The 60,948-nt window shown below is 44.7% G+C and overlaps 1 protein-coding gene across 1 annotated transcript; it reads left to right on the top strand.

Moving 5' to 3' along the window:
- Nucleotides 1–1,802: 1,802 nt before the first annotated feature.
- TMIE (transmembrane inner ear) lies at nucleotides 1,803–33,369 on the top strand. The gene is made up of 4 exons (XM_027809730.1): nucleotides 1,803–2,222; nucleotides 16,536–16,653; nucleotides 32,667–32,816; nucleotides 33,263–33,369. Exons 1-4 carry the CDS (start codon nucleotides 2,124–2,126, stop codon nucleotides 33,367–33,369), a joined length of 474 nt encoding a protein of 157 aa, XP_027665531.1. The 5' UTR covers nucleotides 1,803–2,123.
- The last annotated feature ends 27,579 nt before the right edge of the window (nucleotides 33,370–60,948 follow it).

Raw genomic sequence — 60,948 nt, 5'->3', positions numbered from 1 at the left:
AAACAACCCACACCTCTTGAGAACTCACAAATAAAAGAATGGGAGCAGTGTGGAACCCTCAGTTCATGGGCAAGGCACTAATAATAAACTGCACCCTGGAAAGAGCAGCTCAGAGGCTCAGGTTGCTTACACTGCCTTGGACCTGGGGCACAGCAGGTACATCTCCACAAGCTCGACTTAAGCAGACTAGAACTAACGCTTAGACTTTTTTTTTTTTTTAAAGGAAGCAGTCCCATAAGCAGCAGGGCTGGCAGCCCAGTTTGCTGTGGATTTATGCCCCATGGTTGCATTCGCTGGTGCTCAGCAAGATAGAGGTGCAAAGCAAAGCTCCCCATGGCTTGGCTGGTCATAGCATCTCTGCCCAGCGTGGATCCTCTGGTGCCCAGTAAGAGTTGTTCAACTACTATCCTTCCTCCTTCCATTGATACAACTGATTTAGTATTTTACCCAGCGGCATACTTTTTAAAAAATGAAACACGCAGAAACTCAGCATCCCCAGCCTTTATCCCTTGGCCAGTTTCAGTCGGATTAAAACAGCAGCAAAATCTTAGAAGTCCAGAGGAGGGATGATAGGGAGGAGGAGAGAGGCAAGCAAAATATCATGCCACAAAGCCCCATTTCCTTAAGAAATCAAGCTGAAAAACATTAACACCAGCTCAGCGAGCCACTGCCTAGGCTCTCAGAGCCCCAGGCTGGATTTTAACCTGGGAAAGGAGGACCAAGCTGCACAAACTCGGAGGCAGATGCATCATTCCCTGCCTCGATGCTGCCACCGTCTGTTGTCTGCTGCTGAGACCTGCTAACACAGCACCCAGTTCTCACACCGATCTCCCACCGATCTCCCATCCTAGTACCCGGGTTTCCCACCCACTCTCCAGTGGATCCCACAGGTAACGGTCCCGTGCCAGCCTGCGGCCAGCACAAGCGCAGCAGGGAACCCAGGGGCTGCTTCCCCCTCCCCAAGCAATGCACACGCTGGCACCCTGCCACCCTCCTCCGATCTCCACCATCTAATCAGTAATGCAAACCTTAAAGCCAGCCTTGCCTATTTGAGCTTGTAAAATATAAATTGCTATGGAGCTGTTTCTCCTGAAACTGTGTTTAGCTCTTCGAAAGTGCTAGAACACAGTAGCAGAAGGGACTAGATCCTCCTGGATGTCATGGCTTGCTTTCTTGCCTAAAATTCCAGGTTTCTTCCAGTAAAGAAACTATGACTGTTGGAGAATATAGTAAACCAGCTTCATCCAGTCACTCTTCTCCTGACCCACTTTTTCACTCTGTGGCCAAAGATTTTCTTTGCTCCCTGGTGGAAGGACAGTCCAGCTTGGAGCCCCACGATCCCCCACACCCCTCAGGCTGTGCTTTCCCTGCCCATTGGATTCAGACCATTTTCCTGACTCCTAGAGCAGAGATGAACCAGAGGCGCTGGCCCCGCAGTTTTACCTTCCGCAGCCTGCTATGCACATGCTCTTCCCCGTTGCCTTTGGAGATCAAATCCGGGTGAGGCTACAGACTGTAGCAACACATCCACAAGATCCTTCAGGGATGAAAGATGCTTTTAAAATCCCAAGATGTGAAATCCTCATCTCCAGTAACACTGAACTCTGCTAGCGTCGAGTACGTATGATGCTGATGATGCATCAGCTTGGCTTACAGCCCTTTGTCATTAAGGGAAGAGAATTCTCTCAACAGGCCAGGAGAGCAAGAGAGCTAGAATCAGTCAGGCAGCTGTTAAAAAAAAAAAAAAAAGAAAGAAAGAAAAGGAGAAGGAGAGAAAAAAAAAAAAAAGCAAAGCCAGGGTTTTCAGTGAGTGAATCGCCTTCCTCCAAGGGAGCAGTGAGGCTCTGAGGCTGCTTTGCTCCCTGCATCCCCCCTTCACGAAGCCCAGCTTGAGGAGCAGCAGAGCACTCTACTCTGTAAGCGACACCAGTCTAATTAATTAATGACTCCCCAGCGTCAGCTCTGTGGCTGCTGGGTTAGAAAGGAAGGCAGTAAAGAAGGGCCAGGACAGCACGCGACTGCTTCTGGTAAATGCTGAACGCAGCTGGGAGCTGGCTGGGTTATTCGTAACCTCCCGGCTTTGGACTACAGCGCAGAAGTCAGAGATATACTGGGAAGAGAAGATGGCGTGGGATCCACCCTTGCAGCATCCTCTCTCCTGGGTGAGCTCTTCCTCCCTCTTCTTGTCCTGCTCCAGAGCAGCTGTGGCACAGTTAATTGAGGTAAGGAGCAGCTTGCTTTGTGAACTGGGGGTTTGGGGTGTCCAGGAACGTGTTTTTCCCATGCACGTTACCCAGGGAGGACAGGCAGGGCGGACAGCAGAGACTTTAAGGTGGCTCCATGGAGTTTGAGGCTTCTTTGGGAGATGCTTGTTGCTTTCTACAGGCCCAGCACTGGAAAGAAAGTGCTTTTAAAATACCAGTAGCTGCTGCTGAGGACAGTCAGCATTTTAGGGCTGCTTTAAGCCCCAAAGAGGGCTTGATACTGCAAAGGGCCAAAGTCACAGCACAGCATTTTCTAGCCCAGTACTGCATGTCCAACAAGTGTCCCACATCAGAGGTTCAGGGAAAGAAGAGAAGGACCAGGCATGACCCAGGTGATCCTGTCCCTGGATCTACTTGCCCAAGTGAAATGTTTGAGCTGCATTTTTCTTCTTCTCTCTCTCATTTCCTCCAGCTCAGCAAAAACATTAACCTCTGAGGTGACGTTCCTCACCTACAGCTCAGTTTCAGAGCTCTCCCCTGAGGGTGACTTTGTGCTTTCATGGCCCCAGCTCCCTCCAGCAAGGCTGGAATGAACCAGGAGGGAACAGCAACTTCACATCCCAGGTCTACACCCTGGCAGCAGTTATAGAAGTGAGAATCTGGCCCCTCAGAATTACAGCTGCCAAAAGTTTTGCATCCCAGCCATTTTCAACCTTTTCATTGCTTTTCCTAAGGCCTGAGCCATGTTAGAGGCAGCTGCAGCATTGGTCCAGGATCAGCCCCCAGGGCTGTGGTGCTGATGAGCAGCGTGTTCTTGCAGCAGATGCTTTGCTCAGATTTCTGGGTTTAGCTAAACTGCTCAAAAATGCATCTGTGTAGGCATAGCTGTGTGAAGGGCTCTTACGGGCTGGCATAAGCAAAGATTTTTTTCAGTGTTTTAAAACTTTGCATCCCTGGCTGCCTTGCGCATCACCTGGCCTCACACCAAACCAGGTCTGATCTCTGCCGCCTTTGGGGTGCACGTTTGGCAGTTTGTCACCAGCACATCAAAGGCAGTGACAACCATGCAGAATTCATATCCCCATGCCACAGTCCAACTATTGCCTTGACTCTCTGGTTGTTTCATTTTAAATTTAGTAAATTCAAGATTTTCAAATGGGTCTGCCAACCCATCCTACCTATCTGACCACGATATAACATCCCCAGCAAGGCAAATGGGAACCTAAAACTCCTTTGCACACTCATGCACACTTTGCTGTAGACATTTTTCACATTTTTCCAAGCAGTTCAGCCTACAGCAGCTTTCAAGGTGACAAGCGAGGCAGAACTTTCTCTTACAGTGCACATTTCACAAAGCACGCTTCACCGCACCCCAGGCAGCGTGCAGGCACAGCACCCACCCCACCAGGAACATGGTCCCTTTCATTAAGTTTCACAGATGCACAATTCACAGGAACTGTCTTCACAACAATGCAAAACAAAGATAAATAGCAAAAGTACCAAAAAAAAATTATAAAACATAAGTAATTTTATGCACTGCTTTACTTATACCAGACGTTCTTGAAAACTTCTCTGCTTAAAGCACATCAGAGGGAGCAAATCTCACCTGGAAACACAATCTGCACGGCAGGTTAACTACCAAGTACCCAAAAATAAGATTAGAGGAACAGTCAAGTTTTTGTAGAAAGCAGATGAATTACAGGCTGCTCTGAAGCTCTGCAAGGACTTTTTACTTCAAATAATTATACAGTGTAGTTATCCAATATAATTCAATTTATGCTATGCCAGCCCACCAAAGCAAACAGAGAGAAGGTCAAAGGGGCTAGACATCAAAGCATTTCAGCAAGCTTAAAGAAAAAAGCAACAACAAAACACACAAAAAACCCCAAGCCACAATAAAAAGAAGTAAAGAAACAAGAAGATGCTCTTATTTGATGGTCTTCAAGTGTTTTCAAGTGTGCAGATTCATGTACACTGTCCACTTAGGAGCAAAGAGGCAATAAAAGCCTCCGAATGTCGACTCTAATTGCACTGACAAAAAGCTTTCCTCTTTCACAGGCCTTTTGGAGGAACTCTCAGTCCCCTGGTTGAAAGTTAACTGTCCAAGGATTAGCAAGCTACCCCAGCACTGGGTAAATTTGGAAATTGCTCCATGGTGTGCCCTGCCCACTGCCCGTGCAATGTGCCAGAAGCCCTCCCCTGTGCATTCACACGCTCAGACTTTAGCGGGTGCCAGATAAACTCCTGGAAGGCTGGGAAAAGGCTCTTTTCCAGCATCACACTAGTGCTCTAGCAACAACACAACTGAAGAACAAGAGAGCATGGCTTTGGCTTTTTTTCCTCCTTGCACAGGGCTGCTCAGACAATGCATTCAGCTCCCATAAAATAATATCCTCTAATAAAATAAATTCATTACATGAAACACAACTAGCGCTGGCCCATTCCTTAGCTTCCCACCTTCCCCATCACCCCCCCCAGGAGCCCCAGCTAGGATGAAGCTTGCATTTCAAGAAGCAGGCAGTTTACATAGGGAAGGAGAGATGAGGCAATAGCACAACTCATACTGCTGCTGCTTTTGTCCATCAGATCTTTGACATGCCATGGGGATGTGGTGGAAACAGAATTAGGGCAAGTTGAGGAGGGAGAGCCATCAACATTTCCAGTGCCTTTCAAACAGAAATTTCCTCTTATAAAGGCCAATACAAACCCCATCACTTCTCAGATTCAGCCCTCCTTTGGGCCAGGGCTGAAAAGTAGCATCATGCTTAATAATCAGATAAAGGAATTGCCTGCTCTGTAGAGCAACAGGAGAACCATCAGGACTTTGCTTTGGGAAAGCACAGGGAAATCTGGGTTTATTTGAGCCACTTTATTAACATTAAGGACTGATAAACCAGCTGGAATAAACTATATTTTCCCAGTAATCCTGATATGGTTCATTACTGAGTTCTTGACAAAATTATCTTCTCATTCCTATACCAAGGCTTTTGACAGCCCTTACTTGATTTACCTGGGTTTTCTCCTTTTTTATAAACTCTTTGGAGGTACCTAAGGAAGGAATCAGGCTGGATAAAAGCAGATGTAAAAATTAAATACCAGTCTGAAAGTTGGACCTTTCCCATTCCCACTATTTCATAGGAGAGGTCCACCTTCTTTTGGCAGAGGTTAGGCACATCAGCCTCGTGGGTTATCACAGGGTGCTCTGGCCCCAGATGTAATGAATTCCTTATGTAGAAACCAATAAGGTGACCTGATCAGGATAATGTGCATCAGGTCAGCTCTTAAAAGACTTGGACCATGTGTGAAGTTGGTCCTTGGGATGGGAAGGCATAGCAGGTGCTCGGGATATAGCATTTTGTTTAGTCAATGATCTCTTTATTGAGTCAATTCTGCATCTGTCAGACCTTTGCCAAGCTCTTGGTCTCTGGATTAGAATTTGGAGCTTCCTGTTCAGGAGATTAAACTCTGTCCTAGGAAGCCACATAAAAGAAACTCTTCAGAAGCTTTAACAGACCAGAACAAGGTGGCCCTTCTCTCTACCAAAATAGAAATTAAAGAAGCTTCTGGTCTCCTGTGAGTTCTAGCTTGGACTCCTTGGAAAAGCTGCACCACAGACTTGAGAGTAGGGAAGGGGGAAAACAAAAACAAAACAAAAAAAGGGGGGGGGGGGGGGGGAGAAAAACCCCTACCAAACCCACCAAAATCTGTTCTTTTTAACTAGTTATGAATAGCTTCAGCTGAGCGAAGACAGGGCTTGGTGGAGTAGGGTAAGAAGATTACTGCAAAATAAACTGAAGGCCAGTTTAAAGAAAAGGAGGGGTTAATTAAAGGCTTTCAGATGTTTTCCAAGACCTTCCACTTTCAAATTGCCATATAGACAAATGATACAGTTGATCCATGGGGTGTTAAGTGGAGTTCAGTCTATACTACACTTAGCTGTATATAGTTGGGCTCCAGGGAGAGCAACCCTCATCTATAGCCTCCAAATGAATGTGATGGGTGTAATGCTGTATATAATAATCTAAAAAATACTCATGTGTGATTGTAGTTTAAATGAAGGCAGGTAAAATTAGCTAGTAGTTATAGTGAACTTCTGAGGTTGATTTCCCTTGTGGATGCATAGATTTAACTCAATAGCTGTCAATACAGGGAAAACATCATAGTTCAGGTGGACATACACAAGGAACACACATAATGATTCGAGATATAAGAATTAGCTTTAAGAACTGCATCTTTAAGGAAAACACACGTATTTCAGGTCAGCTGGATTCAAAATATTATGGAAAATTATAAAAGCTATTTTCTGGGAAATTCTTTGTTATGGTCAGTCTGAGGAGACAGGCTCAAGAGAGACAGAGACTATACAGGGTACAAAGTCACTGATCCCTCCCAGACCCAAACTCACATAAATATTAGGGAAAACCTTAGACATGCTCTCAGAGCACTATTGTTATTTGCAGAGAGGTTGCATCTATAACTAAATCATTAGCAGGGGCAATAAAGCAGCTATCCTAAATGCTACAGCTATGCTAAAGAGGCAGTGTGACTGCTGCTGTTCTCAGATGGAGAGAGGCATCAGGGTTCAGCCCGAGACTGCTGCTCACAGGACATGAACTGGTCCAGGTATGAAAAACAATGAGGTTCCCATTGGGAAGCTGGAGGCCTGAGACCACAAGAGGTGTCCCTTTGGCCAGCCCAGGAGCAGCCCTGGCTCAAGCAAGCCTCACAATCAGGGCAACAGCTATATCTACATGGTAATTTCACATTAATTACTAGAATTATCAGCTATCACACTTAGACTCAGTCATTATTATCAGTCTTCTTTTCCTAAATATATAATCCTATTATATTGGCCCTTGACCTGTGAAGCCACCAATCAATTATCATTACTGTGCTTTCAGTGTTTCATCTGGACTCTGCCAGGGTTCCCCCACCGCTGCAGAGGATTTCGATAGCCTTACTAAATAAGCGTTGCTTGCATGGAGGTTTGTCCATCTGTCCATCCTGTCACATTGTCCATCTCCGTCTTATTACTTGGAAGGAGGGGAAAGAAGAGAGTGCACATGTGCATTATTTAAAGCTCAGTCCTCCTGAACCATCTGTGGCCTTTAGATACATGTAATCAAATGCAATTGGGAATAAATCTCATTAGTTTTTCAAAGCCCAGCCACGCTGCAGCCAAAGCAGCAACACCAGTCAAGCCTAATTAGAAGGGGCATTAAAACAAAACAAACAACAACAACAAAAAAAAAACCAACCAAAAAGACCTTGACAAGCTGTGCCTTTTACAATTTTTTTTCTCTGTTGTTTAATGAAGCAAATTAACTCCTGTATCCAGCAGCTATCTCCTTTTCCACTAGGGATAATAGCTCTGCTTCCCCCACCATCACCACTGACAGTTTCTGTCTGCCTGAAATGAATCAGAAACAAAGCAATCATGATTCTTTTTCTTTTTTTTTTTTTTTTTCCAGTTAAAAGAGCCAGTGTCAAACTGTTCTGACCTAAAAATGCAACTTGCCTGGAAACGATTTAATGTTTTGGGGGTTAGTAGATATTTTACAGCCCTGAATGCCCAATGTCAGTTCAGATCCAACTGTGAAGAGTAGTTTTTCCTCCTCCCAGCCCTTGCTGGGCACTTGGAGAAGCTGCAAAGGTGATGCCTGCACACAACACAGAAATCCTTTCTTCAGTGCAACTCTGAGACATGCTGGGATGAAGGAGACATCTGGGGTCCACAGACATGGGGACATGCCATCCAAGGCTTGGGGGCCAAGACTTTGGCACAGCCCAGCCTTCACTGGGAGCAGATGCTGTACCTCCATAGTGAAGGGAACAGGCCACGGTGGGCAATAAAGCAGAACTGAGGCCAGGGTATCACAACCATACCCAGCCTTGGCTCCTACTTCAGATCCCCACCTCCTCCAAACCAGCCCTACAGGGTCTGAGATGTTGGAAACCCAAAGTATGGGGCCCCTGTTCCAGCTCCTGCCAGGGAGCCACTCGATCCCTAGGACACGCCAAAAATCCCCTTGTTTCTCTTTACTTGATCTCTGGGGGTTGAAGCAGCAAAGAATTGAATATCAAAGACAGGATTTACCTGCTCTAAATCGAACATCTACAAACTGAACACCCAAATCTGAGCTAGTCACTGTAGGCTTCACAAATAATCACAGAGGAGAAAGAATCATTTCTTCAGCAGGTCTAGATAAGTTTCCTCAAAGGGATGAATAGCCTTACGTAAGTGCCGCTTTCTCTCAGACATGAATAACCCTGGAATAACTAGTTTAGGCTTAACTACTTGTACCACATGTTTTTTTAGCAGCTAAGTAAGGGTTAAATGCATTTTTTTTTTTCAGCAGGAGAGATTTAGCCTGAAGGTTAAGACACCAAAAATAAGTCTCTGCAGTACTGGCATCAACAAGGGATCGGGGCACCTCAGCTCCCGTGGGAGATGGAGTCAGTATGGCCAGAAGCTAAGGACCTACTCCACATCCTGCAAGGGCCACCCCGATCAACAGTTCATCTTTGGTCTCTACAGTTATTAGTAGTATTGGCCAGGAGTTACTCTCACTTTCCTTAACATATCACTCTAATCTTACTTTAGGCATTGTGCTGTACTCTGCCAGTTTTCCAGCTGCTGCTCCAGAGAGGCCAGGTCTTCCATAAATGTTACAGGGGTTGTTAACCCAAACATACATCATCGTCTCCTTTACATTTAGGCTGCTAAACTAAGCCCTAAGTTTCCCTTTTATATAACATGATTATACACTCTGCCAGCCCAGGGCCTCCTTGTTATTGCTTTCTGCTCAGGGCTGTTCCCTCCTGGAACCCTGACTTCATATCCCTGTAGGCACTGCCCAACAACTAAGTGGTAGCAGCACCGTAGTGAGGTTAACCACAGGTGTGGGTTTGCACCATTTCATTTGGTATATTCTCACCTGCTTGCCTTCAAAAGTCTTTCCCTGTTGAAATATTACCTGAGTGTTGCTAATGTTGTTTCTTGCCTGCATTTTCTGTGTTCCTAACAGCTTCCTCCACCTAAAGATGACTTCTCTGAAGCCTGGTATCTTTTGCAGACATCTTTTTTACTGCCTCCAGTCGTCTGGAGTCTTGTTTAGTGCAACTGCTTTGCGTAGATTAAGCAATGCTGTTCGCTCTCATACCAAATGTAACCTCTTCATCCATTTCTTCATCTTCCAATTCTGGGCCACACTGTGACCCAAGGGCACAAATTCACCCAGGATGGAACCGTTTTCTTGTGGGTTTTTTTCCCCCCCACTCAGGTCTGCATAAGAATTGCCTTGTCCCAGTTTCATCTCTGGTGCATCTCATCTCCTTATATCTTTTCCTTTTGTCCCCAATCCATTCATCCTGTTATCTTGACATTTATTGCCAAGCACAAATCAGTAACTCCAAATCTTGACATTTATTCCCATGCACAAATCAACAGCTCTGAATCTTGACATTTATTGCCAAGCATTGCTAATAAGCACTTCCAATTTCCTGAAGCTGCTGAGAATTACTTTCATTAAGATGTTCCCACACACACATTCAGATGTGGGACAGTGTTGCATCTTTCAATACACTGAAGAGTTTGGACACCTTGTCGGGTCATCACATGTAGCAATGTAAACTTAACCACCTGCAACTGAGTCCCCATGTGTGCACACAGGCAGTTGCTGGACATCAGCTTGTATGCGATAATTTGCTGAGCTGCGGGAGCCTGGCCATTACACTACAGTAATTAATTGCACTGCATACCTCAGCCCTAGCACCCCACACTCGCTCTAAGAATATGAAGAAATGTTGCAGTGATTAAACCAAACTGTCTACGTGAATGGTCATGACTCTGCTGCAGTCTTGCTTCATGCTTTTTTCCCTTTGCACTTTCATCTTAAATATGCAATATATTTCACTGCTTTATGTACTGGTTCACAAGAAGATTTTTTCTGAAACCAAGTGGCAGAGAGCTTTAACCTTGTTGTTTCTTCCCTCCAGTGCAAGTTCAACCTTGTTTAAGGCTATGTTGTTCCTCATCCACATCTTCCTCCAGAATCATCCATAAACTGGTAGCAGGTGCTCCAACCCCTAGCCTTCCTGCTACTGATGGTGAGCACATGGTTCTGCAGTGGTCCAGAGCCTCGGGCTGTGCTCCTCCTGAGGCACACCATCACTGTAGCACCCCATACATCAGCACACCCCTTACCTTTCTGTCTATTTACATCTTCCCCATCTTTTTACTACTCCAAGGGTTTGTTCATCATTCCTTCGTGACTTAGAATGGGGAACATTTAAACATCAAATAATGCCTACTCCCACCTCTGGAAAGGTTTCTATATACATTGTACAGCAGCTAGAGGAGGATCCTGCAATCCGTTCCAGAGCTGTTGATCCACACTGTGATGCTGAGAATATTTTTTTAATTGCCCATCTCAGCTACTCTACTCTGTGGTGGAAATATTACTGGGTTTGAACAAGGATGATGCATCGAGTGCTTTGAGATCCCCAGAGCGAAGAGACTAACACTGGAAGGTTCAGCCCACAAAAGCAACAAGGATCTTGGGTTCCACACCTCTGTGTGTGCTGTAGAAAACCAGTACCACCACTTCCAAGCCATGGAGCTGAAGGTTGGTTCTTGTTCCCTCACCTTCAGTCTGCAATTTGCATTCTTTTTTACTTTAGATTCTTGGAGGACACTCTTTATGATTATTGCCAATTAATTTTTAACTGTAAAGTAAAACAACCTGCTGAAGATCATCAGGTTCTGGTGGATGAGATACCCCGTGGCTGGTCAGGAGACAGGTAACCATGTTACATGACACAGAAGGGGTTGCTTTCCACAGCTGCAGGCAGGGAATATACCCAATGAGCAGGCATCTTTTAGAGCAGACCCTCATGAGAAAACAGACTTCTTGGATGTAGAGGAATGCTACAGCCTTTCTCTTGTCTTGGGACTCTTTGTAGCAGACCATCACTCATGCTGAGTGTTCCACCATAGCCAAGAAAGCGTGGAGCATCCTGTTGCTGCGTGCAACACACCTGCAAGTGCGATGGCAAGGCAGGTGGAAGGAAAAACCATCAGCAAAGCGCCAGGCTCAGCTGGGCGGGCAGTATGTGCACCATAACCTCCAGAGCGGTAGCTCCACTCCCTGGACTATCATCAGGTCCTCTGGGGACTTGCTCCTAAGACAGTCCAGAGCAATAGCTACAGTCAGCCTTAGAGTTCCAGCTCTCTACACAGCTTTCGCCTCACCTCCACTCCCACCTGGAATAACCCTGGCAAGACTAACACCAGCCACGTCCCTGTTTGTCTCTCTGTTTTCCCCTTCCTGATGTGCACTCCAGACTTACCCCCACACGCAGAGTTCCAGCAGAAGCCCACAATGTCTTTTTCTCACCCATTTTCCTCTTAAATATCTGGCTCTTTTTCCCAGCTGTCATCAGAGACAAGTCTGGAAGAAAAGACCCATCCTTTGGAGAGCCAAGCTTCACAAAATAGCAAAACCATGCCAACTACTGTGCATGGAGTGTATCCTGTGAATCAGATTGAGGAGATTAGCTCTGGGATCAGCAGTGAATAGCAAAAGCTGAATCCAAGGCAGAAGGCAAACGTGGATCTCTGGGGTCAGCACTTCTAGTTAAACACAATTTTCTGAACCTAAAACAGTGCCCTGATTCCTCCCCAGGGCTGCTGCCTGCTGCGGCTTCTTCAATTTCTTTTCTTTGATGCTGGATGCTTTGTAAGGAGTAGAAAGAAACCATGCAGTGGAAAAGGGACCTCTGTCAGTGGCGGGTATCTCAGACTCCTACACTTCGATTGTCCCAGATGCCTCCACAAGACCACACCAACTCTGGCCAGATTATTTTTTTTCTGCCTTAGTTCACCTGTAGCAATTCTGGTTTTTGAGCACCTGATGGCCCGTGGCCAGTCCCTGTGCTACAGGAGGAGGGTGGCTGTCACTCATTGCAATGAGGTGCTGGCTAGCCAAGGCAGCCTGGCAGAGACAGGCTCGGACAGCAGTCCTTACCATCACTGATGGATTCCGAGTAGGATGCCCCTGGGAGACAAAGCACTCTAGACATGGCAGGAAGCATCCTTCAGGAGGAAGAGACTAAAATAAGGATTGTATTGCACAAATAAGCAAGTAATTGGAGAGTAGCTCCAGCTCCAGTTCAGTCTGTGGTATCCATTACAGCCCTGTTTTAACAGCACTTCCATGGGCTGAGAAGGGAAGGGCACTGCAGGGAATCAGATGTGCCTGTGTCTGTTCAGATCAATACTATTTATTTATTTATTTTTAGAAATTAAGTGTTTTCAGCTTCTATCAAAAATCTATTGCCACTTCAGGTCAGGTCCTCCATTCTGATATAAAGCAACAAAGGTGTTTTGCTAACAATTGTTCTGAAAGGTCAAGAGTGGGTTTTAATTCTATGATTTCCTGCACCACAACACATCATAACATGAAGCTCATTAGCAGTGAGGGGTTGTTAACCTCTAATTTTCTAAGCCATAAGCCAGGGAAAAATGCTGCTTGTTGGTATGAGTGACCCTACCATATCATCACTGCCCTGGGACTACAGGAGCTGACCTAGACAGCCTGCCTCACTAGTAACATCTGCCTTCTTCACACACCTGTAAAACATGTTCAGCCCCATTTCAGAGATGGGGAACACACCAGAATTAGGGACTGAATCTGCAATAAGACTTCGGTACCTTGTTTGTCCCACATTTAGCTACTATGGAGGCCATCAGGTCCATGTCCCGTTTTATCTAAGTGGTCACTCCAGAGAAGTTTGTTCTATCAAAGGCAGGTATCCGAGAAGCTATTTAACCCAGAATCTCCCATAGATGTTGAGTGGATCCTCAACAGTCAATGGAGCCCAGGCTGCAATTCACCTTACCTGAAGCACTAGCCAAATCACCATTAAACCACAAAAGGAAAGCTCACATCACTGTCTTCACAAGATAAGGCTCTCATTATTATTCCATTTTTTCACATATTTTCTCATTTCCCCCTTGCACATCACTCCTAGAGCCTTTTCAGCAGATGGAAATTAGTACTGTTCTTAATGCATCAGACATGCTCCCCTCTTTAACCGAAGTCCCTCTCTCTTTGAAGATAAGTACTAAACAGGACATCATTGCATCTCTTCTGACCTTTGATATAGATACAAACCACAGAATTTAATTCAAAGACCTCCTTGTTAGCCTGAATAACTTACAGACATGCTTTCCTGAATGACAAACAGGCTTAATGTAACATCTACAAGATAATTTAAGAGCAAGTTTCTTTAAACTTGTTATTAGTGACTCAAAATATAGAAGCAAGACTGCCTAAAAAAAAAAAAAAGACAAAAAAAAGACAAAAAAAAAGACTGTGAATTAAGAAAAATACCAGAGTGCTCTCAGGTTGTTTTTGGGTTTTTTTGTTTCATTACCAATTAATTTCAAGACTTGTTTCATGGAGAACACCAGTAGAAACTGGCTTCCTCAAAAGAAATATGAATTGAAAGCAAAAATACACTTACAGGTAGGAAAAGTCCACTTAACTGTAAAAATAAAGATATTTTCAAGGAACAGAGGCATTTGGTATCATTCCCTGCCACACCCCACCCCCCTGAAGTTATTTTCCAGATCACAATATACAATATAAGTGTGTAAGTGAAAGTACAGAAGGAACCTGCAAGCTACAACATAAAAGAGATGAAACAGCACCACCTTCCCAGCAGGCAGCCTCATGGTTTACTCATGTGGAGGCAAAAATAAGAGAAGCCAGGACCTTCCTCCTGGGCTCACAGCACACCTGGATTGTCTCTACACATTTGATGTGTTCTCAAGTGGTGCAGGGGCTCTCAGCAAACACAGGTTACCCAAATTCTTAATTGCAAACAACTGTTTGTTCATTACCATTATTTATCTATATAAAAATTCAATATCAGCTCTAGTGCAAGTTTTAATCTCGACTCCTTGATGCTGTCTGTGCTGTTTAATCTCCCTGCCGTATATTCCACTTTCTGCTCTGAAAGTCTGTACTGCTGCGGGAATCTGAGCTCTGGCTACAGAACTGGAGCCTCTAGCCCAGAGTGACATGTTTTGAACCACTTTCCCTTGTATTTCATGAAATCTGACATATGTGCTTTGTGGGGCTAATTTTACAGGGTTAAAGCAACATGACTGAATCCCCAGGACTTAAACACAACTTGAACAGCCATCTCAAACTCAGCTTTCCTCTTGTGACAGCTAGAGAATATGCTGTGTGGGAATTACTGCCTGCATGTTGTGCTACCCTTCAAGGGTTCATCAACTCCTCATCCCCCAGTGATAATGGAATTTAAATCGTGTCCTTTCTGACCTTATAAGCAAGCGCCAGTATGTGTCCCTGCATCAAATCCACAGGGCATTTCCCTTCAAAATACCTCTAGGCAAAAGTAGGGAAACAGCAACATCCCTCTGCTACCAGTTGGGAAACAGAGGCACTGGATGCTCATACGACATTAGGTGCACAGTGCAAGGTATGGATATAAGTTGTCCTGATTTTTGTCTCAAACCTACGGTAATGAGGCCGCTGCTGTAACATTGCTATGAAGTCTAGTGCCATCCCAGATGTCCTACAGTGTCTGACATGAGCTGGCACATGATGCAGTGCAAGATCTGTGCCCTGCTGCATAGACAGATGCAGGACGCCCTGTAGCGCCTCAGACAAGACTTGATGCCTGTATCTAAGAGGTTGAATCCTACCCCTCCTCACACCTTTAAAGCCAAGGAGCTATGAAACAACATCACAGAACTGCAAGTTACTCAAGTTTAAGAGTCCTCCCCTCCAGATGAGCATTCCCCCCACAGAAAGCAGGGTTAAGGCAACATCAGTGTGCAGATGTTCAGGGCTTGGACATGAGTGCACAGACAGGTACATGCCTGGAGGAGCTCCACAGCAGGACAGCTGGAGACAAGATTCACCTGTTTTCTTGTAGCAGACCCAGAGCCAGCCGTTGCCTGTGGGGCAGGTGAGCCAGGCTTGGCCATGGCCGTCTCTGCCCAAGGGACAAATGCTTTGCCCTCTATATATATATATATGTATATAAATACGGGTGCCCTTGCAGCTATAGTGTGGCCAAGGCATTGCAGACAAGTTACCTGGTCCCTTCCTGCACTGCTCCTTCAGATGGGGTAGCTGTCAGCTATAGCAATTACCCCACAACCACAGGTGGTGGGCAGAGGAGGAGCCAAGTGCACCCATGCCCCCTGCCCCAGCCCTGTGAAGTCTGAGCAGAGAAAAAGGGGCTGGTGTGGGGTCAGGATGGGAATGTGCACCAAGGAGGGGAAGAGACCCACTATATTTCAACACCAAGCCCCGCACCCAAGTCAGGGAAGCAGCTCCCCCAGTCCACTGGCAGGTCTCACGATGATGAAAAAATAGAAACAATCAAGCTCAAAGCTCAGTGCCAACTGCAGCCTCACACACACTAACTTCTGCCAGATTTGATGCAGCAGTTCTGTGTTTCTCAAGGAGAAAGGCAGATTACTCTCCTGGAGTTTGGGCAGCTGGGGCCAACTGTGAGACAGTGCAACAAGGGTTGACCCCCGTCCGGTGGGAGCTACTTCAAGCCAAGGCTCTAGCGTTCACCCCTTGCTTTGCTTCTGCCCGGCCATGAGCTCCACTGAGCCTTCAACCTGCCCTACCACTGTGGAGGCGTCTGGTGACCTGGGCTGTCTGCTCATCCTGTGCCTGCCCCACTCCCCTTGTGTGGGGTGGTGGGATGGGGTCTTGCTGTGAGACCTCTGCCCTGCTGTCTGCATCGTGCCCCCCAGCTCCCCATCTTCAGGGAGCCGCTGGCTCTCATTGCACCCCAACATTCAGCTCTTTTTCTCCTTCCCTTCTTATCTAGCCCCAGCAGAGCAGACACCACTGTAATGCAACCTGCAGAGAAGTCTTTTCAAAAAAAAAAAAAAAGAAAAAAGCCACTTGTACTTTGCAGCAGAGTCTTAAAAAGATCTTTTAAATATAGGAATGCAAAATACAAGCAATTTCCTCCTGACCCCAGGAAACTGATTCTTTAGAAAAAGCTGGGAAGTTAAGAAACAACAACAAAACAGTTTGCTTGGCAATCATGAAATTGGGCAACAATTCAGATAAACTTCAAAATGGCAAAAGCTTTAGATACCAGCTCTTTATGGAAGTCTCTACTCCTCAAAGATTTCCAGGTTGTTGAGAGGCCACTAAATTGGCGTCTGCTGTCTCCTGTAGTATTGACATCTTTCTGACTGTTTTAGGGACCCTTGCAAATCTTAAACAGCGTTTCTTGTTTTTGTTTCTTCTCCTTCTTTCCCAGGCCACCACAGAACCCCCAAAAAAGAAACCGGACCCTGTCACTTCGGAGACGGTGGTGATCTGGGGGCTGCGCCTCTGGCAGGTGATTGGTATCTTTGCCATCTTTGTCCTGGCAGTCAGTAAGTTGTGATTCTCTGCCTTGCACCAACCACAGCACCATCCCAAGCAGGACTTGGTCCTGGAGGACTACAGACCAGACGGCCACGGAGGTGGCAGGATGAGGCTCTTTGGTCTCTGGCATCACTGGGCTACACACTGAGGGGGTTTTGCGGCAGGGAGAGGCAGGTGGGGTCTTTGAAGGAACCACAGATGGGCCACCACAGTTTCATCTTGTAACATACATATACCAATCAACAGGTCCTAGCTGGTGCCATCCTAGAGAAGAAGAGATACTACAGGCTTGTGCCATAGCTGGGACCATGATCAGCTGCCATATCACATTCAGGCCCAAATGCATGTTATAGCCCTGGTCCTGCCCTGTCCCACAACTGCAGAAATTATGCATGGCCTCCTGTGGTGCTGCCCCACATGCTGCGATAGGAAGCCTTAAGGTCTGCAGTCACAACCAGATCTGGCGTTAAAGGTCCCCAACTCCTATTCCAGGTGCCAAGACTTTCAGCTTGATTTTGGCAGGGCTTTCAGGATTTAAAAACCTCAATTTTGGGGCTCAGGCAGTAGGAAGTCACTGGCTAGACCTCATGACCGTAGTGGGATGGGATCAGACACTCTCCCAGCACGCTTGAGGGTCTATCTGGATATGGCCAGTTTCCCACCTGAGTGTCTTCATCCAGCCTCATCCCCTTGCAGCTCACTCTCTGGGATGAGCATCATCCAGCTTCACTCTGCACTACCATGAGCTTCCCTGTGAGAATACCACTTAGGACACCCTCATAATCCCATCAAAGTTATCTTCTGCTCTCTCCTTGAGCCATCTACAACTTCATACAGAAAAATAGACCAGTCTGATGAGTCAAACGTGATAAATCCATTTCTTTCCCATCTTTTTGTTACCCTCTAGACTTTCGCAAAGTGTAAACTAATTTGTTTCTTCTAGCAAATGAAGTTACACTGATTCATCTACAATGCCCTTGAATCTCCTCTTTTTCCTGTTAGGGACAGGTAAGCAGAGGGACAGAGCCTGTCCCCAGTCCCTGAAGGTAAATCCCATCAACTCTGATCTCCTCAAACCCTTACCCACTCCAGAAAGGACCACCCAGCCATATGACTTAGATACATCTAAATCTTCTCAGCATTTTTTACCATTCTCTTATTCTGGCAGGTGGCCCTAATCGCTTGTTAAAATTAATTTCAGAAACTGAGCAATGAAGCATTTTAAAGTGACTGAAGGAAGGTCCTGAGTGCCTTAGCTTTCTGAATCACTTCTGCTCCCACAGGTAACGGCACTCTCCAGAGCAGAGTGATGAGTGCAAGCTCCTGGTGGGGACCAGCCGCAGGCAGTGCCAGCCCTAACCCACTACCAGCCCTTGCTTAGAAGGTGGGTTTGCTGGGCTGGCTCTAAAAACCCAGTATTGCAGACCACGGATTTCTAGTGCTCTCTGTTACTTTTTAATTTGCTGCTAAAACCCCATCAGATGTAGCCTTAACCTAATCACAGAGCATAGCAGTCTGGGGTTGGTGTCTGCTGACATTGGGGGAACCAAGGCACTTCTTGTTGACACAGCCACCTCTTTGGCTACTATAGGTAGCCTGTATCAGTCCTCCTCTGATAACAGAGCAGGGGAACATAACAGGAAAGTTAAAACCCAGACATTCACGTTTTCAAAGCGAGTACAAGCATTTTCCTCTGTTTTCTTTTCCCCTCATTGCCCTTTCTGGGCAAACACCACACCCTGCACCTAAAGTCTGAGAGACAAGGAATCCTACAACATGCCATCTCTCCATCAATGACAATTATGCTAATTCATCACATGCCACAACACCCTTTGCAAACCAGAAGAAACTCCACAGACCAAAACACCGCCAAGTATTTAACCCTAGAGACTCCTCGTGCCATGTGAAATGGGCATCAAAGTTATCAGCCAGCGCCTTAGAATGCAAGTAGACGGGTGGAAGGGTTTGTTTAGCTTGTTTTCCTTAGCTCAGGGGCATCAAATTGTAAATAAATTTTTGCCTCAGTAGGTCTGATGATTGTTTTGTTGTTCATTAGAAGCTGGCTCTGGCAATACCAGATTATTTAGGGTTAGAAGCACGGAAAGGCTGCCATGCTCGCAGACCCACGTATCATACAGTGCACTGCTTGTAGCAGAGAAACTAAGGGTTTTAGTTACCTACAAATATCAGTAGCAAGGAGCAAACACCCAGCAAAAGTTTACTCATCAAGTGACAGCCCAGAAATTACATTTATTATAGAAAACAACACATAAAGAATGTTACAGCCCAGTTATTTAAGTGCAGAAAACCGTGAATTATGAGATACTGGTCCCGAGTTATAAGATAACAATTTTAAGGATTTGTGTTTAGATGAGCAGTTACTTGCAATTCAGTAAAGTAACATCTGCTTTAAGACCCAAGAGCCTGCTAACACAGACAGGTAGTTCAACAAAACCAGACTATTATGTCAGCCTGCTACAGACACGTGTTACTGGAGGAATGAGCAAGTAGTTACCAGGAGATCGGGGTGATAAATAGATTCAGCGCATCACAACAGGGCTCCACTGCTGTTACAGCCTTTTTGTTTGAAGAAGCTTTCTTACAGTGAGCTGAGGGGGTTTGAAAGCAATCCCGCCAGCTCAGTCAGCTTTACGAAAACAGTATTTGGTGAAGACAGCAACTATTAACCAACGCTAACCCAAGTCAAAACAAGGCAGGTTCAAACTTAACGACATCAGAATAACTGAATTGTACAGTCAGTTCTCACCAGTTTCTCGTGTCTTGCTCCAGCAGCATCATCCTCCTCCTTTGCTTTGTGATCCCCAAAGCATTGATGGTTCCCCAGCTTTACCAGAAAAGCTTTAACTCTCAGGGGCAGACACAGGTGTTTTTTTCTGTGAACAAGCTCTTGGAGGCTGCCTCGGTGTCAGTCTAGAGAACTAGGCAAGGTTCTACTTTTCTAACGGGACAAGAGCTGGAGAAGAGCTTCAGTATGGCTTTCTCCTCCCTGGTTCCAGCAGCACCTTCCCCATCAGGGCAAGAGGGTAGCGCAGCCCTCTAACAGCACTGCCCTGCTGCACGAGGAGCCAAAGGAGCATCCTTCCCAGAGCTCCCACACGATCCCATTGGCTTTCCACCCACCTTCTTATCGGGGCTTCAGGGGCGGGTCTGCTTTGTCACGTGAAGCCAGAGGAGGAGTAAATGAGGATGAGGAGAGGAACTTTGAAAGTTAATGCCCCTTGCTACTTCACAGCGGGTGACTGTGGAACACTTGAACTGAATTCCTTTCAGTTGAAATAGAAATTTAAAGATCGCTGCTCCAGAAAGGAATAGTCCCAGAGCTGCATGGTAATTGCTAAGGGCAGCCACAGGACCAGAGCATCCCACCTGTAACACACCGAGCCTGGGTGGTGGATCCTGCACACTCCTCCACCCCACAAACCTGCTCCTGCTGAATGACAGGACTAGCAGGTATGGATAGGATCTACGCGTGGTTTCCAACTCTTGCTCTTAACAGCTTCCACAAGATGGCATCATCGCATAATGAAAGGCAGAAAAAACACCCAAATTCACAACACCCTTCCTTCCTTCCTTAATGGGGAAAAAAATTAAAATCCCTGCATAAAGGCATCTTATATGTCAACACACACCACTAAAATGGGCAAAAAGTATCTGGGGAGATCTTCTAACTCATCAAAAAGTGTTTGGGCAGGTTACAAACCAAAGGGGTAATGCCCAGCTCCACAAAGCAGAGCCCAGAAGAGATAAGTGTTTGCACACCTGTCAGCAGGAGGCTTTTCTCTTTCCTGCAGCAGCTGACTGCCAGCTTTCTCAGATGCCGTATGAAAGCATCTCTCTGTCAGACCCATCCATCTCTATCTTTTTCCATTGTTTATGCTCTGGGATAGGATATGTCATGAGAGAAGCAAAACTTTGGGAGGAAACCAGCCCACAATAGAAAACATAACTTAGTAGCACATGCAGAGCATCATTCAGGTGACGCTGCAGGCGTAACTCTCAGATGTGTGTATCATTACAAAATTCTTATTCATCCACTAGAGTATCATGAATGTCAAATCTTTTTTACAACTGGAGAAAGCACATGCGAGCTCATTTTTAAAGCAAACAACCTCTACGAAGAAAAATCTGTGAAGAAAAGGAAGAAAAAGTGTTTCTGAGGTACCACATGCAGCATCAATTCAGCTCCTCTGCCCCCAAGATCTGCATGTATCCCCCTTTCCTGGAGAGACTTTGATGAAACAACAGACATCTAAGACGAGACTAGCAGTCAGGAGGATTTGATTCAATCAGGAGGGCTGCTATCTGCTTTCTTGATCCTGTGAAAGCTGTAAATAGGGAACTGAGGTCCAAAGCTATTGCTCTGATAGGATGGGACTGAGTCACAACCTCAGAATCTTGCACAGCCCGTTTCATCCACAAAGACTGAGGACTTCGCACCGAAGGTATTACCCTTTGCAAACTGCAGTGCTGTGACTGGGGAGGGGATGGTCCTGATCCATCCCCGGGAAAGCCAGCGGCTGGCCCAAGGCTTGCCCAGTGCTCTCCATCGACTCACCCTTTTACTTGGCTAACAACCACCATCAACATTTTTAAGCAACCCTGTGGGCTGTTTATTTTCCTCTGGATGCTGCTTTGCTTTCAAGGTCTGCTGGTTCCCTTGTTTACATACACCTCCAGGTCTGTGGACAGCAGCCCCCCAGGGAGGATCCAGGCAGCACCTCTTTGAGCTCCACTGATTTCTGCAGAGACAATCCAACAACCCGGTGCGGATGCAGGGTGAAATGCTTTAACATGCCTCTGGAATGAAAGGCATGAATAGATTGGAGAAAGCATGATGAGGGTGGTGGGAGTAAGGACAGTGCTGTGAAGCAGCAATGCTTCTTAGCTCCTGCCCAGTATCCTCCTTCTTCTGTATCATGCCAGCTTGATGCAATGTCAACCAGACTCATTTCAGGTACCACAGGCAGGGAGAGACACCTTTCCTTATCATCCTGGTTTGAATCTGCACTCTGCTGAATGGAGCAAGTGAGGGAGAAGGTAGGATGAAACTGTAGCAGGAGGCTCCCACCTGAGGTGGGGTTGCAGCAGAGCCATTACTGCATCCCACTGCCCTGTTCAGGCATGAGCTCACGCCTTGTGCTCAACTCAAACTGAAGACCAAGTCAGTTGGCTTTGGGTGGCACCTTGTTATCATGCCAAAGAACTCCTGAGGCACTTAAGCTGGTGGTGGACTTCAGACCCCCTCTTGTCCATGAGCAGTGGACCTTTAATTCATTAGGTGCTGGTGTTTTAATGGCACCAGAACAGCTCTGGGTCTGCAGAAACCAGTTTGCTCCCTGTACACCCTTACATGTAGTCCCCACTAGGTTTAGTACTGCTGGGAAGTAGGGCTTACCTGGAAAAAGAGTGACAAAGCAGTGGGCTAAAGCAGAAACTGATTGCAAAAGTAGGAGGCTTAGTTCTGATCTCTTTTTCCTTATCTTTGGTCCTTCTGCAAGACCTACCAGAGATGCTTTTCCATTCTCACTTGTGCCAGTCAAATAGTAACGTGTAGCCCCAGGCACAAGCACCAGTGATTTTTCTTGGAATGTATAACCACAGGCATGAAAGCTTGAAGATGCAGGTCTGTGTCAGGAGGGATGCTCGAGAGTCACAAATGCAAAGCTTTTGCTTATCTGCCTACCTAAACTGGGAGTCTTTCCCTAGAACCTGTCAAAGGTTCCAGAGGAGTGTAAAATAGTGTGAAAGTACAAGGGAGGGAGGCTTGCACTGAACAAACATCTGCCTAGGAATCAAGTATTATTTAACGAGCACCAACAAAGATGTTAATCATCTTGAATGCAATTAACTGAGCATATTTTATTTTGAGGTGTTAGAGGGTTTATTTACCAACTTGCTGCGGGTGTTGAAGTATAAACGCCAGGCAAAAGATTGACACCATTAAATAACCATTACTTTTTAGATGGCAAAACTACTCAGATGTTTCCATTAATGTGCAGAATTTCCAGTGCGGCATGGATAACGTAGGTTGGCTCAGGGATGCTTCTCACAGTGCTTTCTGACAGAGGCTTTAGCCGTCTATCTTCAATCAGTGCATCACCAGCCGCCCAGCATGAGAAACGCTCATCAGCATGCACGGAGTAACACATGATTGTAAGGAAGGGGAGTACTGTCCTCTGGCACAGGGAGCATCATCCCTTGGACAAGGGATGGCTTCTGCATTGGGACAATAGGTTGAGCCCCTCTTTAGCCCTCAGCCCAGGTTCTCAGGTAGAAACCTCTTATCACACATTTCCTTCTGTTTTGGAGTTTTAGAGACTTTTCCTTCTGTTTTAGAGGGGCTCTGCGCTTGTAGGGCTACCAAATAACCCAACCCACAAGCTCACTGGCACCAGCCCCTGTAGCTCAAGTTGAGCACGAAATAGGGTGCTTAAGGGAGTTAAGTGTCTTATAAAAAGGAAAGACCACTTTTTTAAGTACTTCAATTAATGACATGTAAATATTCTTTCTTGTTGATTATTTTGATAACAAATAACCCATGGTGTTCTTGTTTTGTGCTGCGATGTTATCTTAAACTTCCACTGTTGTGCAAGCTCACACAACACCCCCCAGGCTACCACAGAATTAGTTGTTGTGATCCCTATCAGCTAAAAAGGGTTGGAGATGCCATTGCCTGAGGCTGGCTTCCCTTAACTGCCACAGCTGTCAGGTCACACAGGGGGTTGTGTCTGGAGACTGCAAGGGGAAGAAATGGGGTGCTGGACCACAGTGGGGTTCCAAAACAGCTCCTCTGTGTAGGTGCTCCCACCAGCTGGAAGCCTGACCTACCTCTCCATCCTCCTCCCTGCTCAATGGTCGGGCATGCTCAAGGCAGTGGGGTGCTGGGGTGCACAGGTGGACGCTGGCATCAGAGATGGGGACCCTGGGGAGAGGCTGCTTTGCTGTATGGCACAGTGTGAGAGGTACAGGTGTGCTTGAGATCTGTGTGGGACAAGCAAATATCGCCTGTGTATGGCTTTACGGGCCTGAAAATGGAAGTCAGATTTGCAGCTTTCCTGGGCAAACCAACTTGGTTAATAACTCGTCATGTTCTGATTTATTATTACTATTGTTATTTCAACAGAGCATCATCATTGTAATTCCCATTTGCCTTTCCTGTGCAATTTCATGCATGACCCTGCCCCATGCCCCGGTGCATTTTTCTCTACTCAGCGCAAACAGGCACAAGCTATCAACTCACAAAACCCAACTAACACCAAACAACAACGGGGATTTTGCAGATTCCTAGGGCAGAGTAAATAACAGCTTATACCCCTGATTCCCTGCTGGTGTAAATAAATGTAGGTAGCACCCATATGTTGCTTGCAATTAATTATGAATTTAAATCTGTGTGTATCCATAGGACTACATAAGGTCTGGGGGTAGACAAGCCTGAGCTGCAAAGATTAGATCCTAATCTCGTTTTGATTTTCCCAAATCACAAGATTAGCTGTGGGTGTTGGGATCCTGGGTTTTGTTGCTAGTTCAGAAGAGATAGGTCCAACATATTGCTTATTCTTTTAATAAATGCCTGTCAAGAGGCATTTCTCCTTGTTATGGAGCAATCATCCTTAGCTCTTGCCTCACACAGCTGCCCTGCTGGCTCTTCCTCGGGACAGATGCTCTCGTTTCATGGAGGCAATGGAGAAGGTTCAGTCCCAAACCTCTCACCTTCTTGGATGGTAAATCCTGCTCCTGCTCCCAGCCTTTAAGAAGGGATGGTGGGGATGGAAGAAGGTTACAGAGCTCCGCCTTAGCCTTAGGAGCTATTGCACCAGGTATAAAAGACCCCAAGAAAGAGACAAAAAGCAGAAGCAATCATTAGCTTTTTTTTTCTTTTTTAATTAGGGCTTGTGTTAATTAATAGCTCAGATTGCCAGCCAAAACATCTAATATGGATTTTATCACTACAATTCATCTCATCTATCTAGAGATGCCTTCAGGGCAGGCATCTACTGACCAGACGACAAACTAAGTGGGAATAATTAATCTGTTTGCTTTAGATGTCTACCTAAAGTTGAGATGACCCATGATCTCTGAATACCCTGCCTGGGTCTACAGGGATGCTCCAGGGAGCTCCCAGCAACTACCTGCTGCTTTTTGTCCTGCTCATTTCGTAGCCCAGAAATCTAACTTTGCTCAGATCAAAATTTCCTAAGCAAACATTTGTTCTGATGAGAGGTCCAACCCTAACCCGTATTTTTCACTGGTGAGTTGAGAATAAATACGAAGTGGCTGCTGTTAAAGCTGTCCTCCTTGGCGGCAGACAGGAGAAAAGGGGGCGGGGGGGTGGAGAAAAAGAAGAAAGAAAAGAAAAAAAAAAAAGGTGGAAGGAACCATGCAGACAGTTGTCTGAATCTGTTCGAATAAAATGCAGTGAATGACATCAGAAGCAAAGATCTGTGGTTGGGAGAAAGGATATAGACCTCATCTACAGAATAAGCAAACATCCAGGGACTAAATTATGTTCAGTAAAATTTAGTAACTGTTATCAGAGCAAAGCAACCAGTTAAGCAACAGTGCAGTTTGGGGTGATGCTGCAGTAAGGAATTATTGGAATGTATTTGTGTGGATTAGTAAGAGCTAAGAAAGGGTTTTGACCTCTGTATGCTGTCCTGGTGAGATGCTTGTGTGTATGTGTGAAAAAAAAAAAACAACAAACGCACCAAACCCGCTGAAAATACAAGGCTTGCAGGGGAAAAAAAAAAAAAAGAAAAAGAAAAAAGAAAAAAAAAAAAAAGGCCAAAAATTCTCACCTCTGATGCCTGGAGAAAAGTCTTCAAGCAAGAGTCTCACTGACTGCGCTTTGTTTAGCTTGTTGGAAAGAAGATCAAAAAGCCACTTGATTGCAGCGTTGAAGGACTTTGGAAAGAAAAAGGGGAAAAAGAAGAATTAAATATCTTTTTAGTCTAGCAGATAGAAGTGAGAGCAGAGCCTGGCCATTAAACCCAACTTAATTCTAATGAGAACTCGAGAAATACAGGTGGCAGGGAGGGTGGTTAAACACTGCCACACTCTGCCCCCTAACAGCTCTCCCCAGGGTGAGGTGGGATCCAACCCAACCCGAGTTATTTCACTCGGGCACTAATTACACGTAATAACCTGTGATGTGCAGAGGTCAGACGGCGTGACCCCGTGCTGGGGACAGACCCCCATCTCCAGACACCAGGACAAACACCCCACGGAGAGGTGTAGTTAAGCTTGATAGCTGAGCAAACAGGCGCAGCCCTGACCCCTTTCAGCATGTCCTCAGGGCACTTGACAAAGGTGGACATGTTTAAAAACATGTTTTTCCTTGAAGTCTATTGACACAACTATTGAGACTACAGTCTAGACCTCATTATTCTTTGGCTCCTATTTTTGCTTTCTAGGAAATTCGTGCATTAATCCAAGTACTAGATTTCTATTGAAAGAACACCGGGCAGGATAAAATGCAGGATTGAGAAGGAGCTTAAGAGAGCACCTAACTGATCTCCACCCTAGCCTTTAAACCTGACGTTTTTACCACCTCTGCCTCCGTTTTCCAGAAGGAAGCAGACCCCGAGCTCCACTGCCGAGCCTGAGCCCCAGCCCGGCTGCAGCTGCATGCCCTGCAACGGCTGCAGACCCTTCCGAGGGAAGGTCTCCTCCTGCACCCAGCTCAGGGACCCCTTCTGAGGCACTAGCACCTCATCTCAGCAATAGCTCCAGCAGCAGCCCCGGCACCTTTAGATGAGGTGCTCCAGGCACCACCAGCAGCCGACGACCGCTCAGGGTAGACCAGTCCTACAGGCAGCCACTGGAGCACGAACTAATTTTCTTAAGAGCTTAGTAGCCCTCACTGGTCGTTACATGATCAGAATTAGCCAGTTATTAACACCGCCGAGTAGCTGAACAACCAAAATACGCCAGCTCTTTCCTTAAAGCATCGCTGTAGCCATGTAGTAAGTGCTCTCCAGGCTTCTCAAAGAGCATTTAAACACAAGTGCTGCAGTTAACTTGCCATTGAATACATCTGCATTAATTGCTTGCATTATTAACAATGGAATGGCTGCCTAATTAACTCAGAGCAGCACAGGCTACTTGGCTAAATGTTAATTAAATGTTTCGTTGGCAGAATGTATTTTTTCAGCTTCAAAGGGAACAAACCTACTGTGTATTTCAGCCAATTTCCATGCAATTTATAAAACTGTTCATGTCTCAGTCGCAGCTCTACTGAAATATTACACCAAGCAGTCTCTGGAGAAGATAAGTCATTTATATCTTTCCTAGCTCCTGGGAGAACCAAGTAGTTTCTTTCCTTCTTTTTGTTTTTAAAATATACTGCCCAGCTAAACTAGAAGCAACTGTGTCAGCATTGATGAGCTAAATTGGCTTAAGTGAAAAAAAAAAAAAAAGACTGAACAGGGCATCGTGGCCACATGGATACTTGGCTTAAGCCAATACAGCTCCTCTTGTGGTTTTTTGCATATGCTCTTAGCTTGCTTCAATTAGTAAAAAAAATATTTTAGTTTAAGCCAGTGGGAGTGAACACACAGCCAGAATTGTTTATGGTGGAAATTATGTGTTTATTATTTGCTCTGTTACTGCAGTCTAGATGAGAGGTTTTTGGGGGTCATTTCTCAGCTCCTTCAACCTGAATAGCATTGAGTATGAATATTAGGAAGACATTGCCTCCTGTAAAAATAATGAAAACATGTTAAAAATCCAAAAAGGAATATGCCTTGGAGTTCTCCATTATTTCCCCAGTCAGGGTTTTTTAGTATATGCTGAAGAACAAAAAGATATCACTTACAATACCTCTTCTGTCATCATAGCTAGCAAAAAGTTGACTCCTTTAAACAACCATTTCATAAAGGACTACAAAGTATTTGTTTCCTTCTTGAAAAATCACATTTCACATGATCAGCCTGGCAGAAACAATGAACCATAATTTGATATGTTGCCAGCTTGAATCTTCAGCATGGAAAGTGAATACCATGTGCAGGATCGGACCCTGCTTTTTAAATTAAACCAGAAATGTTCCTTCAGAACAGGTGCCCAATTTCAACTGTGTATGTCAGGTAACTGAAAAGGAAAAATAAAAACAAAACAGGTGAGAGAATGATTTTTAGAAGCCAACCAGCAAAGCAATCCACAGCATGTTATTGAAAAAGAAAAAACCCTGTACTTCAACTGTGCAGTTCACGGAAGATGCTTATTATCACAGTATCCCAAGACCATACATTATTGGTACAGAAAAGCCGAGAAAATGGAGAGAATTGTAAATTAATCCATTACATTTTGTTGCAAGGCTGTATCTTCTTCTGCCTCATGTAGTTCGATAGCAGAGAAACTATGAATAATGTCACCTTTCAAACCTTGCTATCTCTATGGACCTTCTGTGGTGTTACTGTGGCACTGATACATATTATGGAGATTCCTTCAAGCTCACCGTAGCATCAGGCAGGCATTAATGGAATAGTTAACTCTGGCTGCTTTTTAGAAGCCTTCTCAAAAATTAAAATGAAAACTGAAATCCTGGAAAGGAAAAGGAGAGCCACAGCATGAAAGAACGAGACGAAATATTGTTTAATAGCAGTGTGATTAAAGCATTCACCTGGGGAATAGGAGAATTGGTGAGTGTTTAATATAAAACAGCCATTCAAGGCTTGCAGTCAGGTCACCTGCCTGCCAGAAGAAAAGCATAACAACAAATTCTCGAGTTACATTCAAGCTAAATGGTCCCCCCAATACTTCTTCCTCTGGACCCAGAATCAGAAGTGATCAAGTTATCACTCTTCAACTGAGTTGTAATTAATATCCCTGCACATATTCACATCCCAAACAAAAACTTTTAGTTTAAGCTATGTTCACGGTACGTATAAACCTCATGGAGGTTTTAAGTGTTGGGGTTTTTATGTTGTAGCTCTACCCTGAGAACACGGGCCCATCAGTTAACATGCTCAACTGATGCCATGCCACATACTGTAAGAGCATTGCTTTGGTATTTAACTTTCGTGGAAGAGAGCAAAATTCTTGATCTACTATCTTGTAGGAATAGATTTTGTTAAACAGCAACCCTCATTCCTAGCCACCCTCACACAACAGCCAAGCGTACCTGGTGTCAGACAAAGGGGTAGGGATGCAGCAGGTCTGAGGTAAAGCCCGAAAGTCATGTCCCTGGGTCAGTGGGACACGTGGCCGGGCACGGGCATCGCTCCACCACCACCCTGTGCAGTGGCCCTCCAGCGGGAGCCAGGCACGAGAGCATCGGCTGTGGAGTCATCCCAGGTGAGGAAAAGGGGAGCCTCCACCGAGGCTTCTGACCCCTCCCTTGAAGGCCACCAGCTGCATTACTTCTCATCTTGGCCCTGAAGCCAGGCAGCCAAACCCCAGGCAGTGGTGGTGAGGGGGCTCTTACAGGCATGTGCTGTTTCCCAGGCTGTCTTCAGGATGCAAAAAATCACTGCTCCTCCAGTGGAAAACAGCGTTAACCTTGGCGTCAACAAAGGCCTAGGGAACATTGCAGGTTACATGGCTTCTGGTTCGCTCGATGGATATATTAGCAATGAGGCAAGTATAATCTCACCTGTCTGAAGCAGGAAAAAAATTAAAGTTTCTATCAGGCATAACAGAAATGGTGCTGAGATAGCTCCGAACTTCTAATATGCAACAAACATTTCACTCTTAACATCCAAAGTCAAGATTCACCTCTTCTGAGGGAACAATTTGCATGTCTAAATGTAGATCTCTGACACCACTTGGGAAGCCCCAGGGCAGACTGTCCAGCCTTGGCCCTCACTCCAGGGAGTCACAGCTCTTCTGTCCTCCTGTCAGACTGGTGACTCCAAGCTCTTTTTATAGTTTGTGGAGAGAAAGGCAGCTGCAGAGAATTATTTATTTGGCATATCTTAAATCTCTGTCTTAAAATGAGATTAATCACCCTGTAGAGATGCTTCTCTCTCTCCATCAGTGATAAAGGGAGCCTGGAGTGCCTGTCCCACGCTGTAATCTCTAGTTTTGGGGCACACTGACCAGAGCAGAGGAATTCCACCCATTCTGTCTCCTGTGTCTGACCTGGAGGGAAAAGCAAAGATATCCATCAGGCACTGACTTCCCCCTAGCAATGAAATGATCATTCCTGGTATCTTCAGCATCCTAAAGTTCCTGTACCGAAATCTTATTCACTGGACTGTTCTTTTATAAAGATAACGGCATTTAGTTCAATACTGAGCTCCCTGTATGGCTGGAGCCTCACACCAAGCACAGCTTGCAAGGGGGATGGATGGAGGAATAGTACTGTACCACTTTCACTAAGCCTCTTGCTTCAGTGGCTGGTTATGAATCATTTCACATCCCAAATCGACGTAAGTCCCCAGTACCTCAATGTAATACTTCATCTCCATTAGAAAGTTAAACAGAAAGCCCAGCTCATGACAGCCGTGTAGCAACTACTGTTTTTATCCTTAGTAATTGAAAAGAAGTGGAACTGTGAGAGATACAACTCTGGCTCCTTCCTGTAGGGCTAAGCCAACTCCTGTGATATTGGCAAGCATTTTGCCCTTGACTTTCAAGGGCATTGACCAATCTTTTTGTGCTTTACTTGAAAGCTGACAGTCTTATTGTTTATCAGTTTCCAGGAAATATGGTGCTAATTTTCCTGGCAAATTTTTCTCAAATGTGAGTAGAGGATTTCCTGGCTTAGCTGAATTCCAGAGTGCTTTTAGGAAAACAATAGATCTTTATTTGAAAGTGGTTAGAGAAAAAGCACGTACCCCATTCCCTGCAGTGAATTGTTTCCCCACTTGCTGTCACTGTTAAAAATGCATATTTATTTCTAGTCTGACCTTGCCTTGAGTCCTTATTCAGGTACTGGGTATTTTTTTGTCTCCCAGCCTGAAAAGGTCTGTGCCTCCTGCCTCTTGCAGTGCAGCTGTAGTGGGCTCCGGCAGGTGCCCAGTGAGATCCTGCTGCCCCGAACAGCAGGGCAGAGCCAGCTGTGTGCTTTCCAGATGTGGTATTACCCAGCTGCAAGCTGCCAATAACACCATATGGGCACCTTGCTTTCCTTTTGTAAAACAAGTAAAAGTGCAATTACCCTCAGCTTGTTGCTGACCCTCATGGAAGAGCAAGGATAAAAGCATCCTGATTGCTTCCCCAATTACAGGTTATTACAATTTTATGTTGTTTTAGGCAATTTATTTCCACTTCAGTTGTCTTGTCCGGTTGTGACATTTAGATGGCCCTAAGTGTGATGCTGCTATGGCACCTCGGCAGCAAACTGTTTAAGGGGAGGGATATTTTTGGCAGAAAAATTCAGCAAAGGGAAAAAGGAGCTGCTTCACTATGCTTGGTAACTTTACACCAACTGCAAAACACCAAGCAAGGTGTTTTACTAGTTTCCTTTTCCCATCTGTGATATGGAGAGGTCATGCAGAGCTTGTTCCTGGTTAACATGATCCCTCTTTACTCAGGAGAGGCTGGACAGGTACAGGACAAACTTTTCCAGAGTAAAATTTACACCAGCAAACAGTCTATGTGCTGATGTTGTGAATGCTGTCTGCAAAAAAAATTTTTGCTGCTGTTGGATGAGAAATGCTCACATTTGGAACCAAACGTACAGATTATTTCCCTCGCTTCCTTGGATTAGTTACAAAAGCCTGATACATGGCTCATGGTGATACAAAGCCAGAGGAGATCACCCAACTTCTGAAGTGTCCAGGAAGTTGGATGCTTGCTCTTTTCTCGTGGCGTTGATGTGGCATGGGGGAACTCCAGTTAAAATAGGAGTCAGAGCATGTAAAATGGATCACACAGCATCTCTACAAGCACAAGGCTCTGCCTGCCTGCAGAACCCATTTCCACAAAGCATAAATGAGATTAAGAACTTTGGTAGGTTGGGGAGTAGAGCTTTTATTTAAAATAGGAGAATCCCTCAAACTATTTTAAGGATGTGCACAAAAAAGCAACTCAAAAGTTCATAAAGACCATGGATCTCATGCTTCTTGACATGTGTTTATGACCTGTGGGCCAACTAATTTTATGATTACCAGTTTCGAAGTGTCGTTGACCTTTTCCCTGAAGTTGCTTTGCTGTTGTCAGAGGTGGTACATGGCTGAACCAATGATCTGATGAAGTCTGTGAATTCGTATTCCAGGAAACCAACCAATAGTAATTTCATTAGAATGAATTGTCTGAATCATGATTAGATTTGCAGATGGAAATTCTAAAGTAATGTACAGGTTTCAGCACAAAGGGAAAATATATCTTACTAGGAGTAAAAGCATCACCCACATCTTTTAAGTCATGTAAAGAAGCCTAGCTCATGGAAAGAAGCATGATGGAACAGTAAGCACTTGATGGAGGGATTTAGGACAATCTGGGTTTAGTTCTTGGCCTGCCCTAAATGGATTTGGATGAAATTCAGTTAAGACATACATTGAGCTCTTGTTCTGGGTCTATTTTGAAGGCTTTACAGTGTTTCCATGCCAAACTGCTCATTGCTTTCTCCAGCTGGAGGATGACAATCCCAGTATCTACCTACCCCAAAAATGAATGGCTAAGATGTGTTGTCAGGAACTTCTAGCAATAACACACTGTTGAAAGGTGACAGTACATCTTAATTGCTGCTATCAATTCCAAAGAGGTAACAAATTTAAGTTGTTGATGCTCTGATGCTTGGAATTTGGCATATATGGTTTAAGGCAGTGGTTTACATTGGTTTTGGTGGGAAGGACATGCTCAGTCCTTTACCACTCAGCTGAAGCATGGTAATTCTTTATTCTCAGGTAACTCAGTTGCTGTAGACTGTGGCACCATACCCCTCAGGCAGGCACTTCCACTGATGTAAATGGCTACAGGTTGCTGCTGGAAGAATCTCTACTGAAATTAGTTCTTCTTCCTGCAGTCTTCCCACTGTAAATGGGTGAGCCTGTACTGGACTGTACTGGAGATCTGCTGACTAAACTGAACGCTCTTGCTTCCCTCTCTCCCTTCCCAGTTATTACGCTGTGCTGTATCTTCAAGTGCCGGATTCCTCGAACAAGGAAAGAGATTGAGGCACGATATGCTCAACGACAAGCAGCCAAGACATATGCAGACAAGCTGGAGACTGTGCCACCACTCAATGAGCTGACAGAGATCCCTGGAGGTACTTCCCATGTCCCTACACATGAGACCCACCTCTTCTTTTGGGGTTTCTTTCTGTGTGCATGAATGCAAAGGGCTAGGCTGTCCTGCAGTGTAAATCAGTGTGGCTCCTTGGGCACAACTGTTAAGATACTGCCATGACTGGGTAAACCACTCCCATCCAGGGGCACTAAACCTGCAGCATTTGCAGCAGCAGGCACAGTCATTTAGATGAAAGGGACAGTTTCTCCATTGGTGTAAGCCAGGGTCATTTCTCTGAAGTTCATGTTTAAAATTCCCATAGAGTCTGACTCATTTTAACGTCCAGTTCCTGGGTTGGGGGATGCCAGTAAGAAGAAAAAGAGTTTGCCATGACCCATAAATGGCTTTCCCTACTTGGATGGCCAAGAGTATTTCTGGCAGTGGTCTCCGCGGCTCTTACTCACCTTTCCTGATTCTGTACCCTAGGCTCTACTGAAACTCTCCTAACTCTCTCTGGTCATGTCCAGTCCAGACCTCTCAGCTCCCTGCCTGTGGTGAAAGAAGAAGATGAAATGGCCCTGCAAGGAAATTAGGGGACTGCCTTCCTGTCTGTCTGTCTGTGGCTTCTCTTTTCTGATGAGATTCATCATACCTTGGACTCTGCTTCTCAGTTGCCTTTCTGCGTTTGACCTCTATCTTCTCAATACCTTTTTTTATGAACTCTTTTTTCCTCTTTCCTACATCTTTGCAAACCCTGTGATCTATAGCTTCATAGAAACTGGAAGTTTCCATAACTGAAAATGTGATGCTTCAGTCCATGAAACTGGTGAGAGGCAGATAACGTAACCATAGAAATTTAGTCCTACACCAGCAAAATACAGAGCTCAGTGCTTAACAGTAGGAACTTGCACATACCTCAGTATTTCAGAGGCGTTCCGACATCTGACTGTGCCCACACTATGAACTGAGGATGGCTGGACCACTTTTGGGAGCTGAACCCAATGGGCATGAATAAGCCCTTGGCCATACAGTTAAATTATCTTAACCTACTCTGAAGTCCAAGGTCACCCAAGGGTAGGTTAATGCACTCTGACCTGTGTGGGCAATCACATACAGAAGTGATTAGTGTTGTATTCTTTGATTTCCTGCCCCAAAAGCCTAATCCTAACTCTGTGAGGACCAGCTATCAGTAGATCCCAGAAAGTGCAAAGGATCATGCCTGTGGACAGCAGAAAGCCACAGCCACTCATTGCTGCTGCATCCTCTTCCTGCCTAGCTGTTCGTTCTGGACAACCAATAAATTAAACATGAGAATATCCAGATGAGACAGGAAGGGTATTTGGGCAGCAGAATGGCGGTTCCACCCCAGAAAGCTAATAAATTTTGATCTCCTGTAAACAGCCTTTATGTCCCACTAACACGTGCACGTACTCCGTCCAAAGTCTGGCTATTCGGTGTAGATTTAATCAGACCATGGTAAATTATTGCAGCTTGAACTCATGAATAAATCAGCACAAGAAAGCAATTTATGAAAAGTCAGCTGCACCATAAAGACTACCTAAACTTTTATACAGTTAAAGTACAAGTTGAGCAGTTGACAACCTTTGAGAATCCCAGAATTCTGGTCCCCGCAAGGTGCAGGGTAGGAGGCTGGTGGGTAGCATGTTGCCGAGTGGCTGCTGATGGCTGGTAATGGCTCATCAATGGCTGGTAATGTCCTCTGGGACTAGGCAGGTACAAATCTGCCCATGTCACCCTGCAGGAGATGGTACTGGGGTGGGAGTCTTCTATCCACAAGGACATACTCCACATCTGTGGAGAACTCTGCATCAGCACTAGTTGTCAAGACTTTATCCACGGTGGATGTGATTTCTTTCACAGTAAGGGAGGTGCTAAAGTGGAAGAGGTAAATCGTGCCTTAAAAATGCCTGTATGTCCTCAGCCTTGGGGACCCAAAAGGACTGACTCAGCTGTCAACACCTAAACTGTTAGATGCAAAAGCTACGTGTAATCAGACCAACTGGTTTGCCCTCCCGAGATTAGTGGGTGTTCTGTCCCCAAAAAAGTTTCACTACATGATTCAAGCATTAGAATGGAAAATATGCAAAGCTTTGGGCTTTGTCTCTGTGCTGTTATTTCCATCTGTACAGAGTGTGATGCTCAGCCATGTTGCCCCAGTGACATTTGGCAACCCACCTTGATTTATGCAGTCATGAAATTTAATGTGTGTGTTTGTTGACTATTTATACACTTAGACTGTGACAACACTTGGTAGACCCAGTCAAGGCCAGAGAGATGACTTAATTACTAAGTGGCCATTAAATGCTTTAAAGATTTCTGTAAGTGTCAAATGCTATTAATCACGAATACATTACAATGCTTAAATGCTCTCATTTCTTGGCATTATTTTACCTGACTTCACATTTAATATGGTGGAATATTCTGACTGCTAAATGGCATGCAGTTTTTTGAGTGTCATATATGGCAAGCTCTTCTACTGGACATAAATAAAATGGACTTTAGGATTCAGTGTATAAAATATTATATACAAATTGATTCATTTGTGCTCTGTCTCCTGTCTGTGGGAGGAGTACCAGCCGGATTTGGCCTTTGCTTTGGGTGGAGATGTACTGTCTGGGTCCATGGCCTGGGAGATCTTCAAGTATTCTGCTCTGAGGCTGCTCCAGCTGAAATTTTTGGGAGTTCACCTGGTTCTTACCATATTTTACCATATTTGTCCAAGAAGCAGACAATGTGGGGAGGGTTTTTTGGTGTCTTTTTTTTTATTCTTCCCTCTCCTTGTTTTTTTATGAGATGTCAGGATTCCCCTGTGGTTGAAAGACAGAGCCTGTTTTGTTCTACTCTCATTTGTGTGCACAAATGAATCACCAGTTCCCAAGGCCAAAGGATGATATTTCATTTTTCTGTCCACACTGAAGGAATATTTTAGGTAAATGTAACACGTTCAGGTCTGATTCACACCTGTAATAGGTTGCTGCCATTTGGAAGTGACACCACAGACATCCATAGCAATGGGAGATTTGGGGTTATTTAAACAGACTGGAGTCCAGTGGCTCCAGGTGGGGACTGAGACATCTCACCAAAGGGCCATACCAAGTCACTTCCTAAGCCTGTTCACTCTCATCTTTCCTTAGCCTGTAACAAATGTGAAATGATTTGACTTAGCCTAGGTGCCAGCTGAAGCAAGTGAAACAGTGACATGTCATCCCCCACTTGCTGAGGTCACTCCCAGGCCATTGCTACATTGTGGCTGGTTTCAATTACTAAGTTTGTTAACATGGTTATCTATTTATATACCTGAGTCCTATACTGGTGATTTTCAGGGAAGGAAGTAATAGGAAATTTGCATTTTCCCTTGTTTATGCAAAGCTTTCTGCTCTGCTGGTCTTGAGCAAAGGAAAAACTTTCCATAAGGAATATATGAAATAAGGTATGTGTTTAGGTGTCAAGATGCTGCTTGAGATGACAGTTCCGTGCATCAAGCTCTGACTTCAAAAATATTTTTGAGAAAGTGAACTACTTCTAGTAGCAGAAAAAAAGAAAGATAAGGAAGTTTTCTGCTAGCACGTCCTTTGTCAGAATAATTAGGCTGCAGAGCCAGTGTGATAATGAGGCTTTTCACCTGAAATGTGGGCACTGAACCCAGCAAACTCCTGAGTAAAAATTTTCCATAAGTAAAGTTATTATAAGCTTCCTATAACTAATATGGCTTATTAGAACACACCAAAACAGGGCTAACGATGCACCCGAGTTAACTGCTATATGCCCATGGTATGTTGCTGCCATTAGTTGTAGTGGTACTGTTGGAAGCCAGTCCCATGGTAACTGGATGCAGACAGGATACGGGCTAAGCCTGCTGTGTAGCCTTGTGCTGGGCAAGCCATCTTCTGCTTGTCCATCCCTGAAAGCAAAGATCTGCAGCAGAGCCCCTGCCCTCAGCTGCAGGAGACATACCCCATACACAAAGAATTAGAAAAGCCAACCTACCCCCAAAAAACCAAACCCAAGACAGGTCTGTACTGAATTGCATGAGAGATGTTTCTGTTCCTTCTTGTGGAAGGAGACAACTCCACATTGAGTGTCATTATTGGGAAACACTAATGGACTGTGCTTATAATGTTCATGGATCAGTTTCTAAAGACAGGAGCCATTTCCTCCAATCAATCCGCAACCCAGCTCTTGAAATTACCAGTTCTGCTTTAGCCCATTAGTCTATCTTCTCAAAACAAAGACAGGAAAAGCTGGTTGCCAGTGAGCAAATCAGCTGCATGGACAAAGCCCTAGTAGAAATGTCTTCTCTTTGTCCAAGATTTGACATCAGGGAGCAGTAGTTTTGCCCTCTTCCTGGCTAATGTCAACACAAATTAATGGCTTTCTTGTTTTCTTTCTCCATCCTTGCATACAGCTCAGGTTGCAGAAGAAAAAAAAGAAGAAGTTCCCACTGTATCTGGAAAAGTGGACAAGGCTCAGGGTAAGAAAGATGGATCCAAAGGTTCCAAGAAGAAGAATGGTGAAAAGGACCAGAAAGAAGGATCCAAGAAAGAAGGGAAGGATGGAGCCAAAAAGAAAGAAGGAGAAAAGGGAGAAAAGGGAGAAAAAGGAGAAAAGGGGGGAAAGGACACTACTGACAAGAAACAAGGTGGTGGGAAGAAAGGTGAAAAAGAAGGTGAAGCAGTAAAATCAGGAGGCAGCGCAAAAACTAATGGCAAGGCCGGTGGGAATGCCAAAGCCCCAGCAAAGAAGAAGTGACCTTGCTAAAAGACAGTGCTGGCAGCCGTTTGGGGAGGGCACTGTCAAACTGCTGGGGGTAGAGCACTGGGAGCAGATGGGGCATGCTGTCTCCAGATATTCGGGCTGTTGAGTGCCACTGGATGTATGGATTTATTACCTTTTGAAGACCAAGTCACTGTTTTTTTATCCACTAAAGGAAATCCTGGCCATTTGGTGAGACAGTATCTTGTAAATAAAAATGCACTGGGCAGAGCTACAAGATAACAGCAACTGGAACCAAACTGCAACTGGAGTGAAAATCAGAACTTTGAAGAAGCATGGAAATGCACAGAGATAAAGACCTAAACTAATGGGAGGATCGGAATCATTTACAATTTGTTCTTCTAGAGGACCTTAAGGAGCTTGGTAATTATTTACTAGCACTCATCTCCTAAGTAGGATTTGCTTGTGGGTAATTTTAGGGGTTAAGTAAATTCTGGATGCTAAACCCCAAAGAACAGTGTTTTCCAAGTCATAGCTCGTGTTTTCTGAGAGATGGCTTGGACACATGGGAGTAAACTTTCCATCCTTCTCAGATGCTTCCTTCTCTGGACTGCTGAAGGAAATACAAAGAACTGCCTATCTCCCAGAAGACTTATCCACCTTTTTCTTTTTTTTCTGATGAAAGATATGAATCAAGCCATAGGAGGATGTGCAGAGAATAAAAAAAGCAGACTGCATCCACGCTGCTGTAGGATCCTCAGTTCATCATCCCTTCAGGAAAGGCAGCAGATGACAAGAGCCCCCGGGGGCAAAGGGGATGTGAAGATACTCAGCGTGTTGCAGCAGAAGCTCAGGGTGTCAGGGGAGCAGGGCTGTATGCACTCATGTCTTTGCTCTCTCCCTGAGCCGTTCTGAAACCAGGGATTTTGCCACACTTTTACGTGGCTGCTGTTTCTCTCAACTCCTGGAAAATTTTGAAGAGTAGTTTCACCAGGAGCAACTTTTCTTTTAGTGTAGTTTGTAAATATCTCTGCAATGTATGCCTTAAGATTAACAGCCATTGGGTATTTATCTAAAAATCTAAGGGGGATAGTTTGCAAGCTGTTGGGATGGCTGAAGCTCTACCTGTTGTCTGTGCTGGGCACACCATCTCTGGGGATATACCCTGGCCTGGCTTTGCCTACTCCCTGGGGTAAGGAGGAAGTTATCTCCAGTGGTTTATTGCTCTCAGGCTCTGTGAGTTTGATTTATGTTAATCCAGCTGCTTTCCATTCACCCTGTGGTTTTGACACAGACAGAAAGGTGATCTATCACTGCAAAGGCATTCTCATTTGTCATGCTTTTCTTTTCCCCCCTCTCCTCTCCTACCCAACCCATCCGGGTAGAAAATGAACCCAGCAAAATGAAGAGCATGTTCTGATGTGAGGTCAGTCACCTCATAAAAGGCCTCAAAAGCACCAGAGCTACTGAAGGGATGGTGTAAGACTTGAGGAGCAAGGATGGGAAAGATGTTCACAACCACACAAATTTATTAAGAGCACGAACGGTGACGGTTCGGTGCCTCAGGTGTGATCTGCCGTGGGGGGGAGAGAGGAGCCAGGGTCGGAAATTCTGCCTTTCTGTGCAGACAAGTGGTTGAAGCCCAAGTCTCCATCCACTGCAGTGGTACCCAATGATGCATGTGAATATGTGTGTCACAGACATCTATGTTGAGGTCTGAATCTCTGCCCCACACCTTATTTTTCAAAGTCTGCAGATGAGTGGGGATTTGCAGCTTCCAGGCAGGAGCAGAGGACCTGTTTTCCACACCCTCCTCATCTGAGAGTCTCAGGTGACCAGGTTTATGGCTCAGGACAACTACTGGGCTGTATATAAGAAAAAGACTTTTATCCACTTTCCCAGCTGGAACAAAAGGGAATGGAAGAGTCACACAGCCAGCTGGGGAGGAGGCAGCCCTGCAGGAGCACAGGGCTGTAATCCAGTCTTTGTGTGTATGTGGATGTGCGTGTGTGACACCTGATGAGGCATCAGTTCTTACCAAGAGACCCTCACTCAAGGAGCTGCAGAGACTCCTAGTGCCAGAGTTAATGGGAGCGCATCGATTCTGACACACAGGAACATGGCAGTTGTCAGTCGTACTCCAGTTGCCTGCTTTCTGCTGTTCTCTGCCTGTTTAATTGATTTCTTTCATAAGGAGTCACAAAGAAAATAAAATAAAGAAGATTTTTAAAGTGACATTCACGCCACACTCTGCCTGCATGCAGAGATGTCACCTGCCGGGACCTGTACAAGGTTGCATGAGCTTACTGTGTATTTTGGGGGGCCTGGCTGGATCCTTGTGTTTTAAAAACTCCAATGCACAGGTAAAGCAGCTGTAGGATGGGATTTGGGTAGCAAAGACTTCTCCCTTGTCCTGCAGCTGGGAACTGATGCAGTGCTATTAATGCTCTTTAGGCTGTGCAGAATGAGGATGCTGAACTCAGCCTGTACCTATTTTCACCAAATAGGGAAGAGGGAAGAGGAGCAGATTCATTCCTGATCCCAAAGCTTCAATGAAGAAAATTTGCTCCTTCACTTTGTCATTAAGCTCACAGAGTAAAATTTTTCTTCCCTTAACACCCTCTTCCCCAGTACAACCACCACCTCCCTCACACCGAAAGAAAACAAAACAAAAAAACCTGTATCGGGACTGCTGGAGCCTTTGCAATTCATCTTAATTTCTGCCAAGATCAGCAAATACATTCACAGTATTATGTATCAGATCACACTAAGTTTGTGGTCGTGTCTTACTGAAAAAAAGATGATGTGTTACAAAAAAAATTCTTCTCTGAGGACCAGCCCTGGGTCAGCTGAGGGGTATATCAACTCGTTTCTAAGTTGTCAGTGACAGTGGATGGGTGGAAAGAAGGGGATGAATTACTGGGGGTTGCAGGCTCTTAGGAAAACATTCTGCCTAACAAAACTTGTCGTGACGCTTGAAGCAGGCACATGGGGAAGAAAATTTACAGGCACAGTCCAAAAGCAGTGTGCATCTTCCCTTCGTTTGTATCGCAGTGGTCAGGAGGGACTGAAAGCCGGGTCAGGGTGGGTGTGGGGTGGCACGGACCCACAGCAGCTTTATACACTGCCAGATGGAGAAATGGCATTGGGAAAATGATATCCACAGCTGCTGAAGCTTTGCAAAATGAAACATTAATGATGAGATCGGAGATACCCTCATTTCTCTGACAGCCTAAGTGCAGCAATAAATCCCAGAGGCCAAAAGCCGGATTAAAGACCCAAGGCTCCGACATCCAGGCAGCAGTGACCGTAGCTCTGCTTTCCTTAATTAGCCAGATGGTGTGTGCATGGCAAGGGGGGTATGGAGAAAAAACCCCGAGGTACTACGGAGCCAGGATGAGGATGGATTTGCAGGATCTCCTGCTTAATAAATTCCATAGCTTTCCACTAGAGGGGACCTTGCTCTTCCTCTGTCATATCTGGAGACAGTTTCAGAGGTAGTTTGTGCTGATACGGTGTTAAATCAAGCCTGGGTTTGGTAACATCTCTTCTTTGGTCCAAAGACTTTCGTGGCATTGATTTACCTACCTGAGCCATTGTATCCTCTTCCAGTATTGTTCTTCCGCTGGTTAATAGAGGTAAGAGTTCAGCTGGCAGTAGCGTAATACCCCAAGGACATCACTGATCTTTGGCTTTGATAGATAAAACTTGTCAGCCTAGCTAGGTGTCCCCAAGGGGGTGCCATGAGGATCGTAAGTCTGGATGAGCAGGCCGGTAAGATGAGATGGGAAGCTGAAGGTTTGTGGGGTTTTTTATTTAATTTCATTCCTGGGATTTCATTCCTGTTTCTTTTAGGAAAGAAGCCTGTGGAAAAGCTGTCTGCATTATTTCCCTTCCACTTCCTTTTCCTCATTTGTTTTGCTTTTAGTATTAATGCAAAGCAATGAAAATCTAAGCATAGGTTCTGTGCTGACCTGCCAGGAGATACTACGCACAAAGTGCATCTATTGCCAGGAGATGTCATGATATGTTTTCACCACTAAATTGTAGTTTCCTCCAAAGGATGAAACCTCTGGAGTGATTACAGCTGCCCAAGAGGGTCTCAGGGGAGAAAAAAAGGGACTTTTTTTCCCCTGTCTTTGTGTAATTCCTTATACAGTGGAACTGCTGTTTCTTTATGATTTCATAACACAGACCTAAACATCAGAAGTGTCTTGGCTCTGCCTCCAGCCAAGGAACTCTCTGTGCCCAGCTCCCTTTTGACATGCAGCAAGGAAGGGATCTGGATCACCTTTGCTGTCCTGATCGCCCAGGTAGAGCCATGGAGAACAAACGAGGTCTTCACTGGAACTGGGAGATTGCCCCTGCCACCAGGTGAACATGTGGAGTACCAGACCTGAGGTAGAGCTGCTAAAACCATGAGGTTTACCTTCCAGCAGCCAAAAAGGAAAAGGATCAACCCCCAGATATTTCCAGGACTGGAGATGGAGCTTTTCATCTGTAGATCAGGTTGATCTTCATGTTACTGACATGGGTGGCCATTTTCAAAGAGAGAGTTTTATAGACTTAAAGAAAAGGGTCTTTTTAAGAAGTAAAGAGCTGAAAAAAGCTCTTCTTTCCCTATTTTTCTTTCCTTCTTTTTTTAGGGGGTGGGGAGGCAGTGGATTGGGGGAGAAACTGCGGTCTTTTGAGCATTTTCCTGCAAATGCACCAGCCAGCTAAACATCCTCATGAAGTATAACTCCAAAACCCCTAAGGTGTCTTAGAGATGTATCAGACAATAACTGTGAGATAACTCTGGCTCTCTACTGTTCTTCATTTCGTATGGCATTTTGCACGGCACTCCCCTCATTTCTACACATAGACCCGAAAGACTTTTATGGTCCTAATCTTTTCTGGCTAAACAAAATACATCTTCTTCATTTGCTGAGTCCCTGATGTACTGAGCCTCTCAGTGTGGACTCCTGCAGACTGAGAAGTGTCATGCAGGGTAACTGGGGCACAAAAGGCAATCTGCTTCATGTCAGAAGCAAAATATGGGACAATAGATGGGACCTGAGCACTGATCTTGTGAAACAGGGCTTTGTGCACATTTCCTTCTTAAGATGCTCCAGGGATTTGATCTAAAATAATAGTGGCAAAGCCTCCCTGAACTTTGCTATCTTCTCATACCATAAAACTGCCTGTCAAAGCAAAGTTATTTGCAGGGAGGTCATAGGACACAATAGAAATTCTCCTATTTAAGACACAATAGAAATGCATGTTCACTTTCAAAATCTGCTGTTGAGAAACTGAAGAGGTAGACCCAGTGCACTGAAGGAACTCACTTGGCTTTGGGGGGAGTAAAGTGAAAAAGGAAAACAAGACATAAATGCTTTTGTAATTTGCCTTTCCTTGGACTGTTACCCACAAGTCTCTTGAGCTTGTGATTCTGGGGAAAAGAAAGTCTCCTTTGGCCTGGAGACGGTGAGAATCCTATGAAGGTCAGTCCATACTTGACCTGCTCCTTTTGGCTTTCCTGGGCATTTTTTAACTACTATCCAGGGCCAGAGACTGGGCTGCAGGGACCTTTGGCTAGTCTTATGCTGCAGCAATACTGGATTTTGGTAGCCTTTGGATAGACAGCCTGTTCCTGTGATCCTCTGTAGTGTGTCTTGCTTGCTGCTGGGGTCTGCAGCCATTTGGGGCTGCCACTTCCAAACACTTTGGTTGGTTGTGTGTCCTGCCTTGCTGTCTCTCAGAACATGTTGTAGTGGTCCCTACCTGATGCTATTTCTAGCATGCAAAGACCTCTTGTCATCTCCTTGCATGTGAACAGTCAGCCTGTGGCTGACCAGATGAGCTCTGGCCTGTTTGTTCCTTGGTATGAGGAGGGATGGCTTGGAAACAAAATTCTCTGAAGCAGAAAGACAGCTCCGTGCTTCACAGCGAGGGTCTGTCCCTTACTCTTTGTCCCTCCTATGTAATGTCATGCTGCTCCCCCTCCATCCCAGCCTCAAACTGCTCAGCTCTGAAACTCAGTCACATCTTTTCCTTTGCTCAAGAGATAGGAAGTAGCTTATGGGGAGCTTTCTCCATAGGCAATGCATTCAGAATACCAATTTAATGAGTTTATTTTACAGGCTTTCAAATATTCCCTGGCTCCATGCTATCACACAGTGGTGTATCTTACTGATGCCAATGCTTCCATATGGGGATTATGATTTTTTAAAATTAATTTTAAACATCCCTGGAGACTTTATTAAGACTTCCTGTAAGAGGACAGGGAGTCTAACACAGAGGGAAAGAAACAACAGCTTCAATTTTCACTAGAACAGGGCTTGACTTTATAAATGAAACACACTCATGCTCTCCCCCACACTGTCCCCAACCCGTTTCCCCCCTCCCCAGCCCATAAAACAGACCCCAGGATCAATGCCCCATGTGTATAGAAATAAAGACTAATCGTTTAACTTCTGTGGCTTTCTGTTTGATGAGTCGCCGAGCTGGGAGAGGGACAGAACTGCTGTGTAGGGCACAAGTCCTGTCCTGGCTGGAATGTGCCGTTGGGGGTGAGTTGTTGGGGACGGCAGATACGTAGATGAGGGTGGGGACACGTTTACTGAGGGTCACTTGTGTTGTGTGTTTCTGGTTATTAATGAAAGGGCTTAGCACACATTTCCCCTTTTCTTTTTCTGTCTTACTCAGAGAGGTGGAAAGCTGGGCTGAGCTGACCCACTGGGTGGTGGTGTGTGGTTGAGAAGGAGAGATACCAGGAGATGCTGTCCATAGCTGTTGGGAAGACTCTCTCCTGGGGAACACAAGTTATCAGGCACTGGCAAGACTCTCTCCTGGGGAACACAAGTTATCAGGCACTGGCAAACACAGCCTGAGGAGTACCAGCCCTTCGGCACCATGAAGCACTTTCCAGGAGATGTGTGGTCCGTGGGACTATCTTCACCCTGTGCAAGAAATTAATTGTCCCAGACCTTTTTTGGGGGGTCAAATCCAACTTCCTCACATGCATGTTTGGAAATATAGCAGGGATTTGTTGCTATCCTTTACAAGTCTGGAGGCACAAGGTTGAGGGAAAGAGTCCAAAGGAATAATTGTTTAATGCTGTCTCTGTTGTGGTGAACACTAGAACCTTGCAAACTTTCTACTGCCTGCCACCCATACCAGGCCTGGATTGCAAGTTCTCCATGTCTCTAGATGCACATCCTGTGGTCCTTCTGAAATCCCATCTTTCCTGAGCAGGATCAGTTGCATGATGGATAGGTGAGCTTCAGGATCTGTAGCCTTTGAGCTCCAAGGGGCAGGAGAGGAAGGAACAGATGCAATTCAGCGTGGACGCTGAAGAGACAGAAGCAAGCTGAATTCTTTGCCAGAATGGTCCTTAGCCCATGTGGGGTTCTTTTAACAGACAGCTGTGAGGAAATGAGCTGGAGAGGGAGGCTGTGAATGCAGATTCCCAAAGGCAGATGTGGAGCATAGGAGTGCAGCCTGCAAGCAAGCCCCCTTCCAGACAGGATTCTCTGAACCAACAGGACCTGGGCTAGAACTTGCTTTAGGTACAAACAATTGTCTGGGATCCCACAATCTGAGGGGTCCAAAAGATGTGACCCATGCAGGCCTCTGTTCCTAAGAGCAAAACAGCAGCTTGTGGTGGCTGTGCTGGATTATGCACCTGAAAACACTGGAAGGGAGATGTCCACAGTGGATATGGCATGGGGAGGGTGGTAGGATTTTGGTTTTCACTGGAATGGGAAGCTGGTAAATGGGTGAGGGGCATGGGACTGAGCCTGGTTTACTGAGGGAGGGCATGAGAGGGACAGGGAGGCAGAGCACAGAGCCCTGACTTGGTCAGGCTTAGGTGTGATGTGATCAAGGATGGGATATAAAGATTTTCATTTGGCTAAACATTTGTATTTGCTTTTTATAGAACCATAGATTGTTAGGTTGGAGAAGACCTTAAAGATCATCAAATCCAACCATTAACCCAGAACTGCCAAGTCCATCACCAAACCATGTCCCACATCTACACATCTTTTAAACACCCCCAGGGACGGTGACCCCACCACCTCCGTGGGCAGCCTGTCCCAGTGCCTGACCAGCCTTTCAGGGAAGATGTTCCCCAACCCCCAATCTAAACCTGCCCTGGGGCAAGGTGAGGCCGTTTCCCCTTGTCCTGTCACTTGTTCCTGGGAGCAGAGATGACTCCCCCTCGCTGCACCCCCCTGTCAGGCAGCTGCAGGGAGCGAGAAGGTCCCCCCTGAGCCCCCTTCTCTCCAGGCTGAACCCCCAGCTCCCCCCTGAGCCCCCGCCAGGCTGGTGCCCCAGCCCCTTCCCCAGCCCCCTGCCCGGCTCTGGACACGCTCCAGCCCCTCAGGGTCTGGCTGGTGCTGAGGGGCCCAAACTGAGCCCAGCTGACAGTAGCCACCTCCAAGTGTTGCTTGAGGTGCCAATCGTCTTAGCCTGGCCCCTTCCTGGGGTATGTACAGCAGAGAAGGGACCAGATGAGATAGAGCTGTGTAGGAGCATAGTAAAAAAGAACATCCCACACAGTTGGACAGCAATAGGAAAAAAAGCCAGAAATTCAGGGCTAGACAATAGGGAAAAAGGTAAAAAATCAGAGCTAGAGGGGGCAGAGCTGCAGCTTTGTCTTTGAAAGCAATAGTGTGCACTAGGCCAGACAGCTGGGAAAGGGCAAAGAAGTCAATTGATCCAAGGAAGTAGATAGTAACCAGCCTGACATATATGTGGAAAAAAAAATTCCAGGAAAAAAAATAAATCAAAAAAGAACCAGACATATGGTAATAGTAGAAGCACAGATGTACACATCCAACAGCTTGACTATCACAGTCCAGCTGTTATGGCCATAACATAATAACGCACAGTCCAATTTAGGATAGATACTTATCAGCTCTGGGCACAGCTCCTGTTCCCTTTGCACACAGAGGATGTACCTGTGCTGGCGAAGAAACCAGCCAGCACCTGTTTGCTGGCCCAGAAGCCATCTGCCCCACCAGGGCATGCATCCACACAGCTGAAACCCAAAACAGTCTGGTTTCAGCCAAACTGTGCAGTTGGCAGGATTCCTGGCTTGTGATAATGCCTGAACAATGCCCAGGAATTGTTTTGGAAAATATTAGTTAACCTGGGCCAAAACCATGCTACAGACTGAGCTCAAAAATTAGCAGCATAGGTTAGAATTAAAATGACGTTTGGCCCATCTCCTGGTCTTGTTCAGTTGCTGGGATAAAGACAGTAAGTGGTGCTGGTTCCAGCAGCTGCTGGTGGAAGTTGTACCTGATGGCGAACCCCACGTACATGGGGTTGTCTCTTCTTTTGTGGGCTCATGTGGTATGTTGTTCTCTGATACTTTGGAATAAAACCTTTGCTTTTTGTACAGTGCTTTGCAAAGCCACACCATTTCCCACAGAGCGCTGCAACATCAGTCCTGCCTCAGCTCTGTTAAGGTTCTCCACCACCTGCCAGACACATGCCCACTCTAAGCATGAATCAATTGCCATGCTTTCCTCTCCTTCTTTTCCTGCCTTCAGAGAAGTATCCTGGGCTTAATTCCCAATTTTCAGTCCTCTGTCTGTTCAAGAGCTGCCCTATGGGTGATTTTGATGCCCATAAGATTGATTCTCACAGGCATCCTGAGACAAGCAGTCGTAAAACAAAACCTCGAGATAAGAAGGGGATTCAATTTAATTTAAAATTTTAAAATTTTGAAACAGTTGGAAAAAAAGATGTATCTTCTCAACAGCAGTACATTTTGGGTTTCCTGAGGGCAAATGGGAAGTTATTTCAATGAACTGATTTGTCCACATCTGACTGGAAAGAAGCCTATTAAGAGATTTTGAGATCTCATGTCCTCTAGTTATTGGAAATAGTGATTCATTAATTTCCTTGATCGCCACAGAATTGTCATATACCAGCTCTGGATATTAGAAAAATTGCCCATGTAAGGCATTTCTGAAGCTTTTTCTGTATTGAAAAGCTTTGTTTGCACTTTCGGAGTGTTATTAGATTTGTTATAGAGGAAAGAAAAAGCTGCTGAGAATTCTTACATTGATGTAAAAGAGATGGTGGAGAGAGAGGAGCTTGACTAAACGTCTGTGTTTCCCTGCACACAGATCTCAGCAGAGGTTTTGGGCACCAGCTTCAGGCACAATCACTCAGGCAGCAAAGCCAGGTGACTGCAGGGCATTCAGTGAAGATACGGGAAGGTGACCTATATTTTGGTTTACCAGCACTGTAGGGGCACAGTGTAAGACATGAGGAAGGTTGGTAGAAAGAGGACACTTGAAAACTGCTCTGCTGGGATATTTACTATGCCACAGTGAGGGACCAGATCCATTGCCTTGGTGTTGCAAAGACTGCATTTCGAAGGTTTCACTTTACAGCCAGCATCTAGGAGATGGTCAGGATGATGCAGAAGCTGGGCCACTCTTCACTCTTCTTATCTCTGGAGATATGAAACAGTGGGGCAGGTTATAACCTGTTTGCAAGGAAACTAAATATGGGCTGCATAATTGAGAGAAAAAGAGGTAAAATTACCAGAAGTCATAACCAGGGGCTGGTGAATGGAGGACTTCGGATTGGTGGCCCATCTGGGTTAATACCTACCTATCACAGGTGACCTTTATATACATTTTCAGGTTAATCTTATTAAACAGGGCTACCTAGAAAAACAAGATATATAACCCCACCATAATTTATGTGAACATATGTTCTTACATAATTCTGGCATGTATGAAATCTAGATGTCAATTACGGATGGAGCATTAGCTCAAGGACTGAATAGAAGCCAATGCTGAACATGGTGGAGCCATGCTGGAATAAAAGGTGGCCTTTTCTCTCCCTGGAGGGGTTCAGACCTGACTTGAAAGAAGAGCAACAACCTCAGAGACAACTAACCTGAGCATTTTAGCTGGTGCATGATTGCTCCTGCATTTACTGAAGACAACAGGTTCAACAGAAGTTGAACCTCAGATCTTCCAGAACCCACCATACCCCTGCTCCCTGTAAAATTCTCAGTGTGACTTCATTGTCCAATATAAGCTGTAACTGATGCCCTACATTTCCCAAACAGCATTCTTTTTTTTTTTTTTTTTTTTTTTTTTCCAATTAGGACCATTGCAAGCATGAAAGTGATTTGAGAGACACATTCCTCCTGGAAAATCCTCAAGGGGAAGCACATACCCAGAAAGGGGGTAAGGAAAAGTATCTGATCCGAGCCTTTCAGACAGCAATTGTTCTCCTCTGCAGACTTGAAAAACTCAACCAAGTACAAGAACTGGCAAGAATAAAGGACACGAGCCTTATGTAAGCACTGACCTGCTGTCTGCTGGGGTTTTACCCATAAAATAAACTGTAAATTTACAATAGGATTTAGGTAGGCCTAATGACTTCAGCATCTAATGACTTCGATATTGAATGTGAACTTCTGAGTGGAAAAAAAAAATGCTTGAAAATGATTTTGTTTTCATTTCAGACTAACATGTTCATTGTGGGGGGATCCGAGGACCTTTTTAACTACACACGTATAAGAAAACCACCTAGCCTGCATAATTTGAAAAATACCCACCAGTGGAAATGAGACCTCCAAAACACATTTCTGGCAAAACAGCCGTATCACATCTGATCCAATAATACATTTTAATTCTTTCAACAACTTCTTAGCTAGTTTGCCAAATCAGATTGCCCCAGTGGCCAAAAAAATCTCAGAAGGCTGCCAAACCTTCTCAGACAAATTCCCCAAACTGAATATTTTATCCTGTTATGTACTGGAAAGAGACAAACAGAAAGAAGAGTCCATTTTATTCTACTTACTGAGCGTATACGCAAGAGTTCAATCTGGGGACTTTCAGATAAGTATTTCAGTAGTGCAGGAAGCTAATGGCTAAGAGGGACTAAAGAAGATTTAGAGAAAATTAAACGCCTATTTTATTTGCGTCTTTTACTTCAGTTCAACTTAAACACACTTTTCCAAAGACTGTTTCAACATTCACACATTAGTGAATAGGAAAGGAGTGGCTGAATGCAAATCCTTTGTTGTTAAAGACTGGAAAATATGGGAAATGATGGACAAAGGTCTGAAGAATGCTGAAACACAGGAAAAATTACTGTGAATATCTGAGAAGGTTGATATGTCCTGCATTCCATTTGGAGACAGTAGTGAAGGTCAAAGTGGTCCAGACAGAGGTGAGGAGAAGCATCGGAGAAGCTGAAGTAATGGCCTGCAAAGAAAAATGGAACAAAGTTTTACTGTAGAAGATGCCAAGGAAAAGCCTGGAAATAGTTTTCAAAAACCTCAAAGATCACTAACTAGATCAAAGAAATATTGTGTTTTCCTGGTCCACTGCAGACAGAACAAGTGAAAATGAACTTAATTATAGAAACAGGCATTTGGGGCAGGTAGTAGAACAGACTCCGAAGGATGAGAGTAATGAAATACTGAAATCTCTCTCACTGCAGGATTTTAGGAACAGGCTAGATGCAAATCATGGTTGGGTTAGGTGCACAGATTCAATGTTGGAGCTGTCACATGGAACTAGGCAATGTCTTGAGTAGAAAGGTAGTGGTTTTGTACACAAAGGATGTTCCAGATTTCCAGTTCAGACTAGAAGTCATGAGACTTGTTTAAATAATTTTTAACAATGTGGGTCTGGGGATGCCCTTTCTTCCTAGGAATTTCTTCTTTCAGAGCTTCTTAGTCCATATTTCCAGGCCTTGTTCTTCCAATACAAAGGAAATGGAAAAATATATGGTTTAAAAGTTGACTTGAAATCTACCAGTCGTCTTCTTTGTGGAGAAGATTTTCTTCTTTATGGAAGTGATCCATCATTCCAAACTTCAAATATTTTCTTAAGGATCTGCAACACAGCTGGAGCAAGGTAGTGCAATGGTTAGAGAGTTAGCTCCAGTCAAGACCCTGTTCTGTCACATGCTTCATGTTTGGCCTTAAATAATTTATTTCCTCTCTCTGTGTTGTGACCATGGGCTCTGTAGGGGGGAAAGAAGGAGCTCTGCCCTGTTTCAGGAGACCACTTGTGAGGAATACCGTGTTTCAATGCGGGGATGCAGTCCTGTTGGCAAACAGAGCAGATAGACCCTCTGAAACCCGGTTGAAGCTGAAGGGTGGTAACATTGATGCTGGCAGCTGGGAGCTTGTTTACACGGTGATTTCAGGCAGCTTCCAGGCCAGCTTGGGAGATGGGAGAACTCACAGTGTAGACAAGGCTTCATTGACCTTTCTTTCTAAAAATAACTCATATTCTCCCACTTCCCAGAAGCCATTTTACTTTTATAGCCATAAATACTGTGTTCTTGCTGAATCATTCCCCAACCCTCTTCACTGCCACCTGTTAGAGGCTGGTTTAGGATGCCCCATGATGCCAAAGCGAAGAGCTCCAAAAAGATGAGTCAGAAGTCAACAGCCCACCAGCCTGCCCTATAACCAAGAGGTATCTTCAAAAACATAAGTGTAAACATACTTAGGCATGTATGTCCTGTGTACCCACTTTTTTGACATCTGTATTTTGGAAACCCCCTGGCAAGGGTAAGGGAACTCATTACTGCACCAGCTTTTCCCAGGGCGTCCCCTAGGGAGACTGAAGGAATCCTCAATCCTTTGAAGGCATCCAGACAGCTTCTTCAGAATCACTGTTCCCCCATGCTTCATCCAACCCCAGCTTCCTCATCACTCTTCTCTCTCAAACATGGCCACTGCTCAAGTGTGGTATCAACCTCGAGGTAGGCGCAGAACAGATGCTTCAAAGCAGGTTCTTAGCATGGCTGCATTGGTGACAAGTGAGCTCTAGAAGTTGTTCTTGTAGAGTCCTGAAGAGCTGTATTTGTTTTGAGTGGCATACTTTGCTAAATAAGAAAACCCAAACCCAATCACCCAGCCAAGAAACTCAGCCTTACTGTACAGAAACACTTCAGACTTCTAAAGGAATAAACCAAGAACTTCTCCCTCCTTGCAAACTAGCAACATCAAGGGTTTGTTTACTTCTATACTAATAAGTTAAAAAATATCAAGGAACTTTCCCCAGTGCAAGAATTCTGTCATCCATATAGTTAATTTGTTCTGGCCCCGGGCAATGCCATTTAGCATCCTTCCAGCAGATGCCTTGGCCTTTTTTGAGGTTTGCAAAGGCGAGGACAGTTCCTAACATGTGGTGCATGAAGATACCCTGTTTCAGGTTGTCACGACCTGGAAGTGGGAATAGAAGAACTCAGTGCAGGACTGTAGGCGGTGCTGTGCCAGTTGGCCTCAGCACCACCAGAAAGGCCCTGACCCATATTACTTATGGATTCAGATGTATCTATATCCAGAGTCAGGTCCACACCAAAGAATGTGCATGGAGAACATGGAAGTCTCCTGTCTTGGCTCACTCTCCAACTTCCTTTTTGTTTTACAAGTGTCCATATGGCCCATGAAACCATTGGAGCGCTTCCAAGGGATAAGCCAATTCCAATATTTATAGGCTCAGCATAATTCAGTGGTTCCCCATTCTCTTAATATATACAGAAGTTTTTATTTTGTTGCTGTCAGACTTTAGTTCTTCCAAATTAATCAGTGGTATTAGGCACACACGTAACACGGTGATAAATGTTTTACAAATGTCAGAGACATTGTAGATGTCAGACACTAAATTTGCTATCTTGGAAACATATTCTGAAGTCTACTACGCAACAGAGTCAGGGAGAAGGAGGGTTTTTTGCATAACCTTGAAATTCAAAGGCAAATGTAAAGCAGCAATACTCTAGCAGAGCTGAACACACTGAATAAATCTCTCAAGACCTTTTGGGGAGACCTTGTTTATTAAAGCAGCATTGAATGAAGTCACCAACTAAATCAGGGAACCTTAGAAAATACCCTTTGCAGGTATGCTATGTGAAACTCTCTGACTCAAGGATAAAATTCTAACAAAATAAAAAAAGATTAAATACAGTTTCCCTTGTTAGGGAATGTAACCTCAAATGGAGATTGGCATCAAAGTGATTTAAAGCTGCTACCAGTCCATCTGCAGTGGTGTCTGTTTACTTCTCCTATCTGCCTTTCACTCTTTTTAATCTCCTGTATTTTCAGAGGTGGAGAGGTTGTTGTCATTGCTCTTTTCTTTCAGTAGGATTTTGTAGAAGGCATTTGACGTTTCTTATCTGGGAAAGCATAGATAGGTTTCTCAGATGTGGGATTTCATGCCAAAGCACACTATGGAGAGAAGCTAATGGGACAAAAGGCAAGTAGGAGATGCACGATCTGGATCAGCTGGAAATTCTGAGTGACCCAACAGCACACAGGCATGGGTTTAATGACTGTAAAACCATGGCTCAGGCTGACTTGGTTGCTTTTGCCCCGGGCAGACTGGGAAGCAATTAAACTCCGCTGGCAGGCTGCAAAGGTTGTGATACCCAGTGGGTGCAATGATGAGCGATTAGGAACAGTACATATATATTAGCCCCAGATGCACTTAGCTGTCCACAGGCGTGCTAAAACTACTGCGGAGCTAGAAGGATCACTCTTCACCAGCTGATTACAGAGAACCTAAAGGCTTTGCAGTGAACTTTTAGGCTTGTTGAAGATTCATGGACCAAAATGGTATGAGTAACCTGACCCATAATGAAGGCACATCCTTCTGGAGAAGCATGCCTATCTTCTGTTGCTGCTTTAACAACTGATCGTTATAACTGTTTCATTACCCACCAGGGCACTACCTGTTCTTAGTATTTACCAGTTCACATCCCAAGAGATGCCACCAGTCATTGAGGCCAAGAGAATCTCTGCCAAGAGAGCACTGTGTAATAAGGGTCATCTTCCTGCAGTGTTCTTAGACGTGAGTCAATAAATATCTCATGTAAAAAATGGTTTGAGGACTGGGCTATACATTTACTAAAAAGAAGGAACTGCATCAGTACAGGTAAGAATTAATTTCTTTCAGGGAACAAGATGGCAACTTGACATAAGTAATACGAAGCCTGGGGGCACGGGAGAGAGCAAATCAGTAGGTAAATAATCTAACTAGCTAAGAAGGTGTTCAGTAGAGTATGAGGTAAGGCCTCTATACAATGTAAATAATACATTTTAAGAAGAATTTAAGCTTTTTTTTTTTAACAACCTTAAATTTTGCCAAGAATTAAATTAATATGATGGATATCTCTGTTGGTAAGGATGAGACTATTGAAAACAATGGCAAAATATCCCAGGGATTTCAAACAAGTCAACCAGAACGGGACTATAAACCTGGTGCTGCTCTCAACCTCCTTAGCTCTTTGCACCAGGAGTGCCAGCTACACAATTGCTTTGCTCTGAGTGAAGATGTGATAATTCAGTTTTGAGAGAGAAAGAAAACCACTGATTGAGCCTCCAGTGTCTTCTAGGGTCTCTAGATTCCTGGTGCTGGGTAAACTGAGGCACAAGAATGAATAGTAGCTGTGAAACGAAGTGCAGACACCTGAGTCGCTGATGTCTACAGCTGGTGAAGGCAGCCCAAACTTATTTTACAGTTTGCCAAAAGAAAGAAATGCTCCTGAGGCACTGCTCTTTCATTCTGAGGTAGACATTAGATCAAAGGAGTTGCTTCCTAAAGGGCTCTGACTTCAAGAGGAGCCCAGGGTCACTTGACCAGAGGCATATGGCTGCACTGTAGGCATGCAAAGACGTTTGAGGTTTCATGTGGTGTCCTACTGCAGAGCAGAGAAGGGTGGCAAGGTCTCACAGCAGAAAGTGATGATGATTAATGCTGCAGAGCCCTGGGATGCTCATCTTAGCGTTACAAACTTGGATAGCATACAGGGAATCCCGAAGCTGTGGTCCCTGAGACAGCCTGGAAAGCTGTGAGGAAGAGTCAGGAAACATAAAATGGGTTCATAAGCCTGAGGGTTCATGATAAAACATCCATTGCTAAAGGGTGATGATGTGAGAAAGAAAGGGAATTGGAAGAGAACCTCCGTTGTCAAGTTGCCAGGGTTACAGTTCCCACTTTGTGATGGCGTGGTGCCCCAGAGACTCTTGCTGTGGAGAATTTGCCTCCCTCTAACCCCTGACCACCTGTTCGGAGAACACGAGACCCTCCCTGCCCTAGAAAGGGTTCAGCAAGGGAATTAATGGGCTTTGAGACCTGCCTGTTCTCCTCTGGCTCTGCCTTGCCTTGAGAAGAAAGCAACCTCAAAGAACCCAGAACTTGTGAGTACTTCATAAATTCAAAACACTACGAAAAGAATCACAGTATTTGCTGTGGGGGATGACTTTCAGCTCAAGCTTTTGAAGGATGATATAGACTGGATTCTTTTGCAAAAAGCCAAGCATTGCCTTTCCTTTAAGTGAAATACCAGGCTTTTACATCCAACCTTTAATCATTAAGTGGCCCAGCTGTGTTCATTGATGTCACCATTCTGCAACCTTAACAAAATGAAAATAGCCATGAATATCATCAATCTCTGGGCACAGATGCATTTCCACATCCTTCATTCCTCATCCAGCAGCCCTTCACAGGCCAAAACAACAAAAAACCCCAAAACTTTCACATGAAAGTCTAGTCATTCATCAGAAAATAGGTTCGATAAAAATGGTGAAGTTCGACATTCTCTCCCCCTCTCTGGTTTCACTCAATGGCTTCCAGATTGCATCCATTTGATTTAAAAAATGAAAGACGTTCTCCCCCCTCCCCTAATTACCAGGGACACAAATTCAGTTTTGGATGAAAACCTTTTGTGTGTGCCTCTTAAGTCCTCCCCAAAAGTTCTGCCATTGGAATCTGGCCAACCATTTTGTTGATGATGCATGAGCTGGAACCGAATGGAGATGATTTTTCCATTAACGGCTTTGGCTCTGCAGAACCAACAGGAGTAAAATATTAGTTTTGCTTGCTAAAGAATCCACTATGACTCAAAGACACAATGAAACAGATCTTTGGGGAAAGGGGCTTATGTTCCTAGAGAATCACTTTCCTAACTATAACCATACCAGTTCTCAAAGCTGTATACAAAAATCTTATGTCTCTTATTACAGACAGTCGAGAGTCCAAAGGTTCAAACCTCCAAAAGGCCTTGAAAGACTTGGAGCAAGCAACTGACTATCCTGTCAACAAGGTTTGCTGGTTTTTTTCCTCTACATAAAATGCTGATCCTGACTAAAATACAGATTTTTTTAAAAAATAAAAATTAAAGACAATCAGGACTGGGGCATTGCTTGGATTTTTCTAAGTCCTTGACTCCTTTAAGGGAGTGAAAGGACAGAAGGCTGTTTCTCTATTGGAAATATATTCTGAGCTCATGTTAGCCAGTGTGGTTAAAAGCATGGATTGGTGAGGACCTAGGTGAGGCTGGAAGTTTAGGGAGCAGGAGGCAACCCAGAATGGAGGAATATGTCTGTCGTTCCTGCCTATCACCTTAGGCAAAAAGGCTGCTGTATTAGGTGGTGCTTAACAGAGAAGCTACCATCCTCTTATTCCTCCTTTGGTGTATTTCTGCCTGGGTGTAAAAGGAATTTAAAACAAGAGGAAGGTTCTGTATGAAGTTACACACTAAGAAGGACATTCATATTACCCGCACATGGAGACCTGCAGTGGAGAAGGTGGTGATACAAGAGGACCTTTCCTGACTGGAGGTAGCACCTTGCCCCTTGCTTTTCCTCCAAGTGCTCATGAGAGCTCAATCCCATCACAGATCCATTGGGCAATTAGGAAAAGATGGGGAAGATTATTTTCTTTCTTTACAGGATTATTTTCTTTCAAGGTCCTTTGTGGCAAGCTTGGCTGAAACATGATTTCCTCTCCCAGCGGTGGCATGGGGAATGATCTTACCCAAAACCTATAACTTGGCTTGTGATCACTGCACCTCTGGTTGCATCCCCTTCACTGACAAGTGAGTCACGCTATTGCAGAAGGATCAGAGTGCAGCAGAGCACAGACCGGTGTTTAGCCACTTACTAAGTGGGCACGCTACCGTAGAGAGACATCCTGATGTTAATAATTGCAGTGTCCAAAGGTATGACAAGAAATTAGTTGAGACATCACTTCTTTCATATGTGACTGCAATGGTAGAGGAATGTGCCCCCCCATTCTGACACCACCTCCTTATTTTTAATTTTTAAAAAGGCAAGTTGCAGCTGATTAAAATTTAGTTTTGAAAATCATTTAGAAAGGTTTGAGCATGCAGCACTGCTTGGCTGGAGTGCAGCAGTGACACTTATTAAGCGAGTTTCGCAGAGTTAATCCAAACAATTTGCTTTATCTGTGTGCGTGTGTGTGTGCACGCTTTGGCCTTTGGGTCTACTCCAGGCTCATTCATCACACAGTAACTTCACGTAGCAAATAAAAACAAGAATGTGTACCACAGCAACGTCTAGGGGCTTCCAGCAGGATCTGGGCCCCACGATGCTGTGCTGCATAAACATTTACTGGCTTCTGCCCTGAATAGCTACAAATCTAAATAGGATGGCAAAAATAATAAATAGATAGGCAGGCAGGGAGCATCTTCACTTACAAGTGCCCATCTGTACGGGTTGGGTCTGTCTTCAGTGATGGGTGGTGGACAGGGCAGAGATCTCCCAGCCCTGCTCTCCACCCTGATGGCCTTGCTGTTGGCCACAGTGGAAGTACAAACAAAAGAAAGTTTCTGAAAGAGCTGAATTAAAGAGATGCCTGAGCTGAGTTAACGTGCAACATGTTCAGTCCCAGCAGAATTCAGACTTTTCCCCTAAGGGGAGGCTCTCCTCCTCAAAAGCTGTGGCTGTGGGTCTGAAGCAGTTAAGAGTTCACAAAGTGGGTGGGTGACAGGGCTGGTCTTAAGAGTGGGCTCTCACTTGGGCTGCACTGACAGTAGAAACGTGCCCAGTGCAGTATTTTGGTGCTGCCTAACAGCTGGCATGGCTGTAAGAGTATCCGCAGTGTTAAACCTTTATCAGCGACTGACACTTTTCAGACTGTTTCATACTGGACTTTCTGAAAATTCCCTCACTTGGAAACCTGAAGAAGTTCAAGGGTAAAAGCGCTGTTACAAGTAATATGGATATTACTGCCACACAAAATCTGGTGGTTGGAAATACACCTGAGACTTATCCCAAAATTTTCCATTGACTGTTTGCACCATGCACACACAAGGAAAGAATTTACAACGGGATAGGGAAAAAAAAAAAGTTTATCTAAGCAGCTTATATAAAGTTGGTGGGCATGATATTTAGGGCAGTTCATGTTTCAGCTGAAAAATTAGTGAATTTGCCTTGATAGCCATAGGAAAAAAGACAGAAGACAAAAGACAAAGACAAAGAAACAGAAAAAGAAACAGAAAAAGAAAAAGAAAAAAGAAAAAAGAAAAAGAAAGCCAGCAGTGTGGTTGTTTCTGTTGTAGAGAGAACATCAGGCATCACAATTTAGACAAGATACCCAATTCCTAGATAGCTACAGTAACATGAAATAACCACAATTTATTACTCAGTAGTGACAGAGCTTTTTCATGACCTCTATATTTAGTACATCTAGGACTAAGGACAAGGACAAGAAGTTCTTTATTCCTAAAGCTTAGATTAAAAAAGAAGCTGGCCGTGTTTACTCCTACCCTGAAGAGGTAAGGTTAAATAGTTACATAAGAAAATCTGGGAGAGGGTCCTGAAGGTCATCCTCTGTGTTTTAGCTCATCAATAGTCTGTGTCTATGTGGATGAGCTAGGCTGGGGAACAAGTCCTGCTCCTCCTGATGGTCGTTGGTTCTTATCTGGACCAAGTCAATATGTTGACCAAACCCAGATACAGAGGGTGATGGAGATCATTTTACAGCAAAACCTACAAGACATGTAGGCCAAAAAGGCTCACCAGCTTGAAACACTTTGAGAGTTTAGGGCTGAGCAGCTACTAGTAGTCATACTGCAGTAGCAAGGGCCCAAGACACGTCCAGGGTAGATGATGCTCCAGCCATCTTTTGCAGAGTTCTCTCACTTCCCTGTGGAAGAGTTTCCACAGTTTATTGTTAGAGATGGGCCACCAGGGTCATTTAGACTGTACGTCTAATGCAGTGCTCCATGCCCTGTACCCACACTCTTCCCATTTTGCACGGGGAATGGGAGCTAGCAGCCCTTGCACTGCAGAAGCTGTGGAGTTGCAGAGGAGATCACGGTAAATTGTGCACACATTTAACTTCACTAGGGGTGATGACCCCATACTATCTTCATGCAATCTCTCTTGGGCTTCAAGTCTTTTTTCAGAGGCGCAGTCAAAGTGGAAAGCTGTAAATGATACCTCTTTGGTTCATGTTTGCAGAACCGGTCTCCATCATGATCGTTCCCAAGCCTTACTTTATTATTCATGTAGTGCATTTCAATTAGCAAATTCCTTAGACTTTAGTGCATTTACTTCAGTGCCAGCTAACCCCATGACCACTTGCCCCCCAGCATCTTCAAAGTCATGTAGTAGGAAGTTCACTTTACCCGCTTTAATGACCCTTTTTCTGAATTAATCCATGTTTTGGAAAGAAGAACTCTGAGAGCACTGTTACCCTAAGACTGTAAGATTAATTATGGTCTGTGTAATGCTACTTACTTCAGTAAAATTGCTCTTGAGTTTAATTTCTCTTATTAAATCAGAACCTTCTACATGGCAAACAGATTTTAATTTTTTTTTTAAAAAAATTTTAAATAGACTGAAGCACAGAGGTTAAGTGATCTTGGAGTTTGTATAGCTCTGTAAATCAGCTCAGTGCTCAAGGAGATAATAAATATTAGCAGTGACTGTAAAAACGTTGGGCAGAAGAGGACAGAAATATCTCTGTGTTAGAAGACAAAAACATCACATATCTGAATAGTGCTCCCACATCTTGGATGTTTCTGGCAATTTTGGCTTTGCTGTCCTCCACCCAGGAAAGGACACATCAAGATCAGAAAACGTTCAGAGAAGGGTGACAGGACAACCAAATGGCCACATCAGAACAGAGGCCTCCTGCTCCTCTGCTTGTTAAATAGTGGAATGGGTCTGTAAATTCCTGAAGGGTGATGAGGTGGGAGAAAGGGAACAGGAACCTCTACCAATTAAATGGAGCACCCAATGAATTTTTGGAGCAACACACTTCAAAAACAAATGAGAGGAAGCCTTTTTTCTGCCAAGCTCATATCCTGTAACTCATTGTCACAGGAAGTTGTGGAGTCCAAATATATAGATAGGCTCGTAAAATAAAGGCAAAACCATGGAGGATTCATCTTGTGGGATTATTGAATTCAATGGTCTGGATCAACTTCCAGCTCAGGAAGCTTCTGAGCTGTGTAGTGTCAGATCCTGGGAGGTTATTCCAGATGCAAGATCACTCTCTGCATTCCATGTTTCTTCCACTTTCCCTCTGCATTGCCTTTTAGGACAGGCTATAGAGATTTTTGGCTTGGCTGGGTGTAATCACTGATAGGAAATATAGAAACAGACTTGTTCTTGTAATAAACGATTCTGCTTTTGCTGTCTTCAGGGCACCAGCAATAAAGTAGCTGTTTGTGTGCCAGCCAAAAGATGATAGACCCAATCGCTTGGGTCTGAATGTGATGCTCTGATCTTCCTGCTTTAGTGCTTCCTATTTCTCCTCCAGCTGCCACTGTTATGAAAAGGATCTTCCTTAATGTACTGTTTCAGTTCCTTTTCCATTTGGGGCCTAGGGAACTGTGTTGTAATGAAATATCTAAGGTAATTAATACCTAATAACAGAAGTCTTTCAATGTACAGGCATCTCCTTAGGAGTGAGTGCACAATTCTGACAAGGTTTCTCTGGGATCTGAACTCACAGCTCACAATGGCAATGAACTCAGCTGGGAACTGAGCACCAAGAACTGTTCTGTATCTTTTCTGTGAGATAATTTAAAGCTGAAAGAATAAATCCCAGGAAAAAAAATCCCCAGGAACTTTCTTAAATTTATTCAAAATGGAGTGTTTTACTTTAAATTGAAGGTGAAAAATACTGATTCCTATTGGAATAGGGCACCTTGAACTGCTGCGTTTTCAGAACTTCTCCTTGGACAATACACGTGGAGAGGCTGACCTGGGATAACGCATTCCTACTCACTCCTCTGGAGCTGCACATTTGGTTTGGGGAAATGGAAAATGAGCACTGGGAGGTGACAAAGAAGAAGACAGTTCTATGTTGTGAGAGTTTTTTTTAATTATTATTATTTAAATATGCTTATAGACCTTCGGTAGAAACATGACCTCTTGTCATGTGTTGTGTAAATCTGGGCTTGGCTCTTGAGGCTTTCCTGCAGCTTTCTGATTTTCCTGGAGATACCTGTGGTAGAGTCTTCATAATCTGAAAGCCTGGAGGTCATTGCAAAATTGATGAGACAGCAATGAAAGGAGAGCCTGAGGATTGATACAAGTTACTAAGCAAAGTGGTCTTACTGAGTTAAAATGAAATGCTTATTTTTGACTTTCTGGCTTCAAAAAGGAAGAAATATCTAAAAAAAATATTAAAAATTCC

This window comes from Falco cherrug, chromosome 4 (genome assembly GCF_023634085.1).
Source record: "Falco cherrug isolate bFalChe1 chromosome 4, bFalChe1.pri, whole genome shotgun sequence".
In the NCBI taxonomy this organism is placed as follows: Eukaryota; Metazoa; Chordata; class Aves; order Falconiformes; family Falconidae; genus Falco; species Falco cherrug.
Note: the sequence above shows the minus strand (reverse complement) of the source record. Positions and strands in the feature narration are given on the sequence as shown.

Bases quoted from the DNA above. Each gene is read 5' to 3' on its own strand.
- TMIE (XM_027809730.1), top strand. From the start codon at position 2,124: ATGGCGTGGGATCCACCCTTGCAGCATCCTCTCTCCTGGGTGAGCTCT. The intron at 16,654-32,666 runs GTAAGTTGTGAT...CTCCCTTCCCAG, and splicing joins CATCTTTGTCCTGGCAGTCA to TTATTACGCTGTGCTGTATC. The intron at 32,817-33,262 runs GTACTTCCCATG...TCTGTACCCTAG, and splicing joins GCTGACAGAGATCCCTGGAG to GCTCTACTGAAACTCTCCTA.